Source organism: Adiantum capillus-veneris, chromosome 23, assembly GCF_014529385.1.
Source record: "Adiantum capillus-veneris isolate H3 chromosome 23, ASM1452938v2, whole genome shotgun sequence".
Lineage (NCBI taxonomy): Eukaryota > Viridiplantae > Streptophyta > Polypodiopsida > Polypodiales > Pteridaceae > Adiantum > Adiantum capillus-veneris.
Genome location: NC_140953.1, coordinates 85665718 through 85737806, shown reverse-complemented (window position 1 = coordinate 85737806; position 72089 = coordinate 85665718). Strand labels below are relative to the sequence as shown.

Sequence of the window (72089 nt, the reverse complement as noted above, 5' to 3'; positions counted from 1 at the left end):
ACCTAGGATCTTATTACAATATAGGGAAACCTATGGCCCTAGTGTCATAGAGCATTGGCACCCTATGGCCTTAGGGCCATATGATCTCTTTTTAAACTAGAGGGTACCATATGACTCTAGGGCCATAGAAAATTGGAACATATTTCTCTAGGGTCAAAGGGTGACCTGGATGTTTATGTAGAAGCTCTCAAACAACATCTAGGCCCTTCAAGGGCACTTACATTGGCACCATGGAGACCCTATGAACTTTAGACCTCAAGACCTCTCATTAAAATAGAGGGAAGCCTATTGACCTTAATTATACATTGGCACCCTATGTCCCTAGGGTCATTTGACCTCTCATCTAAATAGAGGGAAATCTATGGACCTAGGACCAAAGGGTGGACATAGGGTGTCAATGCAAAAGCTTTTGAAGGAGCATTTATCTCATTCAAGGGCACCCACATGGGAGCTATGGTTGCGTATGGACCAAGGGCCATAGGATCTCATTAGGATAGAGGGAAACCTATGGACCTTGAGCCTATAAAGTGTCACCCTATGGCCTTAAAGCCATATAATATCTCATTGGAATACAGGGCAGCATATGGCCCTAGGGTCAAATGACAGCCCTTGTTGGTCAATATATAAGCTCACCAAGAGAATTTATATCATTTGAGGATACCCAAATAGGTACCATGGTGGGCCATACGATCTTTCATTACAATAGAGGTCAACCTATGGCCCTTGAGCCTTTAAATTTGTAACCTATGGCCCTAGAATAGAGGGCAACATATGGCCGAGGTCCAAAGGGTGGACTTAAGGTATCAATATATAAGCCTACAGAGAATTTGTACCATTCAAGGTCACCCAAATGCGCACTATGAAAATCCTATGGCCCTTGGGCCATAGGACATTCCAAATATGGCTTTCAGTAGTAGGTATGGACATTATGAGTTCACAGTAATGTCTTTTGGTCTTACTAATGCTTCTGCAAGCTTCAATCGACTAATGCAAGATATTTTTAGACCTTATCTAGATGATTTTGTCTTGGTTTTCTTCGACGACATCTTGATCTATTCTAAAGATGAGGCAGATCATGAAGAGCACGTTCGTAAAGTATTACAACTCTTACGACAACATCAACTTTATGCGAAGAAGAGTAGATGTACATTTTATTCTTCCCAAGTCAGCTATCTTGGCTTTATTATATCTTCCAAGGGTATCTTAGTCAACCCAGATAAAGTTAAAGACATCGTAGAATGGACTCAGCCTAATTCTGTCAGTGAAATAAGGGGATTTCTTGGAATTACAGGATGGTATAGGATATTTGTCAAGGATTATGCTCTCATTGCAGCACCTTTAAGAGAATTGCTAAAGAAAGGAATGAGGATACAATGGAGAGTAGAACATGAGGCCAGTTTTTCAAAGTTAAAAGAATACCTAGTATCAATCCCAATTCTTAAACTTCCGGATTTTAGCAAGGAGTTTGAAGTTATAGCAGATCCTGGCAAGCTTTCTTTAGGGGGAGTCCTTACTCAAGAAGGTAGGCATGTAGCCTATACTTCTCAAAATCCTAGAGATCATGAGAAGAATTACCCGACCCATGGCTTGGAACTCTTAGCAATTGTCCATGCATTAAAGCTATGGAGACATTATCTTCTCAATTGCAAATTTCAACTAGTCACTGATCATAAAAGCTTGAAGTGGATCTTTACACAACCCAATCTCAACATGATGCAAAGAACATGGATTGAACTTCTTCAAGAATACGACTTTGACATAAAGTTTAGATCGGGGAAGGACAATGTAGTTGCAGACGAACTTAGTCACAATACTTTCCTTAGTGCTATCTCTATACCTAATAATCCTATGTGGGAAATAATTAAGGAAGAAGCCTTGAGGACCTAGATTATTGTTAAGTATGGAGCCTCATTTACCCCTTGTAATTTTCTATATTAAAAATGCACATTTGTAAGGCCCCGTTATGAGGAGAAGCCATCATGCGTGAAGAAAAATCACTCGTCGGAAATAAAAAACACTCGCCGAAAACCAAAATTTTCACGGTTGGTCGGTTGGTCGGTGGCCAATAGTCAATGGCCGGTGTCCGGTTGTTGAAAGTCAATGGCTGGTGGCCAAATTCAAAAGCGGACTTGTATTCTCAAGGGCAGACACACATGGCAGATTGGAGGGTCCAATTTGAACTTATCTACACAAGAGCAACTACACATGGATGCCTCTCATGAGAGAGGGAAACCCTTTTGGCCTAGAAAAGGAGGCCATTTCTACACACATTTCAGAGTGTGAAGTTGATGCAACAAGATGTATGTGAGGTGGTGAGAGTGAAGCAAGGCGGGAGCTCCAAAAGGGTATAATCCCTTTGTAACCTACTTCTTGTTTTGAAGTATTAAAGCCATTGAGTGGTTGCTGTCCTGTGGACGTAGGCCACATTGGGTGAACCACATATATCGTGTATATTCTCTTTCTCTCTCTCTCTCTCTCTACTCTATAATCTCTTGTGTGTGAAACTTATCTCTCTCCATTAAGTAATCTACTCAATTATCTACTTAGCTACGTCATATTTCCTAACAACTGGTATCAGAGCAAGGTTTTCTCATAGCTAAATTATCTCAAGGAAAATATTCATTGAATTGAGTGGGAGTAATGGTGGAGGAAGGGAAGCTCAAGATCATTAGGTAAAATTTGGACTCACAAAGGGGCCCTTTAAGGAGTTTGACTTTACCTCTCTCTACCAAAATGGGTGCATGGATAAATTTTTGTAAACAAATTCCAAAGCTAGCGAAGATTTGATAGTTATAATGTCCTCTTCAATCTCTATCTACTGATATATAGCATGCCATGAGATTCCTCATATTTTAGAAGATTCGTTTTTTGATTCACCTATGATGTGACAACTTGAAGAGGACATTCTAACTATCAAACCTCTGCCAACTTTGGATTTTGTTTGCAAAAATTTATCCATGCGCCCATTTTGGTAGAGAGAGGTAAAGTCAAACTTCTTAAAGGGCCCCTTTGTGAGTCCAAACTTCACCTAATGCGAGAAGTTCATCGGCAAACACTACCAACATGGGAAGATGTAGATTGAAGACTATCTCAACCAGAAGGACCTCTATTTTCCACTAGGTGGTCTTGCAAAGAAGCTCACAATGATGGCAGATGAAGCATGGATTTTCCTTGATCGAAAGACACTGGGAACAATACAGTTAAGCTTGGCGTCAATGGTGGCCTTCAAAGTTTCGGAGATGAAGACTACGGAGGACTTGATGACTTCTACGAGAAACCATTGGCATCCAATAAGGTATTTCTCATGAAGCGCTTGTTCAATCTAAGGATGGCAGAGAATGGTTTAGTTGCAGAACACCTAAATGACTTTAACAAAAACATAAGTCAGTTTTGATCGGTGAAAATCAATTTCGATGATGAAGTGCGAGCTCTCCTTATACTATCATCTCTATCGGATAGTTGGGACAGCCTTGTGATGGTTGTATGTAATTCTATCTTTGACACAAATTCTCTTAGGTTTTATGATGTTGTGGGTGTTCTCCCAAGAGAGGAAATGCGAAGGAGAAGCACAGGAGAATCATCAAGTGCTACACTGTCAGTGGAAACAAGAGGAAGGCCTAAGGAGAGGTTCAAAAACCAAAAGGGTCCTGATCGCTCAAGATGGAGCAAGTCACACACAAAGTCAGTTCTTGAATGTTGGAACTACGACAAGAAGGGCCACGTCAAGAAGGATTGCTGGTCCAAGAAGAAGAAGGAGTCGGAGTCTGAAGACAACAAGCCAACATCGAAGGCCAATGTGGCAAGTAAAGTAGAGCAAGATACTCTAATTATCTCATTAGACAATGTGTCTAATTCTTTGATAGTAGATTCCGGGGCTTCATTCCATGCGACACCACAAGAAACATTTACAAGATTACACCAAAGGTAATTTTGGGTATGTATACTTGGGAGATATGAATCTTGTGAAATTGTTGGTAAAGGTACAATTTGTGTCAAAATTGCTAACAAAAATAAATGGAAGCTTAAATATGTTAGGCATGTTCTTTCTCTTTACAAAAATTTAATCTCTACAGGATAATTGGACAATGAAGGTCACAACATTGCATTCGGAAGAAAACGGTGGAAGATCTCAAAAGGATCTTTGGTGGTTGCCAAGGGAGAAAAGGTCAGTACACTTTACTTGTGTACTGCTAGAATGGAATCTTCAACTTATGCAATAGCTATGAAAGTCGACAATGCGGTGTGGCACTATCGGCTTTGGCATATGAGTGCCAAAGGAATGGAAATCCTTCAAACAAAGAAGCTTCTACCAGGTTTAAAAGAAGTGGAATTAGAGTTCTGTGAAGATTTTCTTTATGGTAAACAAAAGAGGGTAAAATTTTGAAAATTAGGAAATGAAAGAAAAAATAAAAAACCTGAGTTGGTTCATTTTGATGTTTAGGGTCCAGCAAGTACACCATCACTTGGTGGCTCATTGTATTATATAACATTCATAGACGATGCGACTAGGAAAACATGGGTTTATGTCATGAAGAATAAATCGGACATGTTTTCCATATTTCAAAGGTGGAAAGCCTTTGTGGAGAATGAAACAGGTACTAAGGTTAAATGCCTCCGATCCGACAATGGAGACGAATATTGCAGCCAATCTTTTGAAAGCTTTTGTGCTAGCAATGGCATTCGGAGGCAAAGAACAACCCCAAGGACACCTTAACAAAATGGCATTTCCAAAAGGATGAACTGAACAATCATTGAGCGAGCACGAAGCATGCGGCTACATGCAGGCCTACCGTTTGAGCTTTGGGCAGAAACTATAAGTACGTCTGTGTACTTAATTAACCAGTCACCCTCAATAGCATTGGATGGGGGAGTTCCAGAAGAGGCATGGACAGGTAAACCGGTAAATTATGCATTTCTCAAAGTGTTTGGGTGTAAGGCTTTCATGCACATAGATAGAAGCCTAAGATCAAAGCTAGATGCAAAGTCCAAAAATGTTTCTTCATTGGCTATGGAGAAGGTGACTTCGGGTATCGCCTATGGAATTCTGAAGATGGTAAAATCTTTAGAAGTAGGGATGTAAGTTTTAACGAACAAAATATGTACAAAGATTACTTGGAAAGAAAACAAACAAAAGAAACAGGTGATGAGCACATGGAGCTTGAGGACGGTGGAGACTCAAGGACTGCAAACAGTGACAATGTGCAACAATGTCAACCAAATGAGGAGCCTCAACCTATTCCCCGAAGATCTACAAGGGCAAGTAGACCTCCAGAAAGGTTTGTTCCTTCCTTCAACCATCTCCTGATCTCAGATTTTGGAGATCCATAATCATATGAAGAAGTTATGCATCATGAATCCAAAGAAGAATGGATGAAGAGAATGCAAGGGGAGATGGACTCACTACATCGCAACCAAACATGGGAGCTGGTTGAGCTGCCTAAAGGTAAGCGGGCACTTCAGAACAAATGGGTGTATAAGCTGAAGGAAGAAGAAGGTGGGAAGAAAAGGTACAAGTCTAGGCTTGTGGTAAAAGGGTTTTCTCAAAAGAAAGGTATTGACTTCAATGAAATATTTCTCTTGTTGTAAAAATGAACTCAATTACGCTTGTCTTAAGCCTTGTGGCTTCTCATGATCTAAATCTTGAGCAAATGGATGTAAATACGGCATTCCCTCACGGTGACTTAGAGGAGAAAATTTACATGCTTCAACCAAAGGGGTATGAAGTAAAAGGTAAGGAGAAAATGTTTGCAGATTAAAGAAGAGCTTGTATGGTTTAGAGCAAGCATCAAGACAATGGTACTTGAAGTTCCATTGATGGATGTTAGATCATGGATTCAGAAGATGCAACTCAGATCATTGCATCTACACGAAGAATTTGGGAGATGGTAAGTTAATCACCCTAATGTTGTATGTTGATGACATTCTGATTGCAAGTACTAGCATGCAGGACATCAAAGGCCTAAAAGAAGAACTGCCTAAATCTTTTTCAATGAAATATTTAGGTGCTTCAAAGAGGATACTTGGTATGAAGATATCAATTTATAGGACGAAGAAGACAATAACGCTATCTCAAGAGGATTACATCAAGAAGGTACTAGAAAGGTTTGCAATGCAAAATGAAAAAACGGTTTCTACACTTTTGGCTGGTCATTTTAAACTAACCAAGGATATGTGTCCAAAGACACAAGAGGAGATAGCCTATATGTCTAAAGTTCCATATGCTGCAACAATAGGTTCTCTAATGTATGTTGTGGTCTGGACAAGGCCAAACATTGCATATGCAATGGGAGTAGTAAGTAGGTTCATGGACAACCCAGGTAAAGAGCACTGGCAAGCTGTGAAGTGGATACTTAGGTATCTAAAAGGGACAACAACCAATGCTTTGTATTTTGGAGGAACTGATATTTTTCTAAAAGATTATGCTGATGCAAATATGGCAGGTGACAAAGATACTCAAAGGAGCACTACTGGCTATGTATTCATGATTGGAGGCACAACAATAAGCTGGGCTTCAAAGCTGCAAAAAGTGGTCTCACTTTCTACCACGGAAGCTGAGTATGTAGAAATGACAGAGGCAAGCAAAGAAATTATGTGGCTTCATAGATTCTTAGAAGAGCTTGGATTAAAACAAGAAAATTGTGTATTGTACAATGATAGCCAAAGCACTATCCATCTTGCAAAGAACTCAGCCTTTCGTTCAAGGACAAAGCATATTGAGGTGAGATATCACTTCATACGCACTCTTTTGGAAGAGGGACATCTAAATCTAGAAAGGTGCATACAAGTGAAAATCCTGTAGACATGTTTACAAAGGTGGTCAACAAGGAGAAGTTGAGCTTTTGCTCATATTCAATTGGCATTCAAGGATAAGAAGCCTGGATGGAAAGCAGTCACAGGTTTGGTTTGGAGGTCATTCTTCAAGTGGGAGATTGTGAAGTATGGAGCCTGATTTACCCCTTGTAATTTTTTGTATTAAAAATGCACATTTGTAAGACCCCCGTTATGAGGAGAAGCCATTGTGTGTGAAGAAAAATCACTCGCCGGAAACCAAAACTTTCACGATCGTCGGCCGGTTGGCCGGTGGCCGGTGGTCAGAAGTCTATGACCAGTGGCCAAATTGAAAAGCGGACTTGTCTTCTCAAGGGAAGCCACACATGGGTGGATTGGAGGGTTTGATTTGGACTTATCTACACAAGGACGACTACACATGGCAGCCTCTCATGACAGAGGGTATCGGCCTATAAAAGGAGGACATTTTTACACACATTTCAGAGTGTGAAGTTCATGCAACAACGTCGGTGTGAGGTGGTGAGAGTGAAGCAAGGTGGGAGCTCCAAAAGGGTATAATCACTTTGTAATCTACTTCTTGTTTTGAAGTACTAAAGCCATTGAGTGGCTTCTTTCCCGTGGACGTAGCCCACATTGAGTGAACCACGTATATCGTGTGTACTCTCTCTCTCTCTCTCTACTCTATAATCTCTTGTGTGTGAAAATTATCTCTCTCCATTAAGTAATCTACTCAATTATCTACTTAGCTACGTCATATTTCCTAACAATTATCAGCAAAAATCCTTGTAGATTCAACAAGGCATAACACCTGAGACATGGTCAAAGACATGGAAGCTCAAACCAACGTGATTCGTAAGGATATTCAAGTTGCTCAGGATAGACAAAAATATTATGAAAATAAGAATAGATCAGTTCAAATCTTTAAATAAGGAGACAAGGTACTTAGGGTCAAGCCTAAGAAAAGAAACCTATCCTTGGGAAAGTACAAGAAGCTCAGCCCAAGATACTGTGGACCGTATGAGATTGTCAAAGTGATAAGTGATCAATCTTACAAGCTAAAGCTACCTTCAAACCTCAAAATTCATGATGTCTTTCATATTAGCCTATTAAAACCTTATATTCCTAATCCTAATAAATTTTGGATACCAAACAAATAGTTGTTCCAACCCAAGGAGTCCTCGAACTCCAGCCTGACTATATCCTAGAAACACGGGAGAGAAAACTTAGGAACAGAGGCCTCATGAACACCTCGTCAAATGGAAAGATTTTCTTGAAGAAGATGAAACATCTCTCCTTAAAGATCATCCGAACTTACCTTTGAGATGAGTACAGCTCAATTGTTCAAGTTGAGGAGAATGTATGGTCTCTGCCACCCTTGGAGAGGGGATTCCTATGTAAAGGAATACATATCAAGCCATTCTAGCCATATACAAAAAGTTACTATTTTTGGTAGTTAATGATAAATATATTGTTGTAAGATTTTCATAAATAATTTTTTTTCTTTTTTGTCATTTTAGTCCTAAAAAGAAAGTTTTGAGGTGCTTATACCCACCTAGCCGTGACCGTCTCATCAAAATCTACACGGTCCTAAATTTCCATAAAAATTATCACAACCTAAACTGTGTGAAAAAACGGGTCCTGTTTTTGGCTTTTTTTCAACTTTTTGCAACTATACCACTCTAGAATTCATGTTTGTGAGGTCTATAATGCTAGAGGACTATCTTTAGTAGTCCTCAACATGGCTTGATGCTTCTAGGAAGAAATAAATGTTAAAGTTGTAAGTTATGACCAAATTACAAAAATTGTCAAATCTTGTTATTTAGCCAATTTTAGCTCTTCTATGATTTTTTTGGTGGCTTTCATGATATCGAAATGCAGTTTTGATTTTCTATGTCACATATTGTAACCTAAAGCTAATATTCCTTGAGTTTTGGGGCACCTAATACCCTGTTTTTCATAGTAGACAACGATGGTTGATTTTTTCAATTATAGAAGAAAACGAAACATTCTAGTATATCAAGTATAGCTTTTTCAATATTGTTAGTTTCTTGTGACAACTACATGCATTTTGTAGGTAGTAACCATATCTAGTCATAAGGATCAAATTTGGCTAGATATTGAATAATTTTTATGGGATTCTACAACTCATAATGTTGAACCCAGTTTTTTCATGTTTGCTGTATTTAGCACTTTATCTTTGTCCCAAAGATTCCCCTTGGTAAGAGATGTATTATTCTTTTGACATGCTCCATGGCTCCTTATGAACCTAAAGGACAATAGGGAACTAAGAAAACATGCATATATTATTTGTATTGAGCCCGTGGCTATAGAAACTTTGATGATAGGTTTGCAAAATGGTAAAAATTCAACTTTTTTATACCTATTTATCTTGGCAAAACAAAAAATAGTGAGTGAGAAGCAATCATATGTTCTGATCACCAACCCATTGAAGTTAACTAGGGAATTTATCTCAAGTCCTACAAAAATCCCTAATCTTAGTTTTATGCAACAAAACGTAAGAAATGACTGTTTTGATGAAAATGTACTAGTCCATCAACTTTGGAGGCTTGGTGTGACCAAAAGATGAGAAATTTTACAAGTTTATTATTTTTTCCATGTGTGGTAGGCCTTGAACTATAACCTCGTGAAAGGATTTTACAAAATGATTGGATCTACTATGGTTTTGGAGGTTTTTTTCAAAACCCTGAAAGGACACTTTTATGTCCTATTAGGTTACCAACCTAGTGTTAACTAGCATACACAATATGCTTATCACCATGACAATGTATTCTAGCTATATCTCATAGTATGCTAACTAGTATAGCTATGTTTGACAACTACCATACACAATATGCTAGAAACCATACCCACTAAGCTAACTAGCATACCTTCTATGCTAACTAGCATAACTAGGTTTGACAACTACCATACACAATATGCTAGACACCATACCCACTATGCTAACTAGCATACCTTCTATGCTAACTAGCATACACAGGGCTATGTAGGAATCAAGGCTGGATAACTGTTCCTTAGCATTATCTTGCCAGAACTCTGTGTGATTGGAGGTCCTTTCCCTGTGACCTTGCCACACCATTCAACTGGTATCCTCTTCTAGCAAGTGTAAGCTTTACATTTGGTCCCTAGGGAGCATGCAACAACAAAGAAGATTAGGTGATAGTTATGCTCACATGGAATTTTGACCATTGTACTGATTTCCTGTACTTCTAGTGGCAGACCACATCCAGTATACACGTTGCTTGTTGTCCCATCGCATACCCCTCCTATACTCTCTGTAAAAGTGTCCATACCTATCTTGCATAGGGTAGTGGGGATGAAGGAGCCTTGTATCATCCTAATTATCTCCATGAGCAGCTGCAATTGACTATCATAGGCGTGCACTTTTGCTTCTTGCACCTCCACATTAATCTACAAACCAATCAAAACAGAGACATGGTAAGTACATAGGATAGTTGTGCACATATTCAAAACATAAGGTTCAATCACAAAAACCATCGGCACTTACATGAAGACAGGTTATGTCAATATCAACAGCAGTGGGGGTGTCCTCACTATGAGGAAACACCAAACCATCCAATGTATCCTTCAGTGTCTTGATCTTTACCTTGAGCTCTATTTCTCTCCTTGCATCCACACTCTCAGTGAGGCCTAAACACCGCAATTCATTCTTAGCATCATGAAGCTTATGTCTCATAGCAAGAACTACGGGGATGACCATATCATGGATTGCTTTCATAACCCTCGCAACTTCAAGCTCCTGACCCGCATTCTTGAGCTATTGTTTAGCATCCTGTAGTCAATTTCTGAGATGGTCATTTGCACTCATACTGTGTTGCAAATCAGAGAAACCGGAATATGACAGGCTTGCTGTCACTTTGTGAGAGCTGTTAATAGAGAGGGGTGTTGCCCTAGCAGCAAAAACAACGTTCGGAGCTACTTGGCCAACGGAATCGTCCTTTGTTTCCGCGGAGCCCTCCCCTATTTTTTGACTTGAGGGGTGGGTATTACACACCCTCCACTTTTCAACATGGGCATCGTAGTATCCTTTTTTTTGAAGGTCCTATAAATGCTGGACATCAAACTCAGCCCAATTGAACTGCATGATTGAGCCACTTGCAATTGCCACTAGACAGAATTGTTTTACCAAGCCCTTCGCGAAAGCCGAATTAATTTCCATGTTGGTGGGGGGCTTCTGGTACACCCTGTAGTGCAGTTGAAGTACTTGGTCATACATGTCACTACGAATGCTATTGCATTTGAAGCAAAATTTGTGGCTCCTCTCTGAATACACTGAACCACTCTAAATCTATAATCTGCTCCCACTTCACCAATTTGGGATCGTCACCGTCCATGGAGAGGCCATGGACAACATTAAACTCTTCTACTGTTGCACAAAACTTTTTCTGTAGTGGGATGTTCAGCTTGGGAGCTTTCCATCGGCATGCACACCACATAGGATTATAAGATTAAAACCTTACAAAACCCCACTAGAATAGGGTTGTCAAGTAAATTCTACATAGGCAATTGTGCGGGCTCTCCTTAGATGCAATCATCTAAGCATGCACCTTGAATGCCTAAGGCAATGCACAAGCACCTGATCAGTGTGAGAGAATCCACAACTAGATTGCAACCAAGGGCTACTGCAAAAACAAGTATTTAAGCTGAATGCATATTCCTCTCTATTGATTGCAGCATATGCTTAGCAACACAATTTTCTCATGGGTGAGAGGATTCAATAACAGATTAGTAGTCGGGGCATGCTATAGAAATGTGTCATGCTTTGCTTGATTTACAACTTCCAAATGTGGCCCCCTCATTGAAGACAGAGAGAGAGAGAGAGAGAGAGAGAGAGAGAGAGAGAGAGAGAGAGAGAGAGAGAGAGAGAGAGAGAGAGAGAGAGAGAGAGAGAGAGAGAGAGAGAGAAAGAGAGAGAGAGAGAGAGAGAGAGAGAGAGAGTACCTGAGTCTTGCTTCCCCTTCCGTGCATGCATGTACTTTGACATTGGGGGTCCTTGGGAATTAGAAGCATTCAATCTTTTGCAAGGGGGAGGAGAAGTAACAGAACCTTTGCCCCTTGACTTCCTTCTCGGTGGAGTATTGTCAAGATTGATGTTGGAGGTGGCTGGCTCCAGTGGTGAGCTATCCTCCACTTGGGCTGACTGCTGGCCTCTGACTACAAACCTGCTTACAGCTCACAATCACTTTTCTCCCTCTCTCTGACCTGTGGCCCCTGCGTTGTGCTTCCCTCCATGCTTCAAGACTAGACCACTACCTCAACATAACGAGTGAGCTTAATTGTTAGAGATTTTGAAAATATTACGATTCATTTTTTTGAAGTCCAAGTATTACACTTTGTATAGTTCATGATGGTGGCCCACATACTTGAGAAAACATGATTGTCCTATCCATGTGTTATGCTTACAAGATGTGCTTGTTGGCATATGTTAACTAGCACAAAAAGCGCGACACGTTAACATGATTTCACCCTTTTGAGTACCCAAAGCGGAGCTTCTTCTTGGGCTTCATCAATAACCTATTGTCATTTTATCTTCTTTTTCTTAGTTGCATGCATTCTTTATCTCAATTCATTGGTTAGTGGCAAATTGTACTTCTCTATATGACATCCACCAACCCAATTAGCCAATGGCTATTGGTTCACCATCTAGAATGGACATCTTAACAGCTCCACTTGGTCAATGACATACAGTCTGTTTTCCTTTTTCTTAAACTTGGAAATGTGTTGCTTAAGGTAATAGACTAAAATTATGTCCCCTTTTTTGAAGATTTTTGTAATTTGATGGGAATCAAAAAGCTGTTTTTGATTTTGCTTTTGTGCATAGATGTGAGCTACAACAGCTAGCCTTTGCTCATCTAACTTCTCTAAATCTTCAAGTCTCTCTGACAATTCATTTCCAGTCCACTCAAGATTCTTAGCTATTCTTAGTGTCGGCAATAGAAATAATGTTGGAAATATGGTATCAAGACCATAGACAAGGTTAAAGGGTGTAGCATTTAACACTAGAATGGTAACCTAACAGGACATAAAAGTGTCCTTTCAGGGTTTTGGGAAAAATTTCCAAAACCATAGTAGATCCACTCATTTTGAAAAATCCTTTCATGAGCTTATAGTTCAATAACTACTACATATGGAAAAAATGAGAAACTTGTAATTTTTCTCATCCCTTGGTCACTACAAGCCTCCAAACTTGATGGACCAGTGCATTTTGCCCAAAACATTAATTTCTTACGGTTGATTGCATATAAATAAGACTGGGGATTTTTGTAGGACATGAGATAAAATGCCCCGTTAACTTCAATGAGTTGGTGACCAAAACATATGGTTGCTTTTACCTCACTATTCTTTTTTGGTAAAAAAAAAATAGGTACAAAAAAGTTGCATTTTTGCCATTCTGCGGACCTATCATCAAAGTTTCTATAGTCACGCTCAATACAAATACTATATACATGTTTCCTTAGTTTCCTTTGGGCCTTTGGATTCAAAAGGAGCCATGGAGCATGTCAAAAGGATAATGGATCTCTTACAATTGGAACCTTGGGGGCAATGATAAAGTGTTAAATACAGCAAACATGAAAAAATTGGGTTTAGCATTATGACCTCTAGAAACCCATAAAAACTACTCAATATCTAGCCAAGTTTGTAGTCTATGATTAGATATGGTTACTAACTACAAAATACACACAATTGGTCTAAGAAACTAGCAATATTGAGAAAGTTATACTTGCTACTCTAAAATGTATCGTATTCTTCAGCAATCAAAAAACTCAACCATCATCATATAAAATGCTATATAGAATATTAGGTCCCCCAAAACTCAAGGAAGATTAGCTTTATGTTATACATTACACTTACACAATCAAAATTGAATTTGGATATCAAGAAAGCCACCAAAAAAATCATAAAAGTGCTAATTTTGGCCAAAAAAATAGGATTATGCAATTCTTATAAATCGGTCATAACTTTCAATTTTAACACTTATCTCTCCCTACAAGCATCAAAACATGTTGAGAACTATGAAGGCCTAACCTCTAGCCATCTAAACCTCGCAAACATGAAGTTTAGAGTAGTATAGTTGCCAAAAATTGAAAAAAGGCCAAAAACAGGACCCGTTTTTTCACACAGTTTAGGTTCAAAAATGTTGTGCAAGAGTAAGGTTAATGGTGAGATCTATACTCAAAAAAAAAGGTAAGTTTTTTTCAGCTCATAAGGCAAATTTGTGGATATATAGCACCTAGAAATTCATTTTCATACTCTTCAAATAATTCAAGCAAAATGGTCACTTAACAGGACACAAAAGTGTCCAAGGACATAAAAGTGTCCTGTTACCATTCTAGTGTTAAAGCTATTTTGAATGAAACTCGATAAGCCCATAGAGCAGCATGGAGATTCATTTCCTAGTCTGTTCTTCCTGAACTAACCACTTTAGTCAATACCGAGCTAATAATCGTATTCATATGCTCAACTTGTCCGTTTGCTTGTGGGTGATAGGGAGCTAATTTTTTATGGATGACCATAAATTCATTAAGCAGATACTCAATTATCTCATTAGGAAATGAGTGTCCCTACCACTGACTATTTCTATTGGAAGTCCATATCTTATGAATACATACTCATATAAGGATGCTACAGTGGTTCTGGCATCATTCTTTTGAGTTGCTTTAGCCTCGGCCCACTTGGTCAAATAATTTGTAGCTACAATGATGTATTGAACTTGGGGTCTATAAGAAGGTGGCTGCATTGGCCCAACAAAATCTATACCCCATTTTGCGAAAGCTCTACCCCCATCATTGGTCTTAAGGGCATGCTATCCATGCGAATTGGCATTTTTGCTCGTTGACAAGCATCACATCTCTGAACATATTCTTTGGCCTCTGCAAAAAGTGTTGGCCACCATATTTGTGCCATTAAGATTGCCCTTGTGATGGTTTCACTAGAAAAGGGACCTCCAACTAATCCAACATGTGCTTGTTCTATTATTGGAATCTATTCATCGTCATTTGCACAAAGACGCAAGTGTTGATCCTTAACTCTCCAATACAATTGGTTTCTGATAAGAGAATAATGTCTTGCTTTAGTTTCAATTTCTCTTTGGTGCTGTTTAATCATATCCTCAAGAAATGTTCGATTTGATAAGTAAGTGACTAGATAGTTACTCCACTTAGGAACGTGTGATATTTGGAACAATGTTACATGAGGTATGGTTGTTTGTTTTTGACATTGAGGACATTCCTTAACAAAAGAATGAACATCACTCCTCATAGTTGGCCAAAATACTCCAAGTCTCAAGATTCGTTGCATAGTTTGATCTTCTGCAAAGTGAAGTCCTACTATGGTAATATATGCTTGACTTAGGTATTGGGTTTTCTCTTAAAGATTAATGCACAAGAGCAATATTCTATCTCCGTTTCTTTTGTATAGTCTTCCAGCTAGTAATTGATACACACATAGTCAATTGCCGATTGTAAAGGAAGTGGAATTTGCGAATCCACTTGAGCTATGGTCATCAATGATACCATATTTTCCAACCTCCGAGGTATCATTTCCACGGAGAATAGATATGCATTTGGTAGATCATCATCTACTCCTTTAGGTGGTTCCCATGAAGCAATCCTAGACAAATGATTTTCTCTTTGATGAGTAGTGCCCTTTTTCACAACTATAGTGAAATCAAATTCTAGAATAATGATGAACCATCTCACTATTCTTCATGTGCTCCATGGCTTGTTGACCAAGTACCATAAGGCTTGGTAGTCCACAAAGAACACAAATTTGTTGCTAATAGGTAATGGCTATACTTTTTTATGGAATAAATCATTCCCAATCCCTCCCTTTTGGTGGTGGTATAATTCTTTCGTGCCATGTTCAACTGTCGGCTATTATAAGAAATAGGAAAATCAATTTTCCCATCTCCTGGTTGAGCTAGGATACACCCAATGGAAAAATTGAAAGCATCTACGTGTATGTGGAATATCTTATTCCAATATGGTGCTTTCAATATTGGAGCTGAAGTGAGAGCTTGCTTAAGCTTCATGAAGGATTCTTCACACTCATCAATCCATTCAAAGCGTGTAATCAAGCTATACATGGGTTTTGCAATTATAGCGTACATATAAATGAACCGTCTGTAATATCCACATTGCCCCATGAAGGCTTGAACCCCCTTGACTGTTGTTGGTCTAGGCAAATCAGCAATAACATGAATTTTATCCATATCAGTAGATATGCCATTTTTAGACACTATATGTCCAAGAATTTTTCCTTGTCTACCCATGAATGTGCACTTTTCAGGATTTAGACGTAAAGTCTACATTTTTTTGAGGTGTTCAAAATGATCATCCCGGATTGATGAATGTACGCATAGATCATCCATATATACTTCCAAGAAATTCCTAAGATATTCTTTAAAAGCATGGCTCATCAATCTTTGAAAGGTGACAGGAGCATTAGTTAACCCAAACGGCATAACCCGATAGGCAAAAATACCCCATTCCGTTACAAAGGTAGTTTTATGGTGATCTTTTGGGTCAACCAAAAGTTGATTGTATCCCGAAAAACATCTAAAAAGCTATAAGCTTCTTTTCCTGCAACTCGTTCTAAAACATGCTCAGTGATAGGAAGAGGAAAGTTGTCTCTAATGATAGCTGCATTCAATTTCTTGAGGTTGACACACACTCGTAATTTCCATTTTTCTTGGGTACTACCACAATTGGAGACACTCAATATTTGTGTTCAATTTCATAAATGAATTCAGCTTCCTTTAGCTTTTCAATCTCTTCTTTGATCTTCCTAGAAAATGTCTTGTTATACATGTATGGTCTTTGTCTACTTGGTTTCACATCATCTCTCATGGGTATGGTATGTTCACAGATTTTGGGATCAACACCCTTGATATCCTTATAAGACCAAGCAAAGATATCTCCGTATTCTTTAAGCAAGCTCAACAAAATCTCTTCTCATTCTTTTGTTAGGTCATTTGCAATGTAGGCAAGTTTAGGCTCTTCTCCTGGTTCGGCCAAATCTATCCCTTTTGCGTTTTCAGGTCCTTCATAGGACTCGCCCTATTTTCGTAGTTCTCTAATAGGTTGTTCGACTATGATTTTTTGGTCTGGGAGAGTATATTTCTTGCAATGGGATGGAACACTCATTACATCTTTACCATCCTCTTCTGTGGTTTCCATTTCTGTCGTATATATCTCCTTTAGAGCTTTCTTCAACTCTTGATACTTCTTTTTCTGCTCTACTCGTGTCATGGTTGAACCCTTGTTTTGTTTTTTTGGCTTTGCTTGAGTTTCCTTTCTCATTTTTCTTGACGTTTTTGAGATTTTTGGATTTTAGTTTGAAGGATATCTGCCAGTGATTTTGTCCTTGACACAATCATGTGCATCTATCTGCATCAAGAACTGTGTTCTATTGGAGACTGATGGCATACGTCTAGCTTTCACATTTATGGTGTCTCTTTTTCATCTATACCATTTCTGTCTTCTTGGTTTCTGGTTTGGAAAATAAAAAAACTTTTTCTCCCCTCATTTCATGAGTAGCTTAGCTCTAACATGTTTCTTTTTTAACCCCGAATCATATGAGGTAGCTGAGTGTTCTTCTAAATCATTGGTTGCATCATAGTAGATGTCTAAAAAGAGTTGTTGAGCTTTCATCAAGATAGACTCGTGAAATTTGTCTTCAATGTGGAGGGTTGAGATCATTTGTATGGGAATTATGTCATAGCCGTCCTCATTGCAAAATTGAGTAGGCATAGACGTATTTACGCATACATCCATTGTTGCTAAGATTTGAGTCCAATCAAATGGCTCAAACAAATGTTTTGGAAAGGGTTCACGTACATAAGCTTCGTCCGTGCAATTCCTTTCTAAGATACATTCTTCTCATTTTAAACTCCCGGTTTTTGAAGCTCCACATATCCAAATAGGAGTGTCTTTGTTCAACCAAGATGGAAGCTTAGTTTCAGATGAAGAGAGGAATCAAACTTTTGTATGGAAGTTTTCATGACATCTCTAATAGCTGGATCTTTTAGATTAACCCTTGTTATAGATCCCACTTGCTTCAAGTACAGATAATTGTTTCCCCAATCTTGGATTAGTTGTACATGTCACATGAATGGTCTTCCCAATATGATTTTGTAATTCAGTTTCTTCCCAAAGTCTACTATGGAAAAGTGTGTTGATATTCAATCCCACAGGAATTAACTCTCACTTTTTCTAGCAGTCCTAAGGGTCTTTCGATATGTCCATCAGCCAATTGCAATTTCATTTGAGTTTGTCTAATGGCTGGGCTGTTCCCAGGATTTCCATACTGCTTTTGTGGCTCTGGCTATGCCTGCCCCACTATCCAGTATTTCCATGGTTTCTATGTCGTTATATTTCAGAGTAAGGGTCGTGTTTCCTTCTTCCCCTTCGTACTGTTCTCCGACTTTGTTCATTGGAACGGATCAAATCTCTTTGTTGTGCATTTCATGTTTCAATTTTCCCAATTTTTTTGCAACTAACCACGTTATTCCCACCTTCTTTAGAGTTTTATGTAGATCATTCCATAGATATGGTATGATTTTTAACAATTCTCCTAAAGTAAGAGTGCATTGGATGGGTGTAGACATGATTGAATGAATGTTGTCTACTTTTGGGTCTGTTCCGCTCTCTTTACTTGAGTGGTTTTACACACTATGGATTCATCTTCATTATCTCCCAAGTAAGAGGGAAATGTTTTCAAGGTCAAGGATTTAGACATTCCGGAAGCTTCAAATCCGAAATCCCCATACAAGGATTGTACATCTATGTATATATCAAGAGGTAGGTTGTCTGACCAGACTTCTTCTATAGGAGCTGACTTTAGAGTTAAGCTCCCATCATTAATCCCTCTAATGTTTTCCCCATAATTTTCCTAGCCAGTCTTCTTCTACGAATGGAATTCCCTCTAAGGCATCTTCGTTGTCCGGCACTATAAATTCTGGCTCTTTTGTTTCATGGTGGGGGGGTTCTACCACCACTTTGGATTTTTCTTTAATGTCTCTTACCAAAAGCTCCTCAGGTTTTGCCATACTTTTGAGCTTGGTTTTTTGTTTTTCTAGCATCTCTTGTGTGATTTTTACCAAATTTTGATAAGCTTCAAGCTTAGCTGCTTCCATGTCCAGAGAAGGATAGTTTTTCCATTTGTTTTCCATGTTTTGGCCTGCTTTAAGATCCGCTTGGTAGTCTTCCAAGGCCGCATTAATAGGCTCAAAAATTTTGTCAAGCAAAATTGATCCTCCAGATTTAAGGATGGTTTCTTTGACTTCGTTTTAGTTTCTTTCGCCTTTTCTTTTTTTCTTTCTCCTCGATTTTCGCCCGTTGTTTCTATTTTCTCATCTCATACCTTTTGTTTTTGCTTCTTTTGGTCTTATGAGAGGAAATTTTTGTATTCTCCAAATCATCTGAGGAGTTATGTTTCTTATTCTTAACCTGGGCTCTGGTGATTACCTTGACTGGAACAATCGGTTTACTCTCAGATGAGCTACTAGGTATCAGTTGGACTACATTCACCATAGTGTTTTACCCTTGTTGAAAGGATTTTTAGGACAATCTTCTGGGAAGTGTTCTCCCTTTTTGCAACATTGTATGCAATAAGCTTCAACTGGCTTGATTTTTTTGTGAGGCTCTGGGCATTCATTTTTCCAATGATCACCTGCACCACAAATATGATAGTTTCTAGTTTTTGGCTTAATCACAGGTCTTACCATAGGAGGTCTAACACCTTGATTGGCTACATAATACATTGGTGCAATCTCTGGTGGAGCATAAGTCATAGGTTCTTCCATTGGTGGTAGATGTGAATGGTACCAATATCCTTCCACCATTACTCTAGATGAGCTAGGCTCAGCATAGGGTGTAACAGTTACTAGTGTTTGTTCATCTATGACTCCCTTTGGATGCATATACTTTACATACACTACATTATGTTCTAGATATGGAGGTTGTTGACCCAACACAAGTTGAGGTCTTTCCATACCCATACCCATCGGTGGTCTTTGCGTTGGAGCCATATTAGGTTGATATCTGTACATGGGTTGTCTTGGTGGCCTCATAGGCACGTACTGAACATTCCCATCATACTTTGGTCAATAATAGCACTCATTGGTCTCATGGTTGGTCCATTTACCCTTGATTGCACACCATTTTGGTGGCCTAATTGGTTGTCCCTGTTGAGGCATCCCTTGTCCTGGTCCATCCCCTCATAGGTGCTTTTTGCATGTGTTTCCTCATGTCATTCATCCCTTTGAGCATGTATTTTATGGATGAAAGTGGTGTTGCAGCAGCAATTCCAACCTGTGCTGGTTTAGTGGATGCTGTTTTCTCACTTTGGTTATCCTTAGAAACATCTTCTTCATTGAAAATATCACAATTGTCTCCTAAGTCAATAGCATCTGACACACACTCTTCTAGGGTTGTATGTTTCTTGCTATATAATATAGCCTAAAGTTCTTTGTTTAGCAGTCCCTTTAGAAACAATGATATAGTCGTTCTTTTACAGGTATCTTTAGCTTTGGGCATCTCGCAATGTATTGTTTCATTCGCGTTGCACAACCCCTAACAAACTCACCTTGTTTCTGTTTAAAGCTGTAGATTTGAGCTACCGTATTGTGTTTGATCCCCATTTTGGAACAAATAGCTACAAATCCTTGATCTAATGTATGCAAATCCATGATTGACCTTGGTGGAATGTTTTGGAACCATGTCAATGCTTTTCCTTCTAATGTCATTTCAAACCCCTCGAATTGAGTATGAAAATCAAATATGCATTCGGCTCTTAGCACTTGCTTAGCTTGCTAAGTGGTCATATGGATCCTCAGATCTACTATATTTTATGACCCATTTTTGAAGATCAGATGGTCTGCTGCGTCTATTTGGTTCAACTCCCGGTCTCCTGGAAGTTGGTCCTAATCTGAGTCCTTCAAACCAGTCTGTTGGAAATAGTGACTCATGCAGCCCTAGACTAGCCTTAGTGTCATCCGCTTTTTTTCGTGATGAGGTGCTTTCTGGCTTCTTAACATTACTCTCAAAAGATCTCTCACGGTGTTCATCTCTTGGAATAGTTTTTGGTTCTTGGCCCAATATCCAATCCCTTATAGAATACCCTTGGTATTTGGTTTGTTCGACCTCCTCAAGAGCATCATAACAAAGTTATTGTTATAACAATCCCTAAACAAGTAGGTTGGTAGGTCTGCTGATCCCTTATCTTTGATCTTGAAGATATAAATGATCTTCATGGGGATTAGTTGTCCTGATTTGGCATGCACAGTCCATAGGAGATCCTTTACATTTCTATCCTCCCAACAATAGACTAGGACTACCCGTACAAAGAATTCAAATCAACTTGATCGTATCCCTCGAATTCTAAAGTCGGTGGCCCTTCTGTCATCTCTGGAATTATGGTGTTTACTTCTAGCCCCCATTTCTATGACATCAGAGTTTTCGACCTGTAAATACTAAGTTCCGTTTCTATGCATGTACATCTTTCCTCGTTTGTTTTCCGTGACTTCCTCTTCGAGCTCAATACCATGGTCATCAATGCGAATAGCATACTCTTTGTTAGGATCCAGATAAACCTGAGCTCCATGGCGATTAGTCTTATAAAAAGAGAGTCTATGCTTATAGCACACTATCGTTCCGGTTTTCGAGTGAGTCGAGTAAGAAGACATTTTAGATGTTGAATCTGAAAAAGTGTCCAAGACTTCCTCAAGGATAGTGTGCAAGGAATTTCCTTGATTCACACTTTCTTGACTGGATACTCTACTAGAGATTTCTCTAAATATGCCTTAGTTTCCTAGTACACGACCAGATCTAAGGTTCATAAAGACTTGTGAAGCCCTGGATAGAGTACTCACCTTGGGATTGACTTGTTGTCAATTTCTTCCACACGTGACTTGATTGCAATTTCTGTCAAGTTGTCGATTCCTTGTCTACAACCTGATTCTTGTATCAACTTTGATCAAGTTAGCTATTCTTTCATAAAGACTGTGTAGTTTTTGCTAACTATTGTGATTGGTCTATGTGTATCACTTCAATTCGAGCTAAGTGACTCAGTAGTTGAAACTTTCAGATATCACTTGTGCAAAAAATCAAAGGATTACTTTGCAACCTGGAAACTGAGTGAACATGTACCAATTTGGATCTGATTGAACCCGAAATTTCTCGATGTCCTTGTATTATGTTGGTCTAACACTGTATAAGTTCAAAAGTGAAAATTGGTATCTCTTTGTAGCAATAGTAAATAATCACGATTATTTACTTTTGTCAAATTTTTGCACTTTTTGGCTTGGTTTGAGAAGTATACACCCTGTTAAGTTCTTTGGACAAGTTTCACTAAGTTTGGACAAGATGTGTTTAAGTTTAGTAACTGTTTTGTATCTGCAGACTCTCATTTCAAGAATCTGACTTAAGTATCACTTTTGTAACCCAAATTTCACCAAAATTGATTTGCATGGTCTATTTGATATGCTTGACCTTGTGGAATACTCAAATATGCAAGATTATCAAATTTTGAAGTAGATGTAAATAATCGTGATTATTTATTCCAGCTAATTTTTTGCAAGTTTTTGCCCCAATCTTGACACACATCTGTTAAGTACCTCCACTTAAGCACCCTAGCCAGGTTTCATAAAATTTGGACAATTTTTGTTCAAATGGTCATCAGTTTTGTGTCCGCAGACTAACTTTGCAATTTTGGTCACAATTTTCAAACCAATGATCCAAATCTTACCGAATTTGGTTTGTGGGCTATTACAACATGGTAAAACTAGTGGTATGCTAACTTAATCAAAAAAGTTGAAAAATGGGGCAGATGTAAATAACCGCGATTATTTACTTTTGGTAACTTTTTGCATCTTTTTGGTCAAGTGAGCATGTATACATGTCTATCACATCAATATAAGCCTATGAATCAAGTTTCACTGAGTTTGAACATAAATTTTTCCAATTTACACTCAAGTTCTCGAAAGTCAATACAAACTTTAGTTTTTACCTGATTTTTTGTCAGTTTGGTGATCCAAATTCTTTGGTTCTTTACAAAAGGTGTTTGTACACATGCAATGAGTCACTGGTATCAAGCTTGGTCAGTTTTGACCTGAAAGTAAATAATCACGATTATTTTACTTTATGTCCAAAATGAACACTTTGTGGACAGTTTTTTCATGAGTTATTTTAAGCCTATGAATCAAGTCAAAACTTAATTTGGCCTAAAGTATCAAGAAAAAGTAAATAATCTGAGTTTATTCAAACTCTTGAAATTTTTACCTCAATGTGTCCTTGAGCTTACCCATTGATTCATACAACTTTTAAGCATACTCTCTAGTCGGATTGAGTGGTTTGGAGTCTTTTTGTGCTATTTCTACCCGTAAACCTAGAATTCTGTAACTTCAAATAAAAACTCACAATTGATTCTTTCGGAGAGAGCAATGTTCTGAAATCCACTTCGGATCCTACTTAACCTACTCCTAGGTTCTAATGCAATGGGGTTGCGAAAAGTGTTAACAAACACTTGTTTTCTTGTTTTTTATGGTTTTCTGAGCATTAATCTTAAGATTTGCCTCTTCTATCAATCATTCCTAAAATCCTAATCTAATTATACAATCCTACAATCCTAAAGGCATACAGTAAGTATGATTACTTCCAAGCTACCTCTACCCAGCAAAAGACGACAATCTTAAGCTATGCGGTTCTAAAAGAAATTTTTGACTCTAGGAGATCCTTCAGGAAGTTAAAGGATAACTTCACAATACGCTCATATTTTTCCCTAGTTTAGGCCTCTTTGATCCCCGGAAATGGCGCCAAATGTGGGACGGGTGTCTAACCTCACTCTTATCTTATTGCAGATTTAGCGAGAACCACGATTAAATTGTCAATTTATGGGACGAAGCTCACTCAGCTAGTACATAGTGGCTACAAGAGGTTGTCAATCTCTCAAAAAACAACAAAAAACCTGCATCTAACTCAAGTAACTGAAATCACCAAAAGCCAATCGTTCATCGGCAAATAAATCACATCTGTTACAACATCAAATGACATCCAAACATAGCGAAACTTCTAGGACAAGTTTATAAGACCTAAGCACACATGCTTACATTTTCAAATCCCACTTTAGATCAAGTGCAAAGATTGTGATTATTAACAACAATGGATTTTTTGATCTAGTCGTTTTTGACCCAAAATGCATCTAAATGCTTAGCAATGATTTCCCATTACCCCGCCTATACTTAGTTTTTGAATTTGAAGTATAAGTTCCTACTTATGATGAAATTAGGCCGTCAATCGACAACGCCAACAACGTTTTGAAATGCTTACGTCAATGCGTAGAGCTCTTACCTCCGGTTGGAACGCAACAGACGTGTTTGCAATGTGACAACCGGGGAGGGAGTAGGAAGCACGAGAAGGAGAGAAGTGAGAAACGGTAGCTCATGTTGTGTATTTCATTATCCAAAACTTCAAAATAACTTACAAAAATTTGCTTTTATACCTTAGCCAAGGTTTTTGGTGGTCAAAACTAATAATTTGGGAGCTCTAACTAAAGATGGGTAAAGACAGGTTGATACAATCTGGAAGCTTGTAGCCCCGGCTCATGAATTACAAAGTTTATCCCTAAAAGCGGAGTTACAATATTCCCAATTTATCAAAATAATAAGGGTTTTTACACTGAGAGCTCTAAAAAATGGTATCCAAGTTAGCTTGCTGCTAAAAGTCTCTCACCCTACATGGCTCTATTACGTGCTCTTACCCAAAACCAGAGAGGCCCCTTTACTCGCATATATGAGAAAGGAAATTCGAAAAATGATCAGTCTAGTTTAAGGTAAACCGTACATTGCTTACAAAATGATGTTGAAGATTTGCTACATGCTTTCAACATGTATCAATAATTTGAGGAATACAAAAGCCACCAAAGTCAAATGGACTTTGTTTTTGGAGGGGTACAAATGCCTTATTTTCAATCTTAACGATACCCCCAAGATAAAGGTCATCTATGGACTCTTCTCAAGAATCATTGTTTCTTCCCAGACACTATATACAAACATTCAAGGAAGGCTTTTACACATGCTGTTTTGAAATTGACTCAACTTTCTTCATTCCAATATGCAAAGATCTATGACTCAAATTTGTAGCCCCCTTGCTTAAAACATAAATTCTTGTCAGGGACAACAACAAGCCAGGAGGGGGGAAGTGTTGAAGCAGAGGAAGAGCTCATGCCAAATCCAATTGGTCAACAAAAACCATTTACTTAATTATCCATTTTTGCATGAATCCAGCATTGTAATGTTAAGTATGGAGCCTGATTTACCCTTGTAATTTTTTGTGGTAAAAGCGCACATTTGTAAGGCCCCCATTATGAGGAGAATCCATCGTGCGTGAAGGAAAATCACTCACCGGAAACCAAAATTTTCACGGACAAGAATCAGGGGCAACTTTAAAGGCCTCGGGGGCGGAGGCCCTCGAGACTTTTTTTTTCGCCGGAATATTCTGGCCAAACGGCGGCCGGAAAGTGGTCAGAAAACAACCGGTCGGTTGGCCGGTGGCCGGTAGTCAATGGCCGATGGCCGGTGGCCGGAAGTCAATGGCCGGTGGTCGGTGGCCAAATTCAAAAGCGGACTTGTCTTCTCAAGGGCGGCCACACATGGGCGGATTGGAGGGTCCGATTTGGACTTATTCGCTCAAGGGCGGCTACACATGGCTGTCTCTCATAAGAGAGGGCAGCCCTTTTGGCCTATAAAAGGAGGCCATTTCTACACACATTTCATAGTGTGAAGTTGATGCAACAAGGTGAGTGTGAGGTGGTGAGAGTGAAGCAAGGCGGGAGCTCCATTAAGGGTATAATCCCTTTGTAAACTACTTCTTGTTTTGAAGTACTAAAGCCATTGAGTGGCTTCTTTCCTGTGGACGTAACCCACATTGGGTGAACCACGTATATCGTGTGTACTCTCTCTCTCTCTCTCTGCTCTATAATCTCATGTATATAAATCTGTCTCTCTCCATTAAGTAATCTACTCAATTATCTATTTAGCTACGTCTTATTTCCTAACATGTAATTCATAAACTTGGTTAAAATCTAATCTTATTGAGAAAGCTTTGTACTTAATAAGAGGCTAGATAGCCCATTCCACCTTATTTTTGTAATAATTATCTCTTTCAAGCCAATACCCAATTTTAACCCTGGGTATATAGGCCAAAAGCTTGTAATTATGAGAGATCGGATAACTGTTGAGCTTATGTGGTGAAGAGTACGCCTACACTTCTCCATTCACTACTCATTGTACGAGTGAGAATTGCTCGAGTTAAGAAGCATACATTTTAATGATGGGGAGGATGAGAAACTATACCCAAGAGTCACTTTTCAAGGACTCACTGAGCAAGAGAAACGATTGAAACTCTGGTAAAGCTTGGTGACATTGACGATCCAATCTTAGCCATTATATACCATGGTTCAAAAATCAATCTGATGGCAAAGAATTTGCACCATAAGGGGAAGTGGCCTATTGATGTGGACCATGGGTGGTGGATTCGAGCTACCAACATGCTTCTAGGTGATCTTTAGAGTGCATGTGCAAACATCAAGGTAACTATTGGGGATGTCTTTGATGAGAAAAACTTCTTTATATAGGAGCATTCCTCCTACCCACTGATTTTGGGATAGCCCTGCATTACGGCTGTGTGAATGGAAATCAAGGTGCTAGATGATGGCTAGGCCTATGCCAGGGTTCTGAGCCAAGATGGTAAGAGAGTGGTTCAATTTTTCACTGTATGTGTTGACCATGCCAGGAACAAAACCAATTTACATGATCATCCAATGCCAAAGATACGCAAAGAGTTCAAATAACACAGGTTTGCTCAAGATTTTCTTGGGGTGCCACTATAAAGCAGGACTATGGTGGCACAAGTGAGGAGACGTTCTCACAAAGAGAAACCTTCTCTTCAGGGTTTTTGGGATTGACATATGAGGGTTTAGTATCTTATAGGAAATTTAATGATTTACCTAAGTGGGAGAAACAATATGTTTGAAGTATTCAAAGTGAATTGTAGGGATGTGATGTGATTGAACAAGATGATGTGATTTCAGGAATCTTCGAAGAGATTTCTTATGTAGACACTATGTCAGACCTTGAGGATATCAGGAAATACAGGTTACAAAGTGGAGCTCAAGTTGTTAAAGTGCATTCAATGGGCATGTATGAAGAGTTGGACATATACGAGGCACTTATGCATATTGAGGATGACTTGGGTAAAGCAGTTGAAGCACATGTAGAGATGAAGTACAAGACTATTGCAAAGAAAGTGAGACGTGTGGCTAGACCTCTACCAGAAGGAAGTGATGGGGTGATCAAAGAATCTTCTCGACAGCGTATGCTCAGGAATCCCAAGAACATTGGTCATAAATTCACTAAGGATACACTGCAGTAGCTGAAGATTGGAGAAGATGGTTTCCTTAACAAAGAGGAAATCAAGTGTTTTCAATGTATGCTGAAAAAACACGAAAAAGATTTTTCTTTTGAGCCAAGTGAGATTTGGTGTGTGGATACAAGTGTTGTTTCACCTATGGTTATATTCACTATTCCTCACATGCCATGGAGCTTACGGCCCATTCCAGTTCCCAAAGCACACTTGCCAAAGCTTATCGATTCGGTTAATGAGAAGATACACATGGGAATTTTGGAGCCATCATGTGCACCAAAATCCAATCGCTGGTTCACTGTTCCAAAGAAAATGGTACTTTAAGGTTCATAAACGACATGCAGCTGGTTAGCAAGGTAAAAATTCGCAATGTGGGTATTGTGTGGATGAATTTGCTAAAGTCTTTGCAGGTAGGGAAGGTATGATAATTAGCATGCATAAGCATACCTTTTCTTATAATTATCATACTTGCATGCAAGCCATCATACACAATGTTCTAATTAGCATAAAAAGTATGCTAATTAGCATATTATATATGATAATTAGCATAGCTTGTTAGCTAGTTAGCACACATGGCTAACAAGGTATGCTTTTTATGCTAATTAGAACATTGTTTTTAGCCATGTGTGCTAACTAGCTAACAAGGTATGCTAATCAGCATATATAATATGATAATTAGCATGCTTTTTATGCTAATTAGAACATTTTGTATGATGGCTAGCATGCAAGTATGATAACTATAAAAAAAGTTATGATAATTAACATACTCAGTATGCTAACTAGCATACCTTGTATGCTAGCTAGCATTTGGTGCATGCTAACAAGCATTCAAAGTTTAGTTAGCATACCTTCTTTGCTAGCTAGCATAATGTGTATGCTTGTTAGCATACCTTTATGCTAGTTAGCATACATTATGAGCTAGCTAGCATAACCTGTATGCTAGTTAGCATACCTCTTTGCTAGTTATCGTAATGTGTTTATTAGTTAGCATGCACAATATGAGAACCAACAAAAATGGTATGCTAATTAGCAAAGACTTTATGTTTATTAGCATAACTATCCTCTAGTTAGCATACGATCTATGCTAGTATACATTATATACTAATTAGCATTCCTTCAATTAACATACTATGGATTTTTGTTTTTGCTAACTTCCACTCATAGCATAGTGTGCTAATTAGCATACACAGTATATGGAAAGCTGCCATCCCTTCTTGAAACCAACATACAGTATGCTAATTAGCATACATGATATTCTTATTGGCATACACAATATACAGAGAGCTGTTATCTCTTCTCCTTGAAACCAACGAACCTATGCTAAATAGCATACCCACAAAATGCGAATTGGCATAAATAGTATGCTAATTAGCATACACAGGATGCAGAGACCTGTCATCTCTTCTCCTTAAAACCAGCAAAGATATGCTTATTAGCATACTATTTATGCCAACTGGCAAAAACAGTATGCCTATTAGCATACATAGTATACTCATTAGCATACCTTCAATATATTATCATACTCTGCATTTTTGTTTGTGCTAACTTTCACTCACAGCATAGTATGCTAATTAGACCAACAGTATACAGAAAGCTGTTATCTCTTCTCCTTAAAACCAGCAAAGGTACGCCAAGTAGCATACTGTTTCAAACAGTATGATAATTAGAATACACAGAGAACTGAAAGCTGCCATCTCTTCTCCTTGAAACCAGCAAAGGTATGCTAATTAACATACAAAATATAGAGAAAGTTTCCATCTCTTCCTCCATAAACCAGCAAGGGTATGCCAACTGGCATAAACAGTATGATAATTAGCATTCCACTCACAACATAGTATACTAATCAGCATACACAGTATACAAAAAGCTGCCATCTCTTCTCCTTGAAAACCAGCAAAGTTATGCTAATTAGCATACTGTTTTTGCTAACTAGCATATATAAGTTTATGCTAATCAGCATAAACAATATGCTAATTAGCATTAGCATACAGAGTATACAGGAAGCTGCCATCTCTTCTCCTTGAAAACCAGTAAAAGGTATGCTAATTAGAACATTTTGTATGCTAACTCGCATGAACAGTATGCTAATTAGCATACCCACAGAACACAATGAGACAGGTTGTACAAATGATCTCTCTTAAATTGAGACCCCTTTGTGATAGACACCAAAGCCATGTATACACAAAGCACACAAGAGAGACAAGAGACAGAAAATACCCAAGTTTTTTATAAAACTGCATTATCTTTGAGCAAGAAGTATATTGAAGATGCAGTGATTACAACTTAGAATCTGAAGGGCATGCTATTATAGATTGCTTCATAGATTTCTGGGTTGATTGTGTACACTTTCCGTCTCCTTGGGATGTGCTCCATGTTATTTTGATACATCGTACCATATGTGAAAGTACGTGGATGATGGGTTGCTTGTGGTCTAGCTTGAAGGTGTATGCATCCAATTCCTTGTAATACAGACCTTGCACAACATATGAGCCTCTATCAATTGCATTTCCCCACTCATTGAGGTACCCCTTCTCCACCTTCTCCTTTGCTGCAACACACTTGACCAGGTAGAAATCCACATCGTCGACGTTGGTTGAAGCATTTGGATTTACAGCAAATGTGTCGCCAACACATAGAGCGCTACTCAACACATCATGATGACCTTCGTATGTGAAGTCATCGTAGGTGGCTGCTTCATCTTTCAAATTTGACACAGCCTCATGAGGTAATGGCAGTAGAGTATGATAATACTAAGGCTGCACATGAGCTTTATTGATGCAGCAAATTCCATCTTCCGTGCATGCATGCATCACAGAAGCATGTCAAGGCTCTTGTTGCAAGGGCAGTTGCATCCCCAGGGTTGTGGCCACGAAAAGCATGTAGAGAGCGATTTTTTCCACAATGGCACAGTTCCACTTCACCTCCCTATTCACTTTTCCCTCTTTAACCTTCCAGAACACACGGTCACATTCCCTTTCTTTTAAAGGATAGTGTGAAGGTGCTCCCTGCGACAAATTGGCTTGGCAATAAGCAACCACATCATCTACACATCGCAAAATAGCTCCATTAGGTTTTAGTTGTTCATGGGTCAAGGTTCTTTTCACAACTACTTCTGCACCATCATGCTCTCCCTTGCCATGCCCCGATCTAAAGAAGAACTAGCTCATCCCCATATGTGTGAGTCCACCATATCTTGCAACAAAGTAAAAAGACATGGCTCCCTTGAACTATGAGGCCGCACCATCAGACCACACCCAATGTTTCTTAGGAGTAACACCCTCTTGTTGTAACCAGTCATGGTGTAGCATGAAGTAGTGTTGCACGAACAATGTGTCATGCACCTTGTCATCTGATATGAAGAAGTGGATGGTTTTGACTACCTCCCCTACCCTGCGGTAGTATGTTATGTGTACAAAAATGGTTACTTGACTAGAGTGCCAATGCATTTTCTGAATCTCATTTTGTTCCTTGAAGGCATAATTCTTTGCAAAATCAACAACTAACACGACGACATTGTCCAGAAACCAAAGAAGGCAATCCTTAAATTGTTTTCCTTGCCATTGAGCCGCATAGTTATGAGTAATAAAGAGCTCCAACTTGGTCTTCAAGAGTTGAAGAAACTCCCAGCACTGCATTTCTTTGTGCAAAATATATTTTCTTTTGTTACTATTTTCATGCTTTTCTTGAGCTTGTACATATGAAAATACTTTCACATTAGTACTATTACCTGGCTTTGTTGTCTCCAAGTAGCATAATTTCAACGTATTCACTCCACATGTCAAACACTCTCCCATTAGGCATTCCCTTCTATGGAAAACTTCATTAGTGGGATTTGGATAGAGAAAAAACTCCCACATATGTGTGACACCTTTGAACGTGTGATGTGAAGCCAGGCAACCCTTTCTAATGTTCTCACCTGGGGCACAAATACTGCATATATAGTCACAACCTGCTCTATGCAGCCCAAAAGCACGAGAGTGTATGTGGTTCAGTGTGTCCTTCAAAAACGACATTTGCACATGGTATTCGCAACATGTTTCTATCCTTCAACTGCTTACAAAAGAATGGCTTCAATATCTCAAACATTCTCATGCCAATCTTGCAATTTGGATGTTTTTCCTTGAATCTACAAAAAAACTCAACCTGCAACATCCAAATGATGATCAATATTTAGATTGCTAACTAGGACATCCAACAATTTCATGAAAACAAATCATAGTGACAATCAACATCCTAATGTGCATGCAGCAACGTATGTTAGCTAGCATAAAGAGTGTTAGCTAGCCTATATCTTGTGTTTACCAGGTAACTTTGTATGCTAGGTAGAGCACAAGGCATGCTAACTAGCACAGACCATATGCTAACTAGCATACCCATTAGGACACCCATCATGCTGTTGAGCATAGTAGGTGTTAACTAGCAGAAATTATGTTAATTAGCATACATCTTTTGCTAACTAGCTAGCTCTGTAAATTAGGTAGAACACAAGGCATGCTAACTAGCATACTCCATATGCTAACTACATACCCAGCCCAGCTGCTAGTTCTAACTAGCATAATCCTTGTCTTAAATAGCATACCCATCATGCTAGTGAGCATACTAGTTGTTAACTAGCATAAGTGGTGTTAACTTGCACACTTTTTGTGTTGACCAACTAACTTTGTATGCTAGGTAGAGCACAAGGCATGCTAAGTAGCATACTCCATATGCTGACTATCATACCCAGCCCAGCTGCTAGTTCTAACTAGCATAACCCTTGTCTTAAATAGCATACCCATCATGCTAGTGAGCATACTAGTTGTTAACTAGCATAAGTGGTGTTAACCTGCATACTTTTTGTGTTTACCAACTAACTCTGTATGCTATTTAGAACTCAAGTCATGGTAACTAGCATACTACATATGCTACCTAGAAAACTCCATATTCTACCTAGCAGACTCCATCTGCTAACTAGCATATTCACTTTCTGTTAGACAGCGTACTAATTATCATGCAATTGAGCATACTAGGTATGTAACTAGCATACTAGGTATGTTAACTAGCATACCAGGTATGTTAACTATCATACATATTGTGTTAACCAACTAGCTATGTATGCTATTTAGGACCCAAGGCATGCTAACTAGCATACTCCATATGCTAACTAGCACAGTCCATACGCTAACTAGCAGAGTCCAAATGCTAACTAGCACAATCTATATGCTAACTAACATACTCCATATGCTAACTATCATACTCACTATGCTAACTAGTATACGCATTAGGACACCCATCATGCTATTGAGCATACTAGGTGCTAACTAGCATAAATGATGTTAATCAGCATACATCTTGTGCTGAATAGCTAGCTTTATATACTAGATAGAACACAAGGCATGCTAACTAGCATACTCCTTATGCCAACCAGCATACTCCATATGCTTACTAGCATACCCATCATGCTAGTGAGCATACTAGGTGTTAACTAGTATAAGTGGTGCTAGCTAGCATAAGTGGTGTTAACTTGCATACCTTTTGTGTTGACCAACTAACTGTGTATGCTATTTATAACTGAAGGCCTGCTAGCTAGCATACTCCGTATGCTACCTAGCAAACTCCATATGCTAACTAGCATAATCACTTTCTATTAGACAACGTACTTATCATGCAATTGAGCATACTAGGTATGTAACTAGCATACTATGTTTGTTAACTAGCATAACAGGTATATTAATTAGCATACATATTGTGTTAACCAACTAGCTCTGTATGCTTTTTAGAACCCAAGACATGCTAACTAGCATACTCCATATGATAACTAGCATAGTCAATATGCTAACCAACACAGTCCATCTGCTAACTAGCAAAAGTCTACAGATCAGTATGCTATTGATCAGCATATACAAGTTACTAAGCACTAGGGATGCAATGCATAAAATGCATAAGTTATGGTACAAGTATTTGATTGTTCACATGAGGCTCGTCTCGGAGGTGCACTAGGTGTTCTATGTACCTTTTCTCCCCATCCTCTTTCGACAACCATCCTTCTTGTTCGGTGAAATGCGAGTCTCCACTTTCCAAAATGTGTAGACCAATTCCTTAATTTCATATGTAATAGGGCTATGACGGTGTTTCTTGTGACATGCCACTAATGAAAATAATCGACCATCAACATCGGGCTTCGCCTGTCGTGATCTCGCCTTGTGCAAGGTGCGACAATTGACATTTAGGACTCCCTGGCAATTTTTGCAATAGGCATGTTTTCCTTTGAACTCAACATCATCTGCAATGCTGCATTCTTCAAAAACAACTCATTGGAACTTGACGGCTTGACGGTAGCCAGTGTGCTGCGGACATTGGAGACAATTGCGGTCTATACAGCAGCCTCCTCCTCGAAAGACTCATCATGGATCGCCTGAACATGCGGATGTTGAGCAACAAGATTCCAGATTTTCCACTTTGCTTCTGCATTAAAACCTTCAGTCCTAATCTTGAAAGCTCTCACAATCTTGGAGGATATTTTCTTTTTCTCGTCATTGTTGAGGGCATGATGTTGTCGCTCAAATTTCATTTGTTTCTGCTCCCATTGTTTCCTCTTTCGTACTCTCTCATATTCCCTGAGTACAAAAAGAGCTGGATCTTGGGAGTTGTAATTCATTGCCTGTAGTGGCTCTCTTCTGCTTTTTCGTGAGAGCTGTAGACGTGCATAAGATGTTACTTACTTAAAATCACGTAAATGTATAGTTGTCAACACTTGATGTTGTAATACACACATACTATGAACAAATACTCTCACAAAACTATAGATGTGACCAACAAAATAAATGACTACATTTGGAGTGGGTGGGCTACACATAAGATTTGCTTACCATCAGATTACAGTACGGCTTTCAAGCATTGGAGCTAGTGGCAATAATGTTGGCTGTTGGTTCTCCATTTTTGTAGGTCTGTGTCTGAACAAGAGAAAGAGATCATCGACTTTGACAACTAATCTCTCAGGCAGGATTCCCAATGCAAGGAACGAACAAGAGAGAGATCAATACTTGGCAAACCGCCTGCTAGTCAGAGAGAGAGAGAGAGAGAGAGAGAGAGAGAGAGAGAGAGAGAGAGAGAGAGAGACTCCCTACTTCGTCTTCAATAACTGGAAACAGAAGCACGTTGGAAAGGGGGAAATGGAACAACACCCGACACACAGTCTAGCCGCCTCTCTATAGCCCCAAGAATATCCGACACCCCTAACCCTACAGAAACTCATGCAAATGCACATTATCTACCAACCTTCACACCACGGAATCGCCTACGAACAATCACGGCTACACACACTCGCACATGAGCACTTCAGCACAATAGACCCATCAACAAACCGTCATATCCTGACATCAATGGATGCATACAACTCTTCAATCTGTAAATGCACTCACAAAGGGAGGCAACACATGCCTCCACCACGCACAAAATAGCTCACTCAATCATTCCCTCCCTCCCTCTCTGCACACGCACACAACCTGTCCGAAGCCAACGCTACCACGGATTCACTGCACGAGATTAGAGTGAAACGACGATTGAGTTCAAACCACTGAAGACAACTCCAAGCAAATTATGCATCACAAAAAAAACATCTAAATACAATGATGGCATCATTTGGCGACCACTTCCATGCTATGTGACTGCCCTCTCCCTTTACGACCTGGCGGCTATGTGCCTTCACCAACTGCAGCCCCAAATAAAACCCTCACGATGGCCTCTCGGCCCTGCTCGCCTCAAAACCGGCCCTTGGCTATGGGCGGCCCTGGTTCTATGTTGTTGGTTGCCTCCTAGGCTACTCGCCCTCCTCCTACTGATGGCGGCATCTCTCTTGATCACCACCCAACCTCCCTTGGTGGCCTCTCAACTGCATATGGCGACCTACCATGATCACGTGCTCCCCTATTAGTGCATGGCCCTCATCTTCATGGGCTCGCGGCTCTGCACCGCAACCCACATGTAGCTCTGAGTCCTCCTCTCCACCTTGGCGACTTCCCCTAAGCCGCTTGCTCTCGTTTTTTTGCCACCCTCATGCAGCCCTTGCACAGTTGACGGCCCCCCCTTTTGATGGCTCCCTTAACCCTCCTGTAGCTCCTCCCTCTTAAGCCATCCAATGGCCATCCGAACCCCTTTTTTTCACCATAGGCTGCTACTCAACAGAGCTTCCCTTCTTTTGACCCTGGCGGCCATTCCCCTAGCTCCTTCTTCGATGCTCGGCCAGCCCTTTCGCTATCCAACTGCAGCCAGTTGGCCGCCCCTGCAGTCTGCAGCTCTCCAAGCCCTTGAGGGGTCGCCCTTGCAACCCTGCTCTAGGCTCGGCCCCTACACCTCCTGTGGCGCCTCCCTCGTGGGCCAACCTTCTTGTGGTGCATTCCTTGTCCTCCTCCCCTGGCGGCTTCACCTCCTCGTCTGCTGCACCTCCTCTTTAGTCTTGCCCCACCTTGTTGAAGGCGGCCCTTGACCACCTATGGCGAGCCCCACCACACTGTCTATAACCCTTGCTCGGACCAGCCCCAGCCCTGCACTCGGCCCCCCTTGCAATGGAGCCGCCCCCTGTCCTTGTTCCGTGGTACTCGCAGCCCCTCCTCACTAGGCGATTTCCCCTTCTGGAAGCACTATCATCATGCCATGCAAACTGGCGACCCTTCTCTTGTTCCCCATCCGACTGGAGAACTTCTCAGTAGGTAGATCTTACACCTGGCCTCTCTCCCCATCACTGGCGGTCCACAGCCCAGGAATTGCCATTCACCTGCGTGCACACGGCTCCCTCCAGCATGCAGATAGCCCTCCTCCTGCACACCAGTGGCCGGCTTTCCCATGCAGTTCTTGATCCAACCATGCCTCCCCTCTCCTGTAGTCCAGCGCTCACTTCTATACCTGGCGATAGAGAGACTTGCCAGTGCTACCTTCATACCAACTTCGACTATCTCCCCCTCACATGCAGCGCCACCTCGTCTGTCCTGCAGTTCGTCTTATTTTTTTCTTTATTAATAGCTTAAAAAAACTTTGGGTTTGGCCCCCTTTCACACGGTCACGGATGACGACCGTACTGAACGACCAAAAGCATCCATTATCTGCAATGATGACTCGTCGGCGATGCATTGAGCTTGAGCTCCTCCCAAGATCTCTGAATGCGAAGCCGTAAAGGCCAAGCTACAAAGATCATCAAAGGCTACACTTTAAGAATCGCTAAACATTCCGACTAGCAGAGCATAAAACCATCATTGACCTGCAACACGCCGTATCTGGCATACGCACCGTAGTCGCACTTGTTCCTATCAAATGCGTCATCACTCTCCCATCAACCTACACACCTCCATGTACATGCTTCGGGCTCTCTCTCTAGGTCGAGAGTGTTTGCCTGTACCATCATTGCCCAACCCCTCGGTAAGCATTCATGCTCAACCATAGCATTATTTAGAGAATATATCATTGCATAAGAAGAAACGGATAGATACTATGTGCAAGAGATACATAAATAGTAGTAGATAGATAGAGAGAGATTCACTGTCTGCCGTTGCACCCGCCTAGGTCAAATGGAAAGCCAAAGGCTCTCCCAAGCATAGTGTAAACTCCACCTGGATAAAAAATATGACATTGATCATCACCATTCATTTGTAAAACAGATACGCACCATCCCTTCTTTCCATTGGTAAACCTGTAAACCAATCCTTCCTGTAGATCGTGACAGCAGCGCCCTTCAAAAAATTGTATGCATGAGCCATCTCCACGCCCAACACAAGCCTACACATCCTGGAAAGCCTTTGCATCACATGTCTCACCTTCAATGGCTAGAGAGTTCGCCATATCATGACTGTCTTCAAACAAGATAACCTGTGGCAATCGGCATAATGGCACTTGCAAAACAACCTTCAGCAGCACATCCATCAACAACATGGCACCAACCTTTGGCAACCTGTCTTCTAATGGCAGTTCTTCTTGGAGAACCAAGCCTACCTGCTCCTCAAGCATACCCTTTGCTGTAGGTCCTTCAAATGACATACACCCCATATCTGACTCACTATGCAAGTCTTTGTCTGCCATAGCCTTTGATACCTCATCTTCAACCACATCATGCAAGAGCAAATCGGATTGCTCAACCACCTTTGCCTGTTCTTCAAGGACTTCTTCTACGACCACATCATATGCTAAGCGAGAAAGAAATCCATGATCTATCACCTCGTTCTCTTGTATGTTGACATCATCCACACCTTCTGAAATGCACTGTCGCTCTTCAATACAATTGGTAGGGCAAGGTTGCCCAACCCCCTGGCTAGCTTCTTCCTATACAGCTTCGACCATCGCTTTGTCAACATCTTCAAACTTTTCCTACGAGCTCTAATCCATCGCTTCATTTGATTCTTCATGCATACACACTTTGGTTAGGACCGCATCCTTGATAGCTGAGCTAACAGACTCTTGTACAGCATCACACCAAACTGGAGGTACAATTGAAATGAATGACCAGAATGGCTTTCCAATGGCAAAGTAGCTACCTTTTTGACGCTTGAACTCCCCTTTGGCTTCATGGCATGACGCAACTCCATTGTCGAGCTATATCCATAGTCTGCCGGCTTCAACAAACCCATCTCCAGCTTCTTCTTTGCTTTCCTGCTCTTTCCCTTGGTTAAGCCCACCATTTGCGCATAGTCCTCCGCACCACCACACTCGACCTTCTCTTTGATTCGTGGTTGCAAGCAGGCTAGAAACTGCTCTCGCTTGAAATATGTAACAACAACTAGTCTCTCCATTTCGCACACATGTAACAACAACTAGTCTCTCCCAAATAGAGTCAAATTTACCCAAAAACACAGCAAAATCTTCACTTACATCCTGCTGTAGCTTTCTCAATTGCTCACCCAAGTCTGATGGAGAAACCCGCTTCTAAAAAGCTTCAACAAACTACTCGCGAATCTCGCTCAGCGATTCATGATCTGCAACCTTCAATCCTTCAAACCAGGCTTTGGCTCATCCTTGTAGAACCAATGATAGTGCCTCCAATTTGGCTTCATGTCCACAAATTTTCAACTGCAATAGGTATAGCTCCAGATCGGAAAACCAATCCGCATCCTCTTCTTCTCTAGCAAGCACCAAGTCAATATCATGCATCATCTTCAGGCTTTAAAACTTCACCAAGGAGCAATCACTAGATCCTCCGTGGGAGCACCACAAGATGGAAAGGGAAAAATGGAACAACACCCGACACACAATCTAGCCGCCTCTCTATAGCCCAGAGAATATCTGGCACCCTTAACCACACAGAAACTCACACAAACACACACTATCTACCAACCTTCACCCCACGGACTCGCCTACTAGCAATCACGGCTACAACACTCGCACATGAGCACTTCAGCACAATAGACCCATCAACAAACCGTCATATCCTGACATCAATGGATGCATACAACTCCTCAATCTGTAAATGCACTCACACAAGGAGGTGACACGCCTCGACCACGCACAAAATAGCTCACTCAATCATTCCCTCCCTCCCTCTCTGCACACACACGCAACCTGTCCGGAGCCAACGCTACCACGCACTCACTGCACGAGATTAGAGTGAAACGACGATTGAGTTCAAACCACTGAAGACAACTCCAAGCACATTATGCATCACAAAAAAAAACATATAAATACAATGATGGCATCATTTGGCGACCACTTCCATGCTATGTGACTGCCCTCTCCCTTTACGACCTGGCGGCTATGTGCCTTCACCAACTGCAGCCCCAAATAAAATCCTCATTGATAGCCTCTCGGCCCTGTTCGCCTCAAAGTGGCCCTTGGCTATGGGCGGCCCTGGTTCTATGTTGATGGTTGCCTCCTAGGCTCTCTCTTGATCACTACCCAACCTCCCTTGGTGGCCTCTCAACTGCATATGGCGACCTGTCAGGCCTGCGCCCCCTCATCTTCATGGCCTCGCGGCTCTGCACCGCAACCCACATGTAGCTCTGAGTCCTCCTCTCCACCTTGGCGACTTCCTCTAAGCCGCTTGCTCTTGTTTTTCTGCCACCCTCATGCGGCCCTTGCATAGCTGACGGCCCCCCCTTTTGATGTCCCCCTTAACCCTCCTGTAGCTCCTCCCTCTTGAGCCATCCAATGGCCAGCCGGCCCCCTTTTTTTCACCATAGGCTGCTACTCAGCAGCGCTTTCCATCTTTTGACCCTGACGGCCATTCCCCCGGCTCCTTCTTCAATGCTCGGCCAACCCTTTTGCTATCCAACTGCAGCTAGTTGGCCGCCCCTGCAGTCTGCAGCTCTCCAAGCCCTTGAGGGGTCGCCCTTGCAACCCTACTCTAGGCTCGGTCCCTACACCTCCTGTGGTGCCTCCCTCGTGGGCCAGCCTTCTTGTGGCTCATTCCTTGTCCTCCTCCCCTCGCGGCTCACCTCCTCGTCTTTTGCACCTCCTCTTTAGTCTTGCCCCACCTTGTTCAAGGCGGCCCTTGACCTCCTATGGCGAGCCCCACCATACTGTCTATAACCCTTGCTCGGACCCAGCCCTGCACTCGGCCCCCCTTGCAATGGAGCTGCCCCTTGTCCTTGTTCCGTGGTACTCGTAGGCCCTCCTCACCTGGCGGTTTCCCCTTCTGGCAGCGCTATCATCATGCCATGCAAACTGGCGACCCTTCTCCTGCTTCCCATCCGAGTGGAGGTAGGTAGCTCTTACACCTGGCCTCTCTCCCCATCACTGGCCGTCCCCAGCCCAGGAATTGTCATCCACCTGTCGTGCACATGGCTCCCTCCAACATGCACATGGCCCTCCTCCTGCACACCACTGGTCGGCTTCCCCATGCAGTTCTTGATGCCAACCATGCCTCCGCTCTCTTGCACAAACTTTGGGTTTGGCCCCCTTTCACACGGTCACGGATGACGACCGTATTGAACGACCAAAAGCGTCCATCATCTGCAATGATGACTCATCGGTGATGCACTGAGCTTGAGCTCCTCCCAAGATCTCCAAATGCGAAGCCGTAAAGGCCGAGCCACAAAGCTCATCAAAGGCTACACTATTAGCATCGCTAAACATTCCGACTAGCAAAGCATCAAACCATCATTGACCTGCAACACGCTGTATCTAGCATACACACTATAGTCGCACTTGTTCCAATCTGCACCTATCAAATGCATCATCACTCTCCCATCAACCTGCACACCTTCATGTACATGCTTCGGGCTTTCTCTCTGGGTTGACAGTGTTTGCATGTACCAACGTGAGGAGGGAGAATAAATTTTTTATGGAACATTTGAAATTCAAAGGACTTGCCCATCCATTTTCAGTATATGCTAACAAGCACAAATAACTAGCACTGTCTGGGACAACATAGAGTCAGTGACACCTTAACATGCTTCTACCCAAAAGGAAAGCTGCTCTCAAGAATCAACAAATACCTATTCCCATCAACACTTTGGAGATAGATGACGGACAGTGGGAATTGCAGAAAGATGCAGTGTCAACGGATGATGAATGGTTAGATGGAACGGACCTTCGCATCAAAGTACAGCTCAACAATCATAGCTTAAATGCATTGGTCGATACAGGAGCTCGAGTAAATGCAGCCAGCTATTCCACATACAATAAAGCAACAAGTCAGTCATTGACGGCAGGAATAGCAACTATCAAGGGATGCAATAAGTACCGAACACCAACATTGGGAGTAGTCAACTTAAATGTGATAATACACGGATGTTCATGCCCTCATCAGTTTGTATGCTTACTAGATGAACACATGAATGAGACCATGATTCTTGGAATTCCCTGGATACGGGCATACAAGGCAATACCAGATTGGGATACCAATCAACTCAAGCTATCACCTAAAGGCAAACAACTCATTGTTCCAATTGCACCAAGCAAGAATGAATGGAAAGGAAGTTATCAGCAAAGCCAACCATGAAGCACTCAATCCTCTCCATTCTATCGACAATTAAATGCTACACGTAGCATGCAAGGAGTCACGCAAATTTGGGTACCAAAAGCACAACTTAAGGACAAACCGATTCAGATTTGGGTGCCCAAAGCATCATCAAAAATGCCAAAGACGGTTCCAAGGGTCAAAACATAGAGACAAGAGTATCTGAGCAAGGAACCAAGCACAAAATGAATTTGGAAGAAAAAGGAGTACTTATCTTCTCCACAAACTGTAAAACCGATTAAGCAATGGAGAGTTAAGTCTTAGAAAACTCAACCATTGTCGAGGGATATGTGTTTGAAACTTGGAAAAATTGAGAGCCGAGAATTGCCGCACTGCACAATACAGCAGCTATTAGTTACTTGGTAATGCTATCAACGCACAAAAATTGCTCGGAAACTAGTAACACCGACGAAATTGGCACAAATTACAATGCATTGTCATTAATGACACCATTAATTAATGCAAATGATGATTTATGAGTTTAAGCTCCGCTTACAGACTACCCCGGGCTGTTAACGGCTCCACAATTCATAAAAAAGATTTAACTAATTTAAGTTGTCGTTGATGGACAAAATCCTATTGTGCCGATTTTCCTAAATTGATTTATCTTCAACTTTACTGTCTTTGACTCCCTTGTATCTGATATGAACTTGCCCTTCTTGCTTGTATCTTCCTCTGAGAGCCTTGCCTGCTTATGCAAGTGAGAGAGAGGGAGATTCCCCCCCCCCCCCCCCCCCCCCCCATCTTCCTCTACTAGAATTGATTGCAAGAGAGAGATTGCCCTTGCTTTTCCGGTCTCTTTCTCTATCTCGGAGAGAGGTAGGCTCTTTGTGGAAGCCAAGAGAGAGAGAGAGATCTTCTCCAAGCTCAAAAGAGAGAGAGAACTCCTTGTGTTGTGCGAAAGAGAGAGAGCCCCTTGTGTTTCTTATGTATGAAAGAGAGAGCCGCCTTCGTTCTCCTTGCTTGACTCTTTGCCAAGATCTTTGATTCCCTTCGCTTCCCTCTTCTCCCTTCCTCCTTTGTTAGTCGAGGATGAGAGAGAGAGAGAGAGAGAGAGAGAGAGAGAGAGAGAGAGAGAGAGAGAGAGAGAGAGAGAGAGAGAGAGAGAGAGAGAGAGCTTTTGCTTGCCGAGCATGAGAACGAGAGAGAGGGAGCTTTGTTTGCCCCGAGTCTTCCCCCCTCGTAACCCTCTTGCATGCCTTCTAGCTTCCAACCCCGTTTGTTCTCTCCTTTTGTCGAACTAAGTCAAGGTCAAGGACAGAGAGAAAGAGAGAAAACCTTCACTTGCTTTGGTAGCCGAGGACAAGAGAAGAAGGAGAGCTTTGCCTCCCTTCCGAGCTCCCCGACCTCGGCTCCTTCCTCTCGGGTGTATCCCCCTCCTCTCTTCTAACGTGGCAGTCTGTCCGTACTGCTCATTTCCGCACGCAACTGATGCCAGAAAGAATCGCCTTGAGATCGTGAGCAACTTCCGTTACTGTCGCGAGCTCGTCCGAGCACTCCAGCGGGCTGCGCGACTTGTTCTCTCCCTCCACGCTACCGCTGTGCGTTGCTTCAGACCCTCGCCATCTCTTTTTTTTCTTGGCTTCCCACCGTGTTAAAAATTAGGGTGGCCCTTAGTGGCTTGGGCAGGCGGCCTTTGTTAGTGGACGGTCGAATTAGGAGATTTCGGAGGTCTTTTGGAGGGCCTTTTGGAAGAGAGAGGAAAATAAGCTCCTCCAATGAGAGAAGAGCCTACGTTACGTAGAAAAATAGATTGATATTAACAAAAATATAAAAGGTGTCCCTCTCCTCATTTAATAATCTAGTGGTCCTTGAAGACGATCACTCTCTTTCATTTAATGCGAGCACCTTTTTCAGAAGGTAGATGCGGTGCATTTGATACGGCTTACGTCATCACTAGAATTCAAAAAGTTACAAAACTATCAAGTGGTGAAAGATTTTGAAACTTTTGATACTGTCAATGCGTCCGGAACGGCCAAATATCCTAGAAATGAATGTCCAATTGCCTGGCTCCGACATCCAAAGAGGCAAAGAATGTCAAAAACCCCTAAAAGAACATTTTACTAACTGCGCGCGAGGGGGCATTCCAAAATTTTGGAATGCCTCATCGCGCGCCGTTAGTAAAAAGGCCCTTTTTTCCTCTTTTAGGGAGCTTTTTGAGAGGAAAATGTCAAAAAATCTCTAGAAAGGCCTCCATCTATCACATAGGTTTTTTCTTCATCATCTTAGCCTTAGAGATCATAATTTCGAGTCTATAAGAGTGAGCACTCACACCCATTGTTACAATTCTACAAAGTGCATTTTGATCACACACACACACACACACACACACACACACACAGACAAATATAACATACACACAAACACACAGAGACACAAATATAACATACACACACACAGACAGACACACAGACACACAAATATAACATACACACACACAGAGAGCCTCTCTCTCTCTCTCTCTCTCTCTCTCTCTCTCTCTCTCTCTCTCTCTCTCTCTCTCTATACTAAAGGCGCGCGTAGAGAGGCACAACCGGTGTGCATGTCTCTATGCGCGCCTTTAGTACTGTGCATCCACCAGTGTATGTGTTTATGTGTGTATGTGTGAGTGTTATAGAGAGAGGAAGTAAGGCGGGGGAAAGAGAGAGAGAGAGTCTTTCTGTTACCTTATACTAACGGCGCGAGGAGGTGTTTTTTGAGGTCAAAACATGCTCCACGCGCGCCGTTAGTAATGGGAGTCTCTCACTCTCTCTCTCTCTCTTTAAATATGCTAAGCTATAGAAAGGAGAGAGAGAGAGAGAGAGAGAGAGAGAGAGAGAGAGAGAGAGAGAGAGAGAGAGAGAGAGAGCATGGTGCAAAAGTGCAATAGAGAAACATGGGTAGGCTTTCTTAAAAGATAATTGTCCAAAAATCACTAAAAGGAGCTTTGTACTAACGGCGCGCAGAGGGGCATTCTAGCATTTTAGAATGCCTACTCGCGCGCCTTAAGTAAAAAGCCCATTTTTTGGGGGTTTTTTGACATTTTTTGCCTCTCCGGATGTCGGAATGAGACAAGTAGACATTCGTTTTTAGGGTATTTTGGCGTTCTGGACGCATTGGTGGTGTCAAAAGCCTCAAAATCTATCACTATTTGATAGTTTGTGACTTTTCAACTTTCAGTGATGACGTAAGCTGCCTTGAATGCGCCGCACCTGCCTCCTGAAAAAGACGCTCGCATTAAATAAAAAAGTGACCATTTTCAAGGACGATTGGGAATATAAATCTACTTTTTAAAGTGTCTGGTTGTCCGTTTGGACGTATTCACAAGGTGCAAGTGCATTTTAAAAAAAGTTTCTAGAGAGAGAAATACAATTTCTTACAAGGCCCTCCAAATGACCTCCGAAATTTTCTAATGGTCTTAGTGGCCCTTAGGCGGCCATAGCCTTAAGCTTTTTGGGCGGCAGGCTTTATGCCCTTGTAGGGCACCACATTTGGCATATATATGTTGGCCAAAGCCCTTGCAAGGGCATTACATTTGGCATACATGCTGGCCAAGAAATGCTTGCAAGTAGAAGGCATCACATTTGGCATGCATATCAGCCAAGGCAATGCCTTGCATGACACCACTTCCCAACATCCCCTTACTAGTAATATCACCGTGAATTCTGCTGCCACCTTGGGTATCAAAAGCCACCACAACCTTCAAGATGCAAGTATAAGTGATTGCATTTGGTGAAAGACCTTCCCTCACATTTGGTTAAAACAGTCGACGCTTCTATGCCACAGGCCTTCTTGGCATAACCCACAATCATTGCATTCCAACACTGGACGGAAGACAGAAACTCCCAACTGAGACACCTACCAAGCCGACCGGACCGGTATGGAACCGGCACCCGATGAATCTTTAACGGCCAATATTGTGGCAATCGAAACTCCAATCACTAATTTGAAAAGACCGATGTTCTCCACAAAGTGAGCACTTCAAGGCTATGCATCCATTTTATTTATGGACCCTCAGTTGCAGTTGCCCAATCCGGTACGGATCTGCAATCGACTTGAACTTCAAACTACCATAAGTTTTTCATCGTAGCTCTAATCGACGAGCCGTAAAGACACGCCGGTAGAGTACTTCAAGAACTACAGTTTTTGATCATAATATCCCATCTGTGATCACTTCAAGCTTAGTCCTTTTTAGCATCATTGTTTTGGCCCTTTTTGCCGCATTTGACATACATTCAACATTAAACTTGGCCTGTTACCATGCCCTAAACAGTGTTCAATAATCATGTAAGCTTCAAACAAACTTGATGTGCATTTTTTTGGCATCTTTCTTAGCATGGGAGCTGAGCTGCATGACATCTACCCCCTTTGAACCTGCACAGCCTCCGGTCTATGCCAACTGCACTTATGAAGCATCATCAAGAGCATCATCAGACGCATCGTCTGATGCATACATAACACTATCTTCAGGAGGTTGATCCGTGTTGAAATATCCAATATTAATATCACCATCTCGTTGCTTAAACAACTTAACTCTTTTCCCTGCAATAGGTACCTTGAGCTCAGTGCCATCAAGCTCGCTTAACTTGTAGGTCGCATTATCATAAACATGAAGTACTACATATGGTCCAAACCATAGTTTAACCATCTTCCGCATAGCAGCGTACTGGTTCTCTAGGCTACTTTCATATACAAGGACCCAAACACTAGAATGGTAACCTAACAGGACATAAAAGTCTCCTTTCAAGGTTTTGGGAAAAAAATCCAAAACCATAGTATATCCACTCATTTTGAAAAATCCTTTCTTGAGCTTATAGTTCAATAATACTACATATGGAAAAAATGAGAAACTTGTAATTTTTCTCATCCCTTGGTCACTACAAGCCTCCAAAGTTGATGGACCAGTGCATTTTGGCCCAAAACAACAATTTCGTACGGTTGATTGCATATAAATAAGAGTGGGATTTTTGTAGGACATGAGATAAAATGCCCTGTTAACTTCAATGGGTTGGTGACCAAACCATATGGTTGCTTTTACCTCACTAATTGTTTTTTGGGCAAACAAAATAGGTACAAAAAAGTTACATTTTTGCCATTCTGCGGACCTATCATCAAAGTTTCTATAGTCACGCTCAATACAGATACTATATACATGTTTTCTTAGTTCCCTTTGGGCCTTTGGATTCAAAAGGAGCCATGGAGCATGTCAAAAGGATAATGGATCTCTTACAATTCGAACCTTGGGGGCAATGATGAAGTGCTAAATACAGCAAGCATGAAAAAACGGGGTTTAGCATTATGACCTCTAGAAACCCATAGAAACTACTCAATATCTAGCCAAGTTTGTAGTCTATGATTAGATATGGTTACTACCTACAAAATACACATAATTGGCCTAAGAAACTAGCAATATTGAGAAAGTTATACTTGCAACTCTAAAATGTATCGTATTCTTAATCAAAAAACTCAACCATCATCATATACTATGCTATATAGCATATTAGGTCCCCCAAAACTCAAGGAATATTAGCTTTATGTTATACATTACACTTACATAATCAAAATTGAATTTGGATAACAAGAAAGGCACCAAAAAAATCATAAAAGTGCTCATTTTGGCCAAAAAAAGAGGATTATGCAATTCTTGTAAATTGGTCATAACTTTCAATTTTAACACTTAGCTCTCCCTACAAGCATCAAAACATGTTGAGAACTATGAAGGCCTAACCTCTAGCCATCTAAACCTCACAAACATGAAGTTCAGAGTGGTATAGTTGCCAAAAATTGAGAAAAAGCCAAAAACAAGACCCGTTTTTTCACACAGTTTAGGTTCAAAAATGTTGTGCAAGAGTAAGGTTAATGGTGAGATCGATACTCCAAAAAAAATGCTAAGTTTTTTTCAGCTCATAAGGCAAAATTTTGGATATATAGCACCTAGAAATTCATTTTCATACTCTTCAAATAATTCAAGCAAAATGGTCACTTAACAGGACACAAAAGTGTCCAAGGACATAAAAGTGTCCTGTTACCATTCTAGTGTTAATAGCATGAGGTCGTAGTCTGTGCTTGTTTTTGCTATCAAATGCTGCTTTATTTTTCAACCTTGCTTCCTTAAGCATTACTTTAGCTTGTTCCATATCTTCCTGACGCCTTTCAAGTTGGCGAATGCACAATGCAAGCAAATCATTTGTAGACATACCTTCTTCCCATGGCATGACGGTCCAAGAAATAACCGCTTCCTCTATAGGCATAATGGGTTTTTGCCCGTACATTAGCTCAAATGGCATAAAACTTGTAACAGAACTATGTGTATTTTGATCAACCCGTAAAGCAAATGATAGGAGTTTAGGTGAATCACCAATATGTCCCTAGAATGCCTTTGCTAAAGCTTTAACAATCGGAGGATGCCCTCTTTCACTTTTACAATTACCCTCTACAATGTATCCTGGGTGAGAGACAATTTAATGTCCAAGCGAGCAAAGAAACCCCGAGCTTCATTGCATCCAGCTCTCCTCTAGCAGTAATTCTACCGACACATCCATTGTAAGGTCCCTCCCTAAACCCTCGAGCCATTTGGACCTTTTTTCAATCTAGAAAATAATGTAGAAAAAGCAAGACCGACAAAGAAGTCATGCGGACAACGAGACTTCCAAAATGAAAAGACAAGGATATTTTGGATAAAAAATTATCTCATCCCTATATTTTTCCAAAAAGATTAAGATTATTTTTATACTTCTTCGTGAAGATCCGCGTGGGAACTGATCTAGATCGGGAACTGGGAGAAAAAGAGACTAACTTGATTGAAAGATAAAGTTAAGAGATAAGAACTAAGAAGAAAATTGGGGTCCAATAGGAATTAAGAAAAGAATTGGGGTCCAATAGCATTTGAGAAAAGAATTGGGGTCCAATAGGAATTAAGAAGAGAATTGGGGTCCAATAGCATTTGAGAAGAGAAATGGGGTCCAATAGCAATTGAGAGGAGAATTGGGATCCAATAGGATTTGAGAAGAGAATTGGGGTCCAACAGGATCTTGAGAAGAGAACTGGGGTCCAATAGGAATTGAGAAAAGAATACCCACCGTTTCCTGTATAAGCACCCCCTCTCCTTTGTAATTTTACACACACATATTGCTAAGCTACTTGCATACTTGCCATGCTCCGGATTATGCTTAAGTAAATCAAGGTTTCCATAAATCGTACCTTGCTCTTGCTCTCTCCCTCTCTTGAAGGACAAACCTTTGAGGGTTTTATGAAGAAGCTCCTCTCTCCTTTCTCTTCATCCTAAGTCCCTTTCCTTCCTCCTTGAGCCTCACATCTCTTCAAGAAGGACTTCAAACCCACTTCCCTCTTGTTTAGAGAAGGTAATCTTCATTTCTAGTAGGATAATTAATCCATATGTTTTAATACTAGGAAGGTTTATGTGCATCATTTTAGGTTTAAGCTTTAATGGAAACCTCACAATTAGGGTTAAGTGATAAGAGTATCTATGCATCATAAAGTTAAGCTTCAAAGGTAGACTTGCACTCGTAAGCTAAGCTTTAATGATAACTTTGCACTTAGGTGTAAGCTTTAGTTACTACCTTGTATTTTTAAGTTTAAGCTTTAATGGAAATCTCGCAATTAGGACTAAGTGATAAGAGTATCTATGCATCATAAAGTTAAGATTCAAAGGTAGATTTGCACTCGTAAGCTAAGATTTAATGGTAAATTTGCACTTAGGTGTAAGCTTTAATGACTACCTTGTATTTTAGGTTTACGCTTTAATGGAAACCTCGCAATTAGGGTTAAGTGCTAAGAGTATCTATGCATCATTAAGTTAAGTTTCAAAGGTAGATTTGCACTCTTAAGCTAAGCATTAATGATAACTTTGCACTTAGGTGTAAGCTTTAGTGACTACCTTGTATTTTAGGTTTAAGCTTTAATGGAAAGCTCGAAGACTCATAAATTATAGGACGACCTTCTAACTTCTTAAAATGGAACGCTAGGCACCATAAGAAAAGAGTAGTTTTCTAAACTCGATAGAAGTAGTTCAATTTTTGGTATTGAAGAGTATTTCTAAAGTTGTCAATTTCAAGTTTGTTTGCAAATACGGGATGGGGAAGATAGGGGATAACTTCGCGGAATTGACCTCCGTGTTGTTTTGAACAGAAAACTCTACAAGCTTCTATGGAGATGTCCCATGGATGGGAAAGGATTGCAAAAACCTGGGAATCGTACAAAACGGGGATTGAACTTAAAAAGTTGGCATTTCTGAAGACACATTAACCATCAAATGCCTATGGCAAAAAAATCTCGCTTGTATTTTCTAAATAAACTTGGCTGGTAGATAATTAATGAAAGTAGGAACTACGGTTGATAAATGAATGAACCTGGAAATTACCAATTAGGATTTAAAAAAGAATCTCGAGAGGTTATAGGGATAGCCCATTGCAAAACATAGATTTAACTAGGAGTTTTGAAGATTGTCTGGAAATGACCGGAAACCAAGATGGATCTTCATTGGGTCAATTTGATCGAAAGGCCGGCCCATTGAGAGGATTCTCTTGGGTAACTTGACGGAGATTGTCCCTTTTTGGCTAGGGAAGCGTAACTAGCAGGTTGTTATACCTAAGTCATTCATGCCCGAGGGATACGGGATGAATGGGTTTGTTTTAATTTTGCCCGGCCGGGTGAAGTACCCACGGTATCTTATTGGAAATCGGCCATAATCCGTGTATGGCGTGATGCCAATAGTTGGATGAGAAGGTTATAGTCAGGGAGGATGATGTGAATTTAATTAAAGAAATTTGTTCGACTTGGTTGCTTGAAAAGGAACTGGAAAGGCTAGGAATATAGGGGCTATCCTGTGTATCTGTCACCAGATGGTGCTATACCTCTCAAAATAAAATGCTTAGGAAGGAATGATTAAATTACTTGATGAGCCTTTCCCAAACACTTAATTCTGGTAAATATTGTGAAGGTGCTGCCATTTTGATGGCTTGTAACTGATTATCTTGGTCTGAATGGGGAGGCAAGATGAATTGGTTGAAACTAAATGTGTTCCATGATTAGTTAGGAAACTAGTTACAAGCTAATTATAGCAGATAAAGGAAAGAAAATGAATTAAAAGTTTTTAAATAAAGATCTAGTGGGAACAACCAGATGAATTTCCCTGAATGAGGGTATGCAACAGATTGCATGCTGCTTGTTGTTTGATTATGTCTGATATACTGCTGTCTTCCTGATTTTGTAGTAGTTAAGTACTACCTCGGGAAGGAATTTTCATGAAATGGTTTGGTGGGTGGGCGAATCCGGAGGGTCATATGGCCGGATGTTGATTTAAATTTTTTATGTTAAAAGCTAGGACTACGTGGGATAAAGAAATGGGTAATTGGGGACGAGCGAGACCAGGTAGGATTGCAAGATCCGTCTTCTTAGGGAAAAGTGATAACTGCCGTGCCTGCTTGTCAAGAAAAAGGGGTTATCGCCATGAACCAAGGGAGAACAAGAAATCAAGAGTAGATCATCAAGTTAAAGATCAAGAGAATCAAAACTAAGGACCACGATTTTGGGTGCGGAAAGCTGTCAAGGATAGATTGATTATGAGAAGAGAATAGAATCATTGAATGAAGGGATGTACCCCCTTGGATTGGCATTCGGGATAGACCGGAGTCCTGTCTGAGTGTCGGTCCCAAGTGGGAGGGATACCTACAGATAGATCTACGTCATTCCCTGGAACGGTTCGGAGGAATGAGGGAGGTGAGTAGGGTCGAGTCTGGGTATGGCCCTCACAAGTGGTACCAGATGCTGCCTTCAATAGACTCATAGACCTCTTGACTAACAGTCCTCTCCTCATCAAGCCTGACTAATTTCACTCCTTAGCTCTTCTTTACCCAAGGAAGTTTAACAAGAAATTCAGCTAGACCCCTATTTTAGACCTCTTCTCCAAGAGATTCAAGCTCAGAACCCGAGGGAATACTTAATTGACTATACCTTAGCAGATGGTATTTTTTACTACCTGGAAAGCTTCAGGCCCTAGATATTCCTCAGATGAAGTGGGAATGTCTCAGTATGGACTTTGTTACAAGTCTTCCAAAGACAACTGAAAACTATGATTCTATTTTTGTCATTGTAGATAAGCTCTCTAAGCTGTCTCATCTAAATTCCAATCAAGCAGACAGCCACCGCCATCGACATAGCCCGAGAGATTATTTGTCAAAGAGGTAGTAAGATTACATAGATTCCCTACAAGAATTATCAGTGATCGGGATGCAAAAATTACTTCTATGTTTTGGCAAGCCATGTTTTGATCTCTGGGTACCCAACTGAATCTCAGCTCAGCATATTATCCAAAGACTAATGGTCAAACTGAGCGAGTGAATCAAGTCATTGAAGATATGCTTTGATTATATTGCAACCAGCATCCCCAACAATGGATCAAGTTTCTTCCTCTAGTTGAGTTTGCTTATAACTCTTCTCACCATCACAGCCTCGGAATGCCACCTTTAAAGCCTTGTATGGTCAGGAATGTTTACTCCCTCTTCGATTAGCCGACCATCTCTTCATTTTCTTGCCGATAAGTCTATCCTGGAAGGGATGGATCATCACCTTCTAGTCATTAGAGACAACCTGAAGAGAGATAGTGATAGAGAGAAGAGCTACGCTGATCTTCACCGCTCCGCTGGAAGCTTAGCGAAGGCAAATAAGTTTTCCTCAGAGTGAAACCCAAACGCAGCTCCTTAAAGCTAGGGAAATTTCGTAAGCTTGCATTCAGATATTGTGGACCTTTTGGAATCCTTAGAAAGATAGGATAACAAGCCTACAAGTTAGCCTTTTCGCCTCACATGCGCATTCATAATGTTTTTCATGTCAGCCTTCTTAAGAAATATGTTGCTTACCCTCTACATGTTTTGAATCATGATGACACCATTCTCATCAAAATCAGGAAGAATGTCAAATGGAACTAGAACAAGTTCTGGAAAAAAAAGAGAAGCAACTGCGGCACATGACAATTTGAGAAGTACTAATCAAGTGGAAGGGCTATCCTGTTGAAGGAACTTCTTGGGAGGACTGGGACCAGCTAGTTATCCAATTTCCAAGTTTTGGAGGATGAGCCCATGTAATTCATCTTTTGGAATCAAATCAATATCTCCCTTTTGTCCAAACCCTTGATCATATTTTGGTTGGTTCTTCGGAAAAACTTAGAATTATTCTTCAAGATATAGATGACACTTTTGATGTAATTTTTATGCGGATGTAATCAATCGTCATATTTATGGAATTCAAGCCTCTCTAGTTAGTCAATTCTATTGAGATTTAAATCGTGTATGGTGTTTTACAAGTCTAATTGTTATGATACATGGAATATATGATTACCAAGTGAAAGATGAGGCAATAAGCTATAGACAAAAGAGAAAAAAAAAAGGATGAACGAAATAAATTGGGTACACAAGGGAGGAGAAATTACAAGATTAATTGAAAGATCACTATGAAATCCTTTAACTGTCAAGAACATGGTATTAGTTGGATGATATCAATAGAGAAATGAGTCAACTCTCAAAACAGAAAAAGATTAAAGTTTAGGTAAGAATGGTAAGCATATTAAGGCTAGATAGAGAGCGAAATGAAGAAATGATCTTCAGACCTAACAAGAGAAACACAATCCGGTCACACCAAAGGAAAAATACCTAGTCGAGTAAGATCACACTTGGTAATTAAAGTAACCCCGAGTCATTAAGACTTCTTTATGATTAAAACTTTTGAGTCAGCGCTAAAAGATGGAAGAGAAGTGTATTATTCAAGGTCCATACCAGCTTCACTGTCCTTTAATCTAACTACCCTAAAGTTACTGACCATCTTCAATCATAAGTTGACCAAAGATGGGAGTTTGTCCACTCTCTAAAGCATGTCCCGAGCTGAGGACGGCTCTTTCTTTTTGTTGGGGAGTTTGTAAGGTCCCTCCCTAAACCCTAGAGCCATTTAGAACTTTTTCAGCCTAGAAACTAATTTAGAAAAAGCGAGACCGACAAAGAAGTCATGCAGACGAGACCTTACTCTAGAATGAAAGACAAGGATATTTTGAAATTACGTCATCCCTATATTTTCCCAAAAAGATAAATTATTTTTATACTTCTCAATCAAAAGCCGCGGGGGAACTGATCTAAATCGGAAATTGGGAGAAAATGGGACTAATTTGATTGAAAGATAAAGTTAAGAGATAAGAACTAAGAAGAAAATTGGGGTCCAATAGGAATTAAGAAGAGAATTGGGGTCCAATAGCATTTGAGAAGAGAATTGGGGTTCAATAGGAATTAAGAAGAGAATTGGGGTCCAATAGCATTTGAGAGGAGAATTGGGGTCCAATAGCATTTGAGAGGAGAATTGGGGTCCAATAGGAATTGAGAAAATAATACCCACCATTTCCTATATAAGCACCCCCTCTCCTTTGTAATTTTACACACACATATTGCTAAGCTAGTTGCATACTTGCCATGCTCAAGATTATGCTTAAGTAAATCAAGGTTTCCATTAAACCTTGCTCTTTCTCTCTCCCTCTCTTGAAGGCCAAACCCTTGAAGGTTTTGTGAAGAAGCTCCTCTCTCCTTCCTCTTCATCCTAAATCCCTTTCCTTCCTCTTTGAGCCTCACATATCTTCAAGAAGGACTTCAAACCCACTTCCCTCTTGTTTAGAGGAGGTAATCTTCATTTCTAGTAGGATTAATTAATCCATGTGTTTTAATACTAGGAAGGTTTATGTGTATCATTTTAGGTTTAAGCTTTAATGGTAACCTTGGAATTAGAGTTAAGTATAAATGGTAGTTATGCATCATTAAGTTAAGCTTCAAAGGTAGATTTGCACTCATAAACTAAGCTTTAGTGGTAACTTTGCACTTAGATGTAAGCTTTAGTGACTACCTTGTATTTTTAGGTTTAAGCTTTAATGGAAACCTCACAATTAGGGTTAAGTGATAAGAGTATCTATGCATCATTAAGTTAAGCTTAAAAGGTAGATTTGCACTTAGAAGCTAAGCTTTAATGGTAACTTTGCACTTAGATGTAAGCTTTAGTGACTACCTTGCATTTTTAGGTTTAAGCTTTAATGGAAATCTCGCACTTAGGGTCAAGTGATAAGAGTATCTATGCATCATAAAGTTAAGCTTCAAAGGTATATTTTCTCTCGTAAGTTAAGATTTAATGATAACTTTATACTTAGATGTACGCTTTAGTGATTACCTTGTATTTTAGGTTTAAAGTATAATGGAAACCTCGCAATTAGGGTTAAGTGCTAAGAGTATCTATGCATCATTAAGCTAAGCTTCCAAGGTAGATTTGCACTCTTAAACTAAGCTTTAATGGTAACTTTGCACTTAGGTGTAAGCTTTAGTGACTACCTTGTATTTTAGGTTTAAGCTTTAATAGAAACTCGCAATGCGGGTTAAGTGCTAAGAGTAGCTATGCATCATTAACTTAAGTTTCAAAGGTAGATTTGCACTCTTAAGCTAAGCATTAATGGTAACTTTGCACTTAGGTGTAAGCTTTAGTGACTACCTTGTATTTTAGGTTTAAGCTTTAATGAAAAAACTCGAAGACTCATAAATTATAGGACAACCTTCTAGCTTCTTAAACGGAAAGCTAGGCACCATAAGAAAAGAGTAGTTGTCTAAGCTCGATAGAAGTAGTTCAATTTTTGGTATTGAAGAGTATTTCTAAAGTTTTCAATTTCAAGTTTGTTTGCAAATACGGGATGGGGGAGATAGGGGATAACTTCGCGGAATTGATCTCCGTGTTGTTTGAACTCTTCAATTTTTGGTATTGAAGAGTATTTCTAAAGTTTTCAATTTCAAGTTTGTTTGCAAATACGGGATGGGGGAGATAGGGGATAACTTCGCGGAATTGATCAAAGGTAGATATGCACTCTTAAGCTAAGCATTAATGGTAACTTTGCACTTAGGTGTAAGCTTTAGTGACTACCTTGTATTTTAGGTTTAAGCTTTAATGAAAAAACTCGAAGACTCATAAATTATAGGACAACCTTCTAGCTTCTTAAACGGAAAGCTAGGCACCATAAGAAAAGAGTAGTTGTCTAAGCTCGATAGAAGTAGTTCAATTTTGGTATTGAAGAGTATTTCTAAAGTTGTCAATTTCAAGTTTGTTTGCAAATATGGGATGGGGGAGATAGGGGATAACTTCGCGGAATTGATCTCCGTGTTGTTTGAACTAAAAACTCTACAAGCTTCCATGGAGATGCCGTATGAATGGCAAAGGATTGCAAAAACCTGGGAATCGTACAAAACGGGGATTGAACTTAAAAAGTTGGCATTTCTGAAGAGACATTAACCATCAAATGCCTATGGCAAAAACTCGCTTGTATTTTCTAAATAAACATGGCTGGTAGATAATTAACGAAAGTAGAAATTAAGGTTGATAAATGAATGAACCTTGAAATTACCAACTAGGAATCAAAAAGGAACCTTGAGAGGTGATAGGGATAGCCCACTGCAAAACATAGATTTAACTAAGAGTTTTGAAGATTGTCTGGAAATGATCGAAAACCAAGATGGATCTTCTTGGGGTCAATTTGATTGAAAGGCCAGCCCATTGAGAGGATTCTCTTGGGGAACTTGACGGAGTTTGGACCTTTTCGGCTAGGGCAGCGTAACCAGCAAGTTGTTATACCTAGGTCATTCATGCCGGAGGGAAAAGGGATGAATGGGTTTATTTTATTTTTTCCCGGCCGGGTGAAGTACCCGCGGTATCTTATTGGAAATCGGCCATAATCCGGGTATGGTTTGATGCCATTAGTTGGATGAGAAGGTTATACTCTGGGAGGATGATGTGAATTTAATTAAGGAAATTTTTCAACTTGATTGCTTAAAAAGGAACTGGAAAGGCTAGGAATATAGGGGCTATCCTGTGCATCTGTCACCAGATGGTGCTATACCTCTCGAAATAAAATACTTAGGAAGGAATGATTAAATTACTTGATGAGCCTTCCCCAAACACTGAATTCTGAGAAATATTGTGAAGGTGTTGCCATTTTTTATTATCTTGGCTTGAATGGGGAGGCAAGATGAATTGGTTGAAACTAAATGTGTTGCTTGATTAGTTAGGAAACTAGTTACAAGCTAATTATAACAGATAAAGGAAAGGAAATGAATTAAAAGTTTCTAAATAAAGATCTGGTGGGAACAACCAGATGAATTTCCCTGAATGAGGGTATGCAACAGATTGCATGCTGCTTGTTGTTTGATGGTGTCTGATAGACTGCTGTCTTCCTGATTTTGTAGTAGTTAAGTACTACCTCGGGAAGGAATTTTCATGAAATGATTCGGTGGGTGGGAGGATCTAGAGGGTCAGATGGCCGGATGTTGATTTAAATTTTTTATATTAAACGCTAGGACTATGTGGGGTAAAAATGGGTAATCGGGGACGAGAGAGATTGTAAGATCCCTCTTCTTAGGGGAAAGTGGTAACTGCCATGCCTACTTGTCAGGAAAAAGGGGTTATCGCCATGAACCAAGGGAGAACAAGAAAGAAAGAGCAGATCCTCAAATTAAAGATCAAGACAATCAATACTAAGGATCACGATTTTGTGTGTATAAAGCTGTCAAGGACATATTGATTATGAGAAGTGGATAGAATCATTGAATGAAGGGATGATCCCCCTTGGGTTGGCATTCGAGATAGGCCAGGGTTCTGCCTGAGTGTCGGTCCCAAGTGGGAGGGATACCTGTAGATAGATCTACGTCATTCCTTGGAATGGTCTGGAGGACTGTGGGAGCTGAGTAGGGTCGAGTCTGGGTATGGACCTCACAAGTGGTATCGGATCTGGAGGGTCGGATGTTGATTTAAATTTTTTATGTTAAACGCTAGGACTACATGGGATTAAAAAATGGGTAATCGGGGACAAGCGAGACTAGGTAAGCCCTGTAAGATCCCTCTTCTTAGGGGAAAGTGATAACTGCCATTCCTGCTTGTCAGGAAAAAGGGGTTATCACGATGAACCAAGAGAGAACAAGAAAGCAAGAGCACATCCTCAAGTTAAAGATCAAGAGACTCAAGACTAAGGACCACAATTTTGGGTACGGAAAGATATCAAGAACAGATTGATTATGATAAGCGGATAGAATCATTGAATGAAGGGATGTACCCCCTTGGGTTGGCATTTCAGATAGACCGGAGTTCTGTCTGAGTGTCGGTCCCAAGTGGGAGTGATACCTGCAGATAGATCTACGTCATTCCCTGGAACGGTCTGTAGGACTGAGGGAGGTGAGTAGGGTCGAGTCTGGGTATGGCCCTCACATCCATACCTGGAAATAACATTCTTCAGAAAAAAATTTCATACAAAATTGGTAGCTTTAGTACGCAAAGCTCTGCCTTCCACCTGATTAGTAAGATCCGCTCCGGCAAGAACAATATAAGCATCTGCCAAACACCTACTGGCATGGTAATTAGGTCCACCATCCACTTGTAGTGCATAGCCAGTGGATAGGTGGGATGCAATCGGGCCATCTCGATGTCACACATTAGAGTATTGTTGGCATATTAAGCATGTCTCCACAAACTGAGCCACATCTTTATACATACCTTTCCACCAATAACGATCCTTAATCTTGACAAAAGTTTCCCAGACCCCTCTATGTCGAGCCCATAAACTTTGATGAAATTCTTTGATAACCTACTGTTGAGTTGTTTTATCACAAACAAGCCATTGCGGTACCCCTCTAGAGCGTTCTGGTTGCTTCCATAAATGTCCATGCTATAGGAAATACCCATAAGCTTTCTTTCTTATCTTTTTGTACTCTTTATCCGTCCACCCTTCATGCATATTAAGAGTGCTAAGGTAGTGACCTATCAAAATCCATTCTCCATCATAGAACTCTTCAAAAAATACCGTAAAAGTATGAGCAATATTTCCAACATTTTCATGTATATAAGAAGACGTATAGAACTTCAAGCCAACATCATCACTTGTGGTCAGCATCTCTTCTTCATCTTCAAACCTAGCTCTTGATAACATATCTGCAACATGATTATCTCTACCTACAATATGAAAAAATTTAGGGTTAAGAGACTTAACATAGGCTATCCATTATAGCATAGCAATATCCGGAGTAGAGCAATTTGCAATCATCCCTATTAGTGGAAAGCAATTTGTCTCTACCATGACTAAAGCTCCAATAAAGTATTCTTTATCAGACCTTATAGCAGTATTAATGCCCCAAAGTTAATTTCCTGATAGCCTGTGTGTGAACTTCTTCCCAAATAAATCTTTTACCTTTTCTCAACAGTTGATAAAGCACTTGTACAACATGAGGAAAATGTGGCAGCCAAATAAGATAGAATACACATGCACCCAGAAACCAACGATCTTCAGTAACCGAAGAGCATGTTTCCTTCATCTTTTGAATAGCTTCAAGTTTAGCCGGACTTGGCCTTCTACCTTCTGGACTACATATATGCCCCACAATAAGAACCTCTTTGGCACCAAAAGTTGATTTTTGCCCTGAAAGTGTTAAGTTAACTTCTTCAACCCTAGATAAAATAGCATCACAATCAACAATATGTTGACCAACAAACTGTTGGCACCCCCTCTGATCTTTTACCTCATCGTTTGAGCCCTCCTCACAGCCTTTAATCAGTAGATCATTAATGAAAGTCATAGTTACATGAGGGATAAAGTCCCTTAATACCTTATTCATGCCGTTCATCATATGAGCTACATAATTACTAGCACCTTGTGGCAGAGTGCACATCCTTACCAACCTGAGAGGTGTACGCATCATAGTAAGATCCGTGCTCTCCAAAGCTAATTGAAATTGATCATATCCAGAGTAAAGATCACCCATAGAGTAAATTGATCTACCTGCAAAGGCCTCAACAAATTCATCCACAATTGGGCCAATACCCACATTGCAAATTGTTACCTTGTTAACCGGCTGCATATCCTATATGAACCTGAAAGTATCATTTTTCTTTGGAACTGTGAACCATCGGTTAGAGTATGGTGCACATGATGGCTCCAAAATTCCCATTTGTATCTTCTCATTAAGCAAATTAATAAGCTTTGGCAAGTGAGCTTTAGGAACTGGAATGGGACGTAAGCTCCATGGCATGTGAGGAACACTGAATATAACCATAGGTGAAACAACACTTGGATCCACACACCCAATCTCACTTGGCTCAAAAGCAAAATCTTTACCATGTTTTTCGAGCATACCTTCAAAGAACTTGATTTCCTCTTCGTTGAGAAAACCATCTTCTCCAACCTTCAACTGCTGCAATGTCTCTTTAGTGAATTTATGACCAATGTTCTTAGGATTTCTGAGCATAGGATGTTGAGAAGCTTCTTTAATCACTCCATCACTTCCCTCTAGTAGAGGTGTAGCCACTGGTCTCACTTTGTTTGCAACTCTCTTGTACTTTGTCTCTACCTGTGCTTCAACATCCTCAAGTCATCCTCAATATGCATAATTTCCTCGTATATGTCTAGCTCTTCGTACATGTCCATTGAGTGCACCTTAACAACTTCAGTTCCACTTTCTATCCTGTTTTTCCTCATATACTCAAGCTCTGACATAGTGTCAACATAAGAGATCTCTTCGAAGATTTCTAAAATCACATCATCTGGTTCCAGCACATCACATCCCTGCAATTCACTGTGAATGCTTGAAACATATTGTTTCTCCCACTTAGTTAAATCATTAAATTTCCTATAAGGTACTAAACCCTCAGAGGTCAATCCCAAAAACCTTGAAGAGAAGGTTTCCCTTTGCAAGAAATTCTCCTCACTTGTACCACCATAGTCCCACTTTATAGTGGCATCCCAAGAAAATCCTGAGCAAATCTTTGTTCTTTGAACTCTTTGTGTATCTTTGGCATTGGACGATCACGTAAACTGTATTTGTTTCTTGCATGGTCAACACATATAGTTATAAATTGAACCACTTTGTAACATTCAATGGCCAAATAACTTATGTGTAGCGGAAATTAGCATGAACATAGTGGGCATTTCATTAGAATAGATTCCTAATGAGAATTACAAGAGTGCTTGGGTGGAGAGAGCAACAAAAAGCATAACACCTAGTTAGATAGCATCGACAATACTTTCAAAACAGAGAGAAATTAAGCTATTGACAACAGTTGAGGACCGGATTTTCATGGAGCCGGTCCCCCCTCCAAAAGGCTTTGTATTATGGTTTCTCCCATCAAGAGAGACATTGTACAATACATTTCTTTGTGTTCCTTCAAGACTAGCTAGTGCAATGAAGATGGGAATTTCATGCACTAAGCAAAACACTTAACAAACACAACTTGAATTATCCCCGTTCTCAGACCCAAGACCTCACACACCTTCGAAGATGGTGAGAGCTAGCAGGGTATGAGAGTAGATTGAGAGGAAGAAGGAGTATCTTACGAGAAAGATGTACATCTCCTCACATAATCACTCATATGTAGCATATCTTAGCTTAGTAATTAGCTTGGTAGAGGAGTTGAGAATGCATTGAAGCTTGGCTCTTGGTTGGATTTGCATCCACATGCCAAGAGAGTGTTGATGTAGGCTTCTATCTCACAAGCTTGGAGTAGGTGATGAGTTCTCCATTAAAGCTTGGGAAGAGATAGTCTTCTCTTTCTTCACACATGAGCTTGTGTGAGTGTGTGTGTGATAAATGCCTTGCAAAAATCAGCCCTCTCTCTCTCTTGGGCGAGCCCTCTTGCTAATTGCTCTTGCTGAAGCCTCATTGGCCCTCCCCAAGTCAAGCCAATTAGAAATAAGCAGCATAAGTGATAGCCTTCTGACATGTGTCCCCCTTTACCCTTTTGTGAGAGATTTAGGTAATTAAATAATTAAACTAAACTCTCATTGGACCCCTTTGCCTCGTGGCCAATAGGAGTCAGGCAAGCCATGGGGCTCCTGAATGCTCATTGGACCCCTTGGGAGACTGCCCAATAGTCTTCTAGGAGACTTAATTCTCATTGGTTTCTTTTATTAAATGTTTTTAAATTAATTAAACTAGATTTACTCTAGCTTAATTCTCATTGGTCCACTTCAAGGGTCATCCAATAGAAATTGGGCACACCTTTTGGGCATCTCGCCTAGGGAGCTGACATGTGTCCCTCATTCCCTTTGTGTAAAGGGAGCCTGTGTGTGTGTGTGTGTGGATTTTTCTCTCATCCCCTACCTTTAGGGCTCGCCCCCTCCCATGTAGGGATGTGCAAAGACTTTTAGGGCACACACAAAGCATCCAATTTTCCCTAGGGTTGACCTTTGGACACAACCTTTGAATTTTGGAACCTTAGCATTTTGGAAGTCTTAATGAGTTGAACCTTAGGGTCTTTTTAGCCCATTGTTGCACATGGCTCTTTTGCAGATGGCCCCCCCTTTGGATCCCTACTGTGGCCGGTCTGCTAGCTTAACCAATATTCTAGCTTTTTCTCCGCTGGCCTTCCCCACATTAAATGATCAGTTTAATATGAGAAAATCATTTAGGAGAATTAGATATTGATTATTATGAAATTATCTCTCTCTTGAAATCATAGTCGTCCTCGACTATGGTGTAGAGAAGATAAAGCATGTTCATGAGTCCTTTTCTTAGCGGGTAGAGGATCCCTATGTTACCCTACGACATCATTCCACAATGGATGACTAGTCCATTTGGCGCTTGAGAGCCTGAGGCTGCCGCAAGCATGTCTGCACATTAGTCCTATCAATCTTCCATAGTAGAGTGACAAGCTCTACTTCGTGTTTGGGAGACGTCGTCTCCACAAACTTGATCTAAGCATGCATACGTACTACTTCATTTTTGTGCACAAATAAAGAAAAAGAGAGTCTTATAAGACAAAAATTTTGTTCATTTTTAACATTTTGTACATTTGCTTACTCTTGGGAAGCATTGTAAGCATTGACAAGGTTTAGGTTATCCTTTAACACTAGGTTGGTAACCTAACAGGACATAAAAGTGTCCTTTCAGGGTTTTGAAAAAAACCTCCAAAACCATAGTAGATCCACTCATTTTGTAAAATCCTTTCATGAGGTTATAGTTCAAGGCCTACTACACATGGAAAAAATAAGAAACTTGTAATATTTCTCATCTTTTGGTCACACCAAGCCTCCAAAGTTGATGGACCAGTACATTTTCATCAAAACAATCATTTCTTACGTTTTGTTGCATAAAAATAAGATTAGGGATTTTTGTAGGACTTGAGATAAATTCCCTAGTTAACTTCAATGGGTTGGTGATCAGAACATATGATTGCTTCTCACTCACTATTTTTTGTTTTGCCAAAAGAAATAGGTACTAAAACGTTGAATTTTTACCATTCTGCAAACCTATCATCAAAGTTTCTATAGCAACGCTCAATACAAATAATATATGCATGTTTTCTTAGTTCCCTATTGTCCTTTAGGTTCATAAGGATCCATGGAGCATGTCAAAAGAATAATACATCTCTTACCAAGGGGAATCTTGGGGACAAAGATGAAGTGCTAAATACAGCAAACATGAAAAAACTGGGTTCAACATTATGAGTTTTAGAATCCCATAGAAAGTATTCAATATCTAGCCAAATTTGATCCTTATGACTACATATGGTTACTACCTACAAAATGCATGTAGTTGTCACAAGAAACTAACAATATTGAAAAAGCTATACTTGATATACTAGAATGTTTCGTTTTCTTCTATAATTGAAAAAATCAACCATCGTTGTCTACTATGCAAAATAGGGTATTAGGTGCCCCAAAACTCAAGGAATATTAGCTTTATGTTACAATATGCGACATAGAAAATCAAAACTGCATTTGGATATCATGAAAGCCACCAAAAAAATCATAGAAGAGCTAAAATTGGCTAAAAAACAGGATTTGACAATTTTTGTAATTTGGTCATAACTTACAACTTTAACATTTACTTCTCCCTAGAAGCATCAGTACATGTTGAGGACTAATAAAGACAGTTCTGTAGAATTATAGACCTCACAAACATGAATTCTAGAGTGGTATAGTTGCAAAAAGCCAAAAACAGGACCCGTTTTTTCACACAGTTTAGGTTGTGAAATGTTGTGAAAGGACAAGGTTAAAGATGGAATTGATATTCCAAAAAAATGTCGAGTTTTTTTCAGCTCATGAGACAACTTTCTAGACAGATAGCACCTCAAAATCCATTTTGAAACTCTTGACATAATTCAAGGAAAATGGTCACTTAACAGGACATAAAAGTGTCCTAGGACATAAAAGTGTCCTAGGACATAAAAGTGTCCCATTACCAACCTAGTGTTAATTGTATGCCTTACATCCATCTAGCATCTTCAAAAGGATAATTCGTAAACTTAGTAAGATATCGTCGGATAGTCTTACCGCCTCTTAGTACCTTGTCTTCATGTCGGAGAATGGACTCAGGCTGCAGCACCTCTTCTTGGTCCTCGATCTCCGGTGGGTCTTCAATAGTTGGTTCTTGAGGTGGCTCTCCTTTGTAAGGGTTTAATAGGCTCACATGAAAAGCATTGTGTATGAGCCAATGATTGGGCAACTTGAGTTGATAGGCCATCTCATTGATTGGCCTAAGAATCTGAAAGGGACCATAGTACCTTTTTGCTAGTTTAGCATAGTACTTTTGGTGACCCGTAGGATTCTTGCCCGTTGTGTGCCTTAATCGAGCCTTGGGAAACTTTAACAAGACCCAATCGTTTTCTTTAAAGGCTTGGGCTCTTCTGTGCTTGTCAGTAGCAGCCTCTTGCCTTTGCTGTGAGATAGAGATAGGATCCTTAATCTTTTGGAAAGATTCTTGTAGGTCTCGGCTATACTCATCTGCAGCGAAGATCTTCCCATGTACCTTAAGTAGCAAGGGACTTTTTGATCTTCCCTCAATTACCTCGAAAGGTGCTTTTCCCGTGGAAGTATGTACAGTGTTATTGTAAGCATACTCCACTAAGGGTAAGTACTTCTCCCATTGGGATCTTTGATCTACTTCCGTTACATAGGCTTTTAGTAGATCGAGAATGGTTAGGTTAGCTATTTCACTTTGGCCATCAGTTTGTGGATGATAGGCCGAAGAGAAGTTTAGCCTTGTTCCTAAATTCTCAAAGAGACCCTTCCAGAAATTATTGGTCATTCTAGGATCTCTATCCGACACTATGGACATGGGCAACCCATGGTACTTGAAAATTTGTGAAATAAAGAGGGTTGCCATTTGATGGGCTTTGATAGTCTTTTTGACAGGTATAAAATGAGCTTGTTTACTAAACCTGTCTACTATCGTCCATATTCCCGTATTCCCATGGATAGAATTAGGCAATCCAAAGATAAAATCCATGGATATGCTCTCCCATGGTGAATTAGGGATTGGCAAGGGTTGAAGCAATCCAAGTTGCTTCCCTCTATCAAATTTTGACTTTTGGCATACCACACATTTGGAAACATACTCTTGTATGTTCACTTTCATGGTAGGCCAATAGCAATATGTTTCAATTCCCTTTAAGGTAGACTGAATCCCTCTATGCCCCGCATGAAGTGGAGCATGAGATTCATACATTACTTTCTCACGTAGTGAGTTAGTAACGCATAGTCTATTGCCATAGAGAAGATAACCATCTTGTAAAGTAAATGGTTCTTCTTTCTTCCCTAATGCAAGGGCTGAAATCACATCTCTAAAATCAGGATCAATAGCATACTCATCTATCATTGAAGATAGATCATTGTGAGTTGCTATGGAAACCGCATTCACTCTCGGCCGTCTTGAGAGTGCATCAGCTACTTGATTATGCTTGCCAGCAATGTGAGCAATATGAAAATGAAATTGCGAAAGGAAATTTGCCCACCTCATTTGTTTGTCAGAGAGCTTGGTGTGCGTCATGAAGTACTTAAGACTTTGGTGATCCGTTCGCAGAATGAAAGGAGTCCCCAATAAATAGTGCTTCCATGAGTCTAAGGCATGTAGAACTGCAAGGAGTTCCTTTTCGTATATGCCTAGAGCTTGCTCAACAGGGTTGAGCCTTCAACTCTCATAGCCTATGGTGTGCCCTTCTTGGAGCAAAACAGCTCCGAGGCAATCACCACAAGCATCGCATTGGACCTCAAATGGTTTTGAGAGATCCGGTAGTGTAAGCACAAGTTGAGAGATAAGCTTTTCTTTAAGATTTTTGAAAGCATTGTTCTCCTTAGCAGACCATGTATACCTAATGCTTTTCTTTGTTAGGTCATGTAATGGTCCCGCAATTTGTGAGAACTTTTCTATGAAGCGTCTATAGTATGCACACATACCTATGAAGCTTCTTAGTTCATGAAGATTCCTTGGTTTAGGCCATCCTTTTATTACCTCTAACTTGGATGGATCCATTTGGATGCCATCTTGAGAGATAATGTGACCTAAATACTGAATCTCTTGCAAGAAAAATTCACTTTTCTTTCGATTAACATAAAGTTTATTCTCTCTTAAAACTTGAAATATTACCTTGAGGTGTTGCTTGTGTTCCTCCAATGAATTAGAGTAGATGATAATATCATCAAAGAACACTCCAGCGAAGGTTCGATGAGGCCTGAACAGCTTCTCCATCAAGCGGTTGAATGTGGCTAGTGCATTGGTCAAGCCAAAAGGCATGACAATGTATTCGTAAAGACCAAATGTAGTACGAAATGCAGTCTTTACAATGTCTTGATCAACTATCCTTATTTGATGATAGCCACTTTTTAGGTCAACCCTACTAAAGTAGGTCGATCCTTGTAGCTTATCAAATAGGTCTTCTACTCGTGGAACGGGAAACCTATTCTTGATAGTGATCCTATTTAGTGATCTATAGTCGACACACATACGATATGTGTCGTCTTTCTTTTGCACTAATAGCACAGGTGAGCAAAATGGAGATGAGCTTGGCCTAACCATACCCTTCTCAACTAACTCATGCACTTGCCGCATAATCTCCTCTTGTTGAGCTTGAGAAACTCTATAAGGAGGTTTATTAGGCGGTGAACTTCCTGGAAGAAGTTCAATTGCGTGGTCATCATTACTTCATTTAGGGGTTAGCTCACAAGGGATGTCGTCAATAAAAACATCTTGAAACCCCTTGAGAAAATTGTATAACTCTAATTCCTTTTGGTTGCTTTTATTTTCTTTTGCTAAAGCATTAGGTTCATTTTGAGAGTCTTTAACAAAAATCATGTACACGGAAATAGAGCTCTTTATTGACTTGTTGAAAGCTGGTGTATGTACAATGGGGATGGTGTTACCCATTTCCTTAGCATCTATATACATGTCTTTTTCCCTGAACTTAAAGGAGATTCTCCTTTTAGGAAATTTAACATCGACAGCTAGGCGGTCAAACCATGGTGCCCCTAGGATTACATCCTCATGCTTGAGAGGAGAGATAAAGAAGTCCTCTTTGTCCACATAGCCTTGGACATGAAGCCTCAATTTCCTGATTAAGGGAGTGACTGAAGCTTCTTGCCCCTTGAAGGCACTGTCTGCGGGTAGGACATCTCGCATCTCGTAGGATTGTATTCCTAGCTTGGTGGACAACTCTATAGATATAAAATTGTGAGTAGAACCAGGGTCAAAGAGAATAAAAGCATCATGTTCTCTTACCTTTCCCCAAGCATGACATAGAGGAGATCCTTTGTGGTGAGTTTGGTGAGTCTCCTCCTCTTGAATTTCAACCAAGGAAGCTCTAGGAGGATCTTGGCGGTTGTTCTTTTGGGGACAAGCGCGGTACGCATGCCCTTGTTTGCCGCACTTGAAACACCGGTTATTCTTATGATAACACTCAAGATCTTCAGAAGAGAGTTTATTCTTACCTTTGTAAACTCCCTTCTCTTTAGCTTTGTTGGAGTTGCCCTTAGGAGACTTTTGGACACTGTCCTTCCCCTTAGGCTCATTGGAACCCTTGTTTTCCGGGGGCTTATTATTTATTTTTGCCCCCGTTTGGAAATTGATTCGAGAGGCGACCATAGTATGGTCTATTACCGCCGATATGGTACGTGGTCTTTGGGAGTTGACATACTCCGCCATTTCTTCGGTTAAGCCCGCACAAAATTGTTGCTTTTTCTCTCCAAAATCCAACTTTTTGAAGAAAATGGCTTTGAGTTGTAGGTCCCAAAACTTGTCTACATATTTGTGGATAGATTCATTGGAAAAGAGCTTTAAGCTTCGCCATTCAGTGAATACTTTGTCTTTGGCATCGGTGGCCAAAAACTGCTTCATAATGGAAGCTCTTAAAGCTTTCCATGTTCGTGGAGCTTCACCGTTGGCTCTTAGGCTAGACCACCATTGTCTGGCGGACTTTTGAAAGTGCATAGCTACATGGCGTAGCTTAGAGGACTTCGTGAAGCCCTCATCTCCAAACGCCGCATCGAATTGTTGGATAAAGGGCAAGACTTTGTCCGTAGCACCAAAGGTACCATCATAGGTAAGGAAAGAGATGCTCTTCCCTCCCTCTTTGAATTTCTTCAACTTGGACGACCTCTTCCATGTGGCATAGGATTTCCTATGGCCTCTTCTTTTTGATGGTTCAAAGGTTGCACCATCACTTTCTTCAGTAGGTGAAGAATTTGAAGAAGGTGGAGAAGAGGGTGACCTCTTTATCGCCTTTTTCTTGTCTTGATCTTTGTCGTCTTCACCATAGCTTTCATAAGAGGAAGAGGATGAAGAAGAGGGTGTCCTCTTTCTCGCCTTTTTCTTCTCTTGCTTTTTATCATCCCTCTTTGAATTATGGCGTGGAGAAGAGTGTGATGGTCTTCTCCGCTTTGGTGGTGATGGAGAGCGTTTAGCCCGCCGTCTTCATGGAGCCATCTCTGCCGAGGTGGCGGGAGACTCGCTTCTTTCTCGTTCCTTCGGTGGAGGCTCTTGAGTTCTCCTTTGGGAAGGAGATGCATCATCAAGAAGTAAATTCTTGAGCCCTTCATATGGATTCTCTTCTTCTTCCCGAATCGGAGAGAGACCTCTTTTGGTAGTCTCACAAGGAGGCTTCCTAGGTGTTCTCTCGTCATGGTGATAAGCTTGGAGAATCACGTGAGCACGGAGCTGCTGTTGCACTTCACTTTGGAGAGATGGATTGCCCATGGCTTGTTGAATCCTAGAAACAAGATAGTTAACAAGCATTGAAGCATCATTAGTAGCTTGCTCATGAGCAAAATCAAAGTTATCAACATTAATTTCACTCTCTTTACTATTGTCAGCCATTCTAACAACTTTTAGGTGTAAACTTTTTAGGTGTACTTTGGCACTTCAAGCCCTAGTTGCTACTCCTCTTTACCCCTTTAGAAAAATCACTCAAGCTACTATACCCACGGCTCGAATACCATTAATTGCAAGGAATAGAAGAGAGGGTCTTTCGACACCAAAACATCACCGGCTCTTGTCAAGCTTCTAATAGATCAATAGTGGTTAAGCCGTAGGCGGCCCCGTAGGACTCCACTATTAAGACCATAGCTCTCGACGGTGATTCCCCGTTAACTGCACGAAGGCAGGCGCACTGCAAGGCTGAAAAATCCCTATTCTACTTACTCACAGGCAATTAATAATACCAACCATTTGTAGCTAGCTTGAGGACCTCCCTTCTTGAGCAAGAAAAGAGAAACCTTGAGCTCTGATACCAATGTAACATTCAATGGCCTAATAACTTATGTGTAGCGAAAATTAGCATGAACATAGTGGGCATTTCATTAGAATAGATTCCTAATGAGAATTACAAGAGTGCTTGGGTGGAGAGAGCAACAAAAAGCATAACACCTAGTTAGATAGCATCGACAATACTTTCAAAACAGAGAGAAATTAAGCTATTGACAACAGTTGAGGACCGGATTTTCATGGAGCCGGTCCCCCCTCCAAAAGGCTTTGTATTATGGTTTCTCCCATCAAGAGAGACATTGTACAATACAATTCTTTGTGTTCCTTCAAGACTAGCTAGTGCAATGAAGATGGGAACTTCATGCACTAAGCAAAACGCTTAACAAACACAACTTGAATTATCCCCGTTCTCAAACCCAAGACCTCACACACCTTCGAAGATGGTGAGAGCTAGCAGGGTATGAGAGTAGATTGAGAGGAAGAAGGAGTATCTTACGAGAAAGATGTACATCTCCTCATATAATCACTCATATGTAGCATATCTTAGCTTAGTAATTAGCTTGGTAGAGGAGTTGAGCATGCATTGAAGCTTGGCTCTTGGTTGGATTTGCATCCACATGCCAAGAGAGTGTTGATGTAGGCTTCTATCTCACATGCTTGGAGTAGGTGATGAGTTCTCCATTAAAGCTTGGGAAGAGATAGTCTTCTCTTTCTTCACACATGAGCTTGTGTGAGTGTGTGTGTGATAAATGCCTTGCAAAAATCATCCCCCTCTCTCTCTTGGGCGAGCCATCTTGCTAATTGCTCTTGCTGAAGCCTCATTGGCCCTCCCCAAGTCAAGCCAATTACAAATAAGCAGCATAAGTGATAGCCTTCTGACATGTGTCCCCCTTTCCCCTTTTGTGAGAGCTTTAGGTAATTAAATAATTAAACTAAACTCTCATTGGACCCCTTTGCCTCCTGGCCAATAGGAGTCAAGCAAGCCATGGGGCTCCTGAATGCTCATTGGACCCCTTGGGAGACTGCCCAATAGTCTTCTAGGAGACTTAATTCTCATTGGTTTCTGTTATTAAATGTTTTTAAATTAATTAAACTAGATTTACTCTAGCTTAATTCTCATTGGTCCACTTCAAGGGTCATCCAATAGAAATTGGGCACACCTTGTGGGCATCTGGCCTAGGGAGCTGACATGTGTCCCTCATTCCCTTTGTGTAAGGGGAGCCTGTGTGTGTGTGTGTGTGGCTTTCTCTCTCATCCCCTACCTTTAGGGCTCGCCCCCTCCCATGTAGGGATGTGCAAAGACTTTTAGGGCACACACAAAGCATCCAATTTTCCCTAGGGTTGACCTTTGGACACAACCTTTGAATTTTGGAACCTTAGCATTTTGGAAGTCTTAATGGGCTGAACCTTAGGGTCTTTTTAGCCCATTGTTTCACATGGATCTTTTGCAGATGGCTCCCCCTTTGGATCCCTATTTTCCCTCCTTTGGGTCCCTACTGTGGCCGGTCTGCTAGCTTAACCAATATTCTAGCTTTTTCTCCCCTGGCCTTCCCCACATTAAATGATCAGTTTAATATGAGAAAATCATTTAGGAGAATTGGATATTGATTTTTATGACAGCTTTCTTACCCTCTCGGCATTGAACCTTGCATAGGCTGAGCCATCCTCTAGCACCTTAGTTTCCATCTGCACAGTCTTAATGTAGGGTTGTCCCAGAATCAGTGCGTAGGAGGAATGCTCTTGTACAAAATGGTTTTGCTCATCATAGACATCCCCAATAGTTACCTTAACATTTGCACATGCACCGTAAAGATCTCCAAGAATCATGTTGGCAGCTCGAATCCGCCACCTGTGATCCACACCAATAGGCCACTTTCCCTTTTGGTGCAAATTCTTTGCCATGAGATTGATTTCTAAACCATGGTCTATAAGGGGTAAGACCGGCTCCTCTATGTCGCCAAGCTTTACCACTGTTTTTGTCATTTCTCTTGCCCAACGAGTCCTTGAAAAGTGACTCTTGGGTATAATTTCTTTATCTTCCCCGTCATTAAAAAGCATGTCTCTTACCTTAGGTACAATCGGGCTTGAAACCACCACATGCTTTGGCTCTTTTTCTTCAAGATCTGCTAAATACTCTTCATAATAATCCAAGAGTTTGCTTCAATGTGAGGAACCACTTGGCTCTTGATCATTCGGTATCTATCGCTTCCTTTTTATAATGTCGTTGATCTCTTCATGGAACTCGCGCTTGGCAATTCCCAGAATATCCCCCAATGTGAGCTCCACTTTACTATTTAGGATATGTTCTTCAAAAACCTTCTTAAATCTATAGCCAATTAAATATCAGATTTGAGTTTATACAAGGGCCCTTTAGGCTTACCTTGCTTTTTGTCCTTCGGAGCCTCTTCCATATCCACTTCAGGAGCAGGCTTAGGAGCGGGCCCTTCTTCTTTCTTGTTGCTGGATCTCATTGGCCTTTTTGACATCCCAGAATCCTCTTCATCCCTTTTGCGCTTCTCTTCCACCATAGCTTCATCGGCTTGAGCTTTAGCGATATATGCATACATTGTAAGAGAATTGTCCACCCTGTATTTTCTCGAATTGAAATCCCCACCTGGAGTAACTTCCCATATGTTACCTTACCTGTTCTTGTTGTCTTTAAAGCATATGGCCACAACAGGCCCTTTGCACCTATACCTTCATCATCTCCCTTACCACAAACCTGCAACCCATATGTAGCTGCTTCCACAAGAGCAACATTATGTTGTATTTCTTCCACTAGCTTCTTCATTCCGCCCTTGCCAAAGTTTAAGCGGAGAATCTCTCCTGTTGCCCTGAGATGAATCTTCCTATCTTTCTAGAAAACCACATTCTTCTTGTAAGCTTCATCAAACTCATTGCACTCTCTCACATACCTGTGGTCTTCACTATCGCACCACATGCATCAATTATTGCAATTTTTACGTGGTGGTTGTTGCTGCTTAGGTTTAGAAGTAGACGCTTTTGTAGCTAATCCTTCAAATTTAACAATTTTGAAATTCCAATTTAGCTCTTGAATACCTTTAACCAGACCTTCAAGAACAGGCCCCTCCACCTTGGTAGTGTTGAAGGTGATTTCTCTTTAATCTCTTCTTCAGTGTCATCTATTACCTCGACCACGATCTGCTTGTCAACTTGCTTCTGGCGTTTTACGATCATATTCACCACTTCAGAGACTATTTTCCACTCCAATGTCAACCCTAGTTCTCCTGTCGGGTCCTCCAATAATTGCACTAAATTCTTTTGAAGTCGCGGGTCAACAGCTTGATTAAACAATTCCACCTTCTAATCCTTCAAAGAACGTTGTTCTGCTGATGATAACTGATCACTTCTTTTCAAACTCTCGTTACAGTTCTCGTACATATAAAT

General features: G+C 40.5%; 1 protein-coding gene and 1 pseudogene across 2 annotated transcripts; both read right to left on the bottom strand.

The window, feature by feature from the left end:
* Nucleotides 1-30879: 30879 nt before the first annotated feature.
* On the bottom strand, nucleotides 30880-37555 carry LOC147428102 (uncharacterized). 2 transcript variants are annotated; one of them, XM_086497256.1, is made up of 2 exons: nucleotides 36886-37555; nucleotides 30880-31391 (listed from the first exon to the last, which is right to left on the bottom strand). In XM_086497256.1, the coding sequence occupies exon 1, from the start codon at nucleotides 37293-37295 to the stop codon at nucleotides 36996-36998; it is 300 nt and encodes a 99-aa protein (XP_086353382.1). In that variant the 5' UTR covers nucleotides 37296-37555; the 3' UTR covers nucleotides 30880-31391; nucleotides 36886-36995. The 2 variants fall into 2 exon arrangements, with proteins under 2 accessions (XP_086353382.1, XP_086353381.1); XM_086497255.1 differs by lacking the exon at nucleotides 30880-31391 and adding an exon at nucleotides 34583-36404 and having other exon boundaries at nucleotides 36510-37555.
* On the bottom strand, nucleotides 34583-39905 carry LOC147428101 (uncharacterized; annotated as a pseudogene).
* Nucleotides 39906-72089: the final 32184 nt, after the last annotated feature.

What these genes read in the sequence shown, in the direction of transcription:
- LOC147428102 (XM_086497256.1), bottom strand. Translation starts at nt 37,295, where the DNA reads ATGGCAGACAAAGACTTGCATAGTGAGTCAGATATGGGGTGTATGTCA.